At 50.4% G+C, this 71,150-nt stretch overlaps 1 protein-coding gene across 2 annotated transcripts; it reads left to right on the plus strand.

The window, feature by feature from the left end:
- The first annotated feature begins 32,485 nt into the window (after positions 1-32,485).
- Positions 32,486-50,462, plus strand: CSF1 (colony stimulating factor 1). Of its 2 annotated transcripts, none has more exons than XM_039538069.1 (9): positions 32,486-32,694; positions 34,856-34,984; positions 39,491-39,553; positions 40,284-40,463; positions 41,653-41,830; positions 43,521-44,698; positions 45,465-45,520; positions 45,831-45,886; positions 47,203-50,462. In XM_039538069.1, the coding sequence occupies exons 1-8, from the start codon at positions 32,599-32,601 to the stop codon at positions 45,883-45,885; spliced, it is 1,935 nt and encodes a 644-aa protein (XP_039394003.1). In that variant the 5' UTR covers positions 32,486-32,598; the 3' UTR covers position 45,886; positions 47,203-50,462. The 2 variants fall into 2 exon arrangements, with proteins under 2 accessions (XP_039394003.1, XP_039394004.1); XM_039538070.1 differs by having other exon boundaries at positions 32,490-32,694; positions 44,565-44,698.
- The last annotated feature ends 20,688 nt before the right edge of the window (positions 50,463-71,150 follow it).

Below are 71,150 nucleotides of genomic sequence, written 5' to 3' on the forward strand. Positions count from 1 at the left end.
CGCCACGACTCTGGCCTCGAGTGTTGCCACACGGCGCGTTTCATGGCTCCAGTTATCGAGCCTTCCCTCGCAGCTGCGGCACGCTATACAGGACTTGCCCTTTAACGGCACAGGCCTGTTCTCTGAAAACACTGGCCCTAGGCTGCAAAGCCTAAAGGGCAGCAGGGTCACTTTGCTCTCTCTCTCTCGGCATGCATACGCCGGTGATTCAGCACCGACGTTTCTGTCCCCAGCCTCCGCTCTTACCCTGCGCCTTGACAAAGTCAGGACTTGGCCAGCGGGTGTGGCTTACATGGTCGTGGCCATCAATCTGGACCCCAAAGGAGCCGAAATTAGGGTCCTTCTGACCACCAATGGGGCAAAAGCCTACCCATCCTCGTCCCTCCTAAGGACCCCTCTCACGAGTGATTCCTCTGGCAAGAGGTGCGGACGCTCCTCTTCATCGGAGCTATACAGGAGGTACCTAAGGGCGAAACCTAATCCCCTAGGCGAAGGGAGGTCTCAGACCTATCCTAGACCTGCGGGAACTCAACAAGTCGCGATGCAGATGAGTTCCGCATGGTACCCAGGGCGACCGTCATCCCATCCTGGGATCCCGGAGACTGGTATGCCACCCTTGATATGAAGGGCGCATGTTTTCACGTCGCCATTTCTCCTCCACACAGAAGGTACCCTCGGTTTGGGGCCTACCATCGTTATTCCCAGTATACGGCCCTCCCGGTTGGCCTCTATACAGCCCAGGGGTATTCAAAGTGCATGGCTGTAGTCGCCACCTTTCTTCGCCACCGTCGGATACACGTTCTCCGTATCTAGACGAGTGGCTCATTCGAAGGACCACCGGGCCCAAGTTACCAGTCATGTGGGCATCGACACGGACCTATTCCTGTGTCTAGGCCTGATGATCAATAGTAAAATCCACTCTGATTCCCACACAGGGAAGGGAATTCATTGGGGCTGTCCTGGACTCCAGACTCGCCAGAGCCTGCTTACCTCAGCCTTGGTTTCAGGCGAGGGTAACAATTGTACAAGGTCTACAGACCTTCCCGCCAACTTGGGCTCGCACTTGCCTAGGTTTCCTGAGTCACATGTCTGTCTGCACGTTTGCAACCAAACATGCCAGGCTTCGCCTCCGTTCACTTCAATCGTGGCTCACCTGGGTGTGCCACCCAGGCAGAGATCGCATACTCGTGGTCATACACACCTCCCGGGTGTATCCAGGGATGCTGTTCCATTCACCCCTCGGGGTCCCTCATGACAGACACCCCATCTCTCGGCTGGGTGCGCACCTGGCGTAGTTTCGCACTCACGGCCTTCGGTCAGCGCAGGAGCTGGCCTTACATATCAATGTCCGAGAGCTGAGAGCAGTCTGCCTTGTGTACCAGGCGTTTCAGCTGGCGGATCGTCCCAGCAGATCCTTCCTGCCTCACAAGTGGTAGTTTCCTCCGGACTTTATCTATTCCGTTTTCCAGAAGTGGGTCTTTCCCCGCATAGCCCTCCTCGCTCTCGCGAGAACGGAAAGAGAGAGAAATTCTCCTCGTTCCAAGGCCTCTCCCCAGGCTTGGTCTTGGAGGATTTTCCTGAGGCCGTGGATCAGCCATCTGCTGTACGCTTTTCCACTGTTCCCGCTGGTTCACAGGGTCCTGCTAAAACTCCGCAGGGACAGAGCGCCCCTGATTGTGATCGCTCCAGCGTAACCCAGGCAGCACTGGTATGCCATGTTGCTACACCTGTCGGTAGCAACCCTCTTGGCCCAGACCCCGTGATGCGGGATCACGGCAACCTTCACCACCCGGTCTTGTAATCCCTGCACCTCACAGCAGGGCTCCTGTGTGGCTAAACCGATCCGAGTTACATTGTTCTGCCTCGGTTCTACAGGATTCTCCGGGGTGGTAGAAAATCTTCCACTCGGTTAAAGTATCTGGCCAAGTGAAAGCGTTTCCCCTGCTGCTCCGAAACACGCAATGTTTCTCCCGCCAAGGTCCCGCTCCATTCCATCTGGTTCCTCAGGGCTTGGAGCGTTTATATTCCCCCCCCCCCCCAGTGGGGCCCCGCCATAAACCTGGCTCTTCAATCTGGTTCTAACCAGTTTTATGACTGCCCTATTCGAGCCAATGTCAACATGCTCATTGATATACCTGTCCTGCAAGACAGTTTTCCTGTAGCCTTTCCTGCGGCCAGACGAGTCTCCGAGCTTCAGGCTCTCACAATAGGCCCAAGGTATACTGTGTTCCTCAAGGACAAGGGCAGTTATTACCACGTCCGACCTGCCTCCCTAAGGTGGTGTCGGCCTCTTATATCTACCAGGATATCTTCCTTCCGGTCTTCTTTCCGAAGCCACACTCATTGCAAGGAGAGCAACAATTGCCCTCCCTAGACATCCGTAGGGCGTCCGCAATCTATATCTAATGGACAGAGCCCTCTCGTAACGCCCCCAAGCCTTCGTTGTACCGGCATACCGGACGAAGGGCATACCTGTCTCCTCCTAGAGGATTTCATCTTCAATGATGTGGTGCATCCGCACCTCCTGTGTTTTGGCCCATGTTCCATAGAGCCACCTTGCTGCACATTCCACCAGGGCTCAGGCTTCTCTGCTGCCTTCCTGGCTCACATACCCTTTCAGGGGATGTGTTGTGCAACTGCCTGGTCCTCGGTCCACACCTTTGCCTCATTGGTCCAAGAGTCCAGAGCTGATGCAGCCTTTGGCTTAGCAGTTTGCATTCTGCAACATCTAACTCCGACCCCACCGCCTACGTAAGGCTTGGGAATCACCCAACTGGAATGCATAGGAGCAATCACTCGAAGAAGAAAAGACGGTTACTCACCGTAGTAACTGTTGTTCTTCGAGATGTGTTGCTCCTATCCATTCCAGACCCGCCCTCCTTCCCCACTGTCGGAGTAGCCGGCAAGAAGGAACTGAGGAGCGGACGGGCCGGCTGGGGTATATATCCTGCGCTATAGCGGCGCCACTCCAGGGGGCGCCCAGCCGGCCCGCCGGAGTTGCTAGGGTAAAAATCTTCCGAAGAGCCGTGCACGCGCGGCGCGCACACCCTAACTGGAATGGATAGGAGCAACACATCTCGAAGAACAACAGTTACTACGGTGAGTAACCGTCTTTTCTCTGGCCTGGGCTCTGCAGTATGGTAGTCAATGGGATAGAGGCTGAATCCGGAACAAGAAGGGATGCTACCTACCACACACTTCCTTTGAGCTTCAGAATCAGAGACACTCATACCAGTCAGTCTTTGCTTATGCCAGCCCATCAGGGCAAGAATCCGAGTGGAATTCTAGGGAAGGCTAAGGGGTGGGGAATAGCCAGGCGAGATGAGTCCAGGACAGGAGTGAGGGGAATGCTCAGGGGAGGTCTGGACAAGATGGGGTGGGAAGGGGCTAGGACAGTGGTTCTCAACCTTTCCAGAATACTGTACCCCTTTCAGGAGTCTGATTTGTCTTGCGTACCCCCAATTTTCACCTTACAAAATTGGACACAAAAATACAAACGTATCACAGCCTTCTAGTCCTGAAAAACTGCTTCCTTTCTCATTTGGTTTGTATGATATTGTAGTTTGTGCTCACTTTTGCTAGTGTTTTTCATGTAGCCTGTTGTAAAACTAGGCAAATATCTAGGTGAGATGATGTACCCCTCCCCCCCACCCCCAGAAGCCCTCTGTATACCCACAAGGGTACATGTACCCCTGGTTGAGAACCACTGGGCTAGGATGCTGTGGGACAGCATTGGCGTTCCGCGTCTCTTGCTTACCCCTTTACTGTTACAAGTGTGGCTGGGTAACAGGATATTCTATTACATCACCTGCAATGGTGATATTTGGGGTGTCATTGCCTTCTTCTAGACCATGGTGTAGGCTGCTCTTACAAGGAGCAGCCCCTCAACGCAGCTCCCTGGCTGATGGTAGAAGTGGGATCCACAGCAGGCATGTCTCTGGTACATTTCACATATATGTTTGCTTTACTTAGGGAATTTCATGCCCTGAGCTGAGCCTTCAAGGAACCTGCCAGTTGCAATTGCCAAGGGGGAAGCTTGATTTCTCCAGTACCATCATAGGGAGAAGAAGCAGCCAGAAAGGAAACCACAGGCAGTTTCTATAGAGTTTTATTAGCCTGGCACATGTGACAGGGCTTCTGTTTTCTGGTTGCCCGACCAACTGCTGAGTCTCTGTGATTGCAAGGTCTGCTGATGATTCTTGGGGCTGGATAACGGGAGGACGTGGGGTGGGGTCAAGGAGGGTCCCAGGGCTATGAATGCCATATGGTGTGACAGGTGGGGGAGGTCAACCACTTCAAGGCCAGGGGGCCTGGGGCTGGTCAGCCTAATGTTCTGAAACAGAGCCCCTTTAAGAACAGGTGACTAGGCCTGACAGAGAGGATGATCAGACCCAGCTGGGAAGGGGTCAGGCCTGATGAGCAACTGATTCTTATAAATGCTGAAAGATGTCAGCTGAGGGGGCCAGCTACAGGAAATAGGTTGGCAGGGGACAGCTCCTGAATGGTTTTATCTGGAGGTTTGCTGAAGATGGTTGTGCATGGAGACGGGATGTATTGTGTTAATCAGGAGCAGGTTCCTAACAGGATTTGTAACTCTGAAGCCACAGGCAGAGTGTGGATGGCCAACAGCATGGGGTGCGGCTGTTGCTTCTATTGGCTGGTGTTGGACCATGACTGGGGAGGGGGGGAGCAAAGGGGCCTTGCTTGACACCATGTTGTTTACAGGCTGCAGGTTGGGGCCAGGTGCTGGGGCAAAGGAGAGAGGAAACTAATATGTGAGGAGAAAGGGAACCACGTTACCTGATGTAACTTAAAGAAGGCTGGATCGCCATCTGTCTTGAGTGGTTTAGTTACATGTTGGCAGGGGGTTAGACTAGATGGCCCTGCTAGTCCCTTCTAACCCTATGATTCTATTACGTGAAGGTGTCCGCATGAGAACAGCCAGACTGGGGTAGATCAATTGTCCATCTAGCCCAGTATCCTGTCTTCACTCCCTCTGAAATGTCTGGCACCAGTCACTGTGGGAACAGAACAGAGCAATTCTTGAGTGATCCGTCCCCTGTCATCTAGTCCCAGCTGCTGATAGTCAGAGGCTTAAGGACACCAAGAGCTTGGGGTTGCATCCCTGTCCATCTTGGCTAATAGCCACTGATGGACCTATCCTCCATGAACTTAGCTAATTCTTTTTTTTTAACCCAGTTATAATTTTGGCCTTTGCAACATCCCCTGGCACTGAGTTCTGTGGGATGACTGTGTGTTGTGTGAAGTACTTCCTTGTATTGCTTTTTAAACCTGCTGCCTGTTAATTTCATCGAGAACCCCCTAGTTCTTATGTTACATGATGGAGAAAATAACCATTCCCTAGTCACGTTCTCCACACCAGTCATAATTTTATAAACATCTATCGTATCCCCCCTGAGCTGCCACAAAAGCAGCTGGACATGCACCAAGGGGCTTAATGCAAAGACAAAGTAGCGGGAGGAGACAATGGGCTCCAATTGTCAGTGTGTGTAGCGTGGTCTCTTCGCCACGGACTATAGGGGAGCTGGTGCTATGGCAGCTCATGCTTTTATCGTGGGAGATCCAAGGTTCAATCCCTGCCGATGACCAAGATATGCCTATCATCATGCAGTCCTTACTCAGCAATGCCTCCTGATGACCTCAGCCCTGGTTTTGCCCAAATAAGAACTTCAGGCTTTGGTTCCTCCCTTGTGTGTGCGGGGGGGGGGGGGGGGAGGGGGTACTACACGCCTGATGGAAGAAAAGACTGAAGCTTTAATTTGGGGGAAATGACTTCAAGCCCTGCTTCTTCCCCCTACTTAAGCAACGACAACCTTGCTGCAAGGCATTGGGGGATTTACTGCCGCCCTGGAGGAAGTGACTAATCCTAATGATGTGTCATTAGACCCTGGGAGTGGTCCCCCATTTTGGCTACTGAGAACTATTTTTAAGTAATTTCCCTTTTCCTTTCTAGCGTGGGGCATGTGATTAATAGAATCCAAGGCCAGAAGGGACCAATGTGATCATCTAGTTTGACCTCCTGTATAGCACAGGGCATAGAAGTTTCCCAAAATAATTCCTAGAGCGGAGCTTTTAGGAAAATATTTGGCCTTCATAGGCGCCGACTTCTGCTGGTGCCGGTGGGTGCTCAACCCCCCCCACCCCCCCCGGCCCTGGCTCCACTCCAGCTCCACCCATGCCGTACCCCCGCCTCGCCCTAAACCCCTCCTCTTTCCCACCTCCTCTCCTGAGCATGCCACGTTCCTGCTCCTCTCCCCTCCCTCCCGGAGCTTGCTATGCCACCAAATAGCTGTTTGGCAGCTGCAAGCATTGGGAGGTAGGTGGAGGAGCGGGGACGCAGCACGTTCCAGGGTGGAGAGGAGGAGAAAGAGAAGGAGGTGGTGGGGTGGGGGGTGAGGGGAGCTTGGCTGCTGGTGGGTGCAGAGCACCCACTAATTTTTTCCCCTTGGGTGCTCCTGCTCCGGAGCATACACAGAGTCAGCACCTATGCTAGCCTTTATTTTAAAATTGTCACTGATGGAGAATCTACCACAGCCCTTGGGAAATTGAATGATTAAAAATTTACACCTTATTTTCAGTCCAAGTTTGTTTAGCTTCAACTTCCAGCCATTGGATCAAGTTACACTTGTCTCTGAAGAGCCCGTTATTAAATATTTGTTCCCCATGTAGGTGCTTGTAGACGGTAAACAAATCACCCCTTAACTATCTCTTTGTTAAGCTAAACAGGTTGACTTTCTTGAGTCTGTTACTGTAAGGAATGTTGTTAATCCTTTAATCATTCTTGTGGCTTTTCTCTGACCCCTCTCCAATTTATCAACAGCCTTGTTGAATTGTGGGCACCAGACCTGGACACAGGATTCCAGCAGTGGTCACATCAGTGCCAAATTCAGAGGAGAAATAACCTCTCTACCCCCACTTGAGACTCCCCTGATTATGTACCCAAGGACTGCATTAGCCCTTTTGGCCGGAGCATCACACTGGAAGCTCATGTTCAGCTGATTATCCACCATAACCCCCAATTTTTTTCCCCAGAGTCACTGCTTCCCAAGATGGAGTCCCCCACCCTGTATCTATGGGCTACATTCTTTGTTCCTAGATGTCTACATTTACATTTAGCTGTATTGAAAAGCATATTGTTTGCTTGTGGCTGATTTACCAAGTGATCTTGACCTGTCCTTTTCATTATTTACCCCTTCCCCAATTTTTGTGTCTTCTGCAAACTTTATCAATGATGATCTTACGTTTTCTTCCAGGTCATGAATAAAAATATTAAGTAGCATAGGACAAAGAGACGATCCTTGCAGGACCCCACTGGAAACACCCCCACTCAATGATGATTCCCTGTTTTACAATTATATTTCAAGATCTACCAGCCAATTTTTAATCCATTTAATATGTGCTATGTTAATTTTATATCATCCTAATTTGTAATCAAAAAGACATATAGTACCAAGTCAAACACCTTACAGAAGTCTAAATATATTACATCAGTACTATTGCCTTTATCAACCGAACTTGTAATCTCATAAAAATATTAAGCAGCAAAGAGTCCTATGGCACCTTATAGACTAACAGACGTATTGGAGCATTAGTCTATAAGGTGCCACAGGACTCTTTGCTGCTTTTACAGAGCCAGACTAACACGGCTACCCCTCTGATACATAAAAATATTAAATTAATCTATTTTCCACAAACCCATGTTGATTTGCACTGATTACATTACCCCCCCTTTAATTCTTTATTAATCAAGTCCCATATCAGCCCTTCCATTATCTTGCCCAGAATTGATGTCAGACCAACAGGCCTATAATTACCCGGAACATCTCATTTATCTTTCAAAAATATTGGCACAACATTACCTTTCTTCCAGTCTCCTGGAACGTACTCAGTGTTCCAAGACTTACTGAAAATCAACACTAAGGGTATGCCTACACTACCCGACAGATTGGCGGGTAGTGATCGATCTATTGGGGATCGATGTATCGCGTCTCCTCTAGACACGATACATCGATCCCCAAACACACTCCCCGTCGACTCCGGAACTGCACCAGGGCGAGAGGCGGAAGCGGAGTCGACAGAGGAGTGGTGGCCGTCGATCCTGCGCTGCGTGGACGTGAAGTAAGTCAATCTACGTTGATCTAAGATACGTCAACTTCAGCTATTCTCATAGCTAAAGTTGCATATCTTAGATTGATCCCCCGCCCCAAAACACACACACAGTGTACACCAGGCCTAACAGTTCAGTGAGCTCCCCAGCCAGCTCTTTCAAAACTCTTGGATGCAAGTTATCTGGACCGGCTGATTTTTAAAATGTCTAACTTTAGTAACTGGTATTTAACATCCTCCTGAGCTACTAGTGGAGTGGAAAGAGTGTTATCATCATTATATACAATATGATATAACTATTTTTTCCCCAGATTCAGAACAGAGATATTTGTTGAATGTTTCTGCCTGTTCTGCATTATTACTGATAATTGTAACATGCCCATACACTAATGGACCAATATCACTGTTAGGATTCTTTTTATTCCTTATACATTTTAAAAAAAACCTCCTTATTGTCCTCAACTCTGCTGGCCTTAGATTTCTCCTTGTGTCCCTTTACTTCCCTTATCAATATTCTACAGGTTTTAGCTTCTGATTTAGTCAGTGGCAGAACTAGAATGAAGCCTCTGATCCTCTTTGCTCTTAGTTCAATGCTTAACTCATTAGTGTGTGTTGCATCTTGACAGAGATGGGCCAAATTCTGCTCTGTGTGATGCCAGTGCAACTCCACTGCTGTAAATGAGAAGAGAATTTGGCCTAAGTGTATATAAGCTGCACTCCTTGCTGTAACATGGTCTGTCTTCTCAGTTACCCCCTAGTCAAATTCCTAGCCAACCCGTTACATCAGTGTAGGAATCAGCTGCAAGCAGATTAACCTGTAAAATGCCAATACCCAACATTAGACCTTGCACAGTCAAGGAAATGGTGTTGTCAGAGCATTCTGCAAACACAACAGAGCAAAGCCAGCTCCCAGCTGTGTCATGGAAGGAACCATTTTTTCTGTAGAGAAATGCCAGGACCCCAACCCCTTTGCTATGCTCTGGGCAGCAGGCAGATGCTAGAAGAGTCCCTGGTGCTGCCTGACCTGGACAATAGTCCTGACCCTGAGATTTTGGCATCTCCTTTGAGGGCTGTAATGGAGTCTCTCAGCTAACCTTACTCTGACTTAAATCTGTTCTAGGCCCTGGCAAAGAAGGATTCTGATTATGCATCAGATTCCTTTGCGCTCCTATCTGGTGCAGCAGATTGTGCACCAATACAAGTCCAGATTTCCTCTCCCTCATCGCTGCTGTCATCACATGAGGGGGAGGCTTTCTTCCCCTCCTTGTACTGACTCCCTCAGGGTCACCATGGAGACACACAATGAGGAACCCTCATGACCGGATGTTTATTGCACAGTGCCCATTTAGAAATCTAAGCAGGACGGCTACGGGGTCGTAGATGACAAATGAGTTCCACTGTGTTGCAGCATTGTGTGGTATTTTGAACCATGACATTGCATTGATGTGTGCGGAAATTATGTTACTGTGATGCAGTGCGGATCTAATCTTATCTAGATATCATCCCCGTAGACATCCCCCTACCCCGCTATGGATTATTTAGCACCAGTCCCTGTGACAGCTAACATAGTACCTGCGTGGTGATACTACATTATCGTCAAGTAATGACCACCATGACATGAGGACAACTCATCCTAGTGTCAGACTGCCTCCTGAGTCTACCTCACAACAGCTCAAGACCCAGAATAAATCCAAGGGTCATTAATAGCCCTGCAAGATGAGTTTGGGGGAAAATATGAAGTAGAGTCATGACAGCGAGGACTGTCCCATGCAGCTTTACGATGGGTGGAGATCTTTACGTATATGCGGAGACTGATCAGGTGTTTTGTTTGGTAGTGTCCAGTGTTTGAATTGCTGTTACTGGGAGGTGATATCATGCACTTGGCTTAGGTGCATGTCCCTGGCCCCGGGCACATAGGCAGAGTTTGCTTATGAGAAGTTAGTTCTGTAGGGTGGGATCTTCAAAAGAGCCAACGTGGCTTTGGTACACATGTTCCGTTGACTTTTTTTGAATGGGATTCATGTTCCTAAGTCACTTAGGTGCTTTTTGAAGATCTACCCCTTGAAGCCAACGGAGGGACTTGCCCCAACTTCAGTGGGCTCTGGATCAGGCTTTGCAGTAGTACATCCTCTCTGCTAAACATCATGCTCCTCTGGCCATCACAGCAACTGCCCATATGTCCCAACTATGGCTTTCCATACATCCAAGTGGCATTGCCCAGCTTACGTTCCCCCAGGGCCAACCCAGCATGAGAAAAGCAGAGAGGAGAAGGGTGCTGACAGGGCAGGCACCAGCATTCCAAGCTGGTGCTTGGGGCGTCAATCTGCAAGGGGTGGCCGTCCCTCTTGTTTTGCCCCCCAAGCAGCGCGCCGAATTGCCACCATGGACGGCGGGGACAGTCCGTGTGCCCTTAGGGCGGCAGGCACGTTTCCGTGGCGACGGTAATTCGGCGGCAGCTTCTATGTTTAGCTGTCCGCAGCGGCTTCAGCTAAACATAGAAGCTGCCGCTGAATTGCTGCCGCCGCAGAAACGCACCTGCCTCCCTAAGGGCACACGGACTGCCCCCGCCGCCCGCAGCGGCAATTCGGCGCGCTGCTTGGGGTGGCGAAAACTGTAGAGCCGGCCCTGGGTTCTGAGGATAGAAACCCAAATTGCCTTCCAAGAATGGAAGGAGGCTGAGCCCACACGGCCCTCTGTGGAATGCTCAGCGCACTAAGACCCTGATCCAAAGCCCCTGGAAGTGTCTCCATGGACATCACTAGGTTTTGGATGAAGCCCTTAGCTATTCCAATAAGAGGTGCCTTAGCTAGGTTGGATTGGCTTTGCTTCAGGAATCAAACGATTTCAATAGCGAATGGACAAAATCTTGCCACTCTCCACTTAGCCAGAGCAATTCCCAAGGGATCTCTGTTCATCATGCCATTAACAACAAAACATGAAATCCACTGGGGCAGAGCCAGCATGCTGCTAGTTTTATGAGGTGGATCTAGGCCAAGTGTCATGAAAAATAATATTTTTAAGAGGCTTATTCACTGGTCCTTCAGTCTAATTAATCTGCTGTCGGGGATCCAAAACACTGGACCACAAGATATAAAAATTGAGTCATAAAGAGACAGAATCTATGATCATAGCCATATTAGAACAAAGTTAGCCCTTTAAATGGTCTAGTTAAACAAGAAGCAGGCAAGATTAGCTTGCTCTCCCTCTGCAATTTATCATCCCACACATTGGAGATATGAACGGTGGGGAATAGTCCATGTTCACCTTCATTTTCTCTGCATTTAAATGGACACGTGATTTTCTTTCCAAGTGTGGCTCTTGTCTCATGGTTACTGAACGACACTGGGAGCCAAGCTAGTTACAGTTCTTGGCAGTGCCACTGCCTCACTGCAGAACCTTGGATAAATCAGTCCCCTGCCTCAGCATCTCCAGCTGTAAAACAGAGATGATATTTCTCTGTTTCACCTGGATTTTTGTGATCCCAGCATGGGACAAAGTGAGCTCTCGGTGACACGGTGTAAATCAGGAACAATCCCAGGGAAGAGAACCAAGAGCATTGGAATTTGTGTCCTGGCGGCATGTGATTGTGCGGCAAGGATTACATGGGAGCTTTCTTTTTTGGTTGCTGCCTTTTACTGGAGTGGAGCCAGAAAGCCTTGCTAAAGCCATTGAGTGTCTCATGTCGCTCAGCTGGCCTCCCCACTAGGGCCCTTTCTCTGTGCGTGGCCCACTAAGCAAAATCCTTCCCTCCGGGTTTGCTCTGGTCCTTTCCCCTGCCCAGCAGCCGTTTAAACCTGGGCCAGCAGAGCGACAGGCACGTTTGGGCTGGAAAGGCTCTTTTAGAACCGATCCTGTAGAGCAGGGGTCGGCAACCTACAGCACACATGCCAAAGGTGGCACGCAAGCCGATTTTGCCTGGCACGTGGCTGCCGGACGAGTCCCAGCCGCCGGCCCCGCTCAGCGTCCTGCTGGCCTGGGTTTCCATTCACTCAGACGGCAGGAGGCTGAGCGGGGCTGGTGGCCGGGACCCAGACTGGCGGCAGGCACGCCCCCCCGGCTCCCCCCTCACCGCACTCGGGTTCTGTGGCTCCTGGAAGTGTGAGCCACCGCTGCCCCTCCCGCAGCTCCCCACCCTCCCGCTGCCTCAGCACTCCATGTGGAGTTTTGCCGCCATGTGGAGCCAGTGTCTGACCGTCATGAGCATGGTAAGGGGAGTGCCAGGGAGCAGTCAGGGAGCAGGGGGAGGATGGGATGGGTTGGGAGTTCTGGGGGTCCTGTCAGGGGGCGGGGAGTGGTTGGATGGGGCGTGGGAGTCCCCAGGGGTCTGTCTGGGGGTGTGGATAAGGGTTGGGGCAGTCAGGGGACAGGTAGGGGGTAGGGTCCTATGGGGGCAGTTAAGGTGGGGGGGGTCTCAGGAGGTGGCAGTCAGGGGGCAAGGAGCAGGGAGGGGTTGGGGGTTCTGATGGGGGCAGTCGGGGTGGGAAGTGGGAGGGAGTGGATGGGGGCGGGGCTTAGCCAGAGCTCTCCCCTCTTTTTGATTGTTGAAATATGGTAACCCTAGGCGAGGCGGGAGCCGGGGGGCGCACGGGGGCTGGTGCTTGCATACATCCACTACAGCCTGCAGGAGCCCCCTGGGGGGCGCCAGGCCGCAGCCTGGGCAGGAAGTGCGGGGGAGGGGGGGCACGGCTGCTCCCTGCTAGTGGTGCTGCCGCCTTTGCAGGGCTGCTGCCCCCCTGTACACTCTGGCTCTCTGGTGCCTCCGGAAGGTGGCTCCTCTCTGTTGAGCTGCTGCAGCAGCCCAAGCCCGGCAAAGCCAGTGAGTGGACTCGGGGCAGGGGCCACTAGGGTGGGATGGGGAGGGTTTGTGGGGGGGGGGCTGTGCACCCTCCAGGGGAGTTCAGGGGCGGGGAGGGGGGAACCTGGTCTGGGGAGCAGCCCCTGGGCACGGCTGGCCCCTGGGGTCTATAAAAGCTCATTGGGATTTTCCCCTCAATGAACTGATATGCAAGGGGGGCGGGTGCAAAGTGGAAGTTTTGCCTAGGGCGCAAAATATCCTTGCACCGGACCTGGCCCAGGGGGTGCGCGCACCCCAGGTTAAGAACCACTGCACTAAACTGATAAGATCTGCATTTTAATTTAATTTGAAATGAAGCTTCTTAAACATTTTAAAAAACTTGTTTACTTTACATACAACAATAGTTTATAGATTTATAGAGAGAGACCTTCTAAAAACGTTAAAATGTATTACCGGCATGTGAAACCTTAAATTAGAGTGAATAAATGAAGACTCGGCCCAGCACTTCTGAAAGGTTGCTGACCCCTGTTGTAGAGGAACAAGGAGGGGGATAGGTTGGTGTCAGGAGCAGAGAAAGGGAAAGAGAAAGTGTCAGCCTGGGAAATCTACAATGAGGAAAGAGCCCAGGGCCGAGGGGATGTGACTGTGCTGGATTGGCCAGGCCCACATGTAGCGAAATCCTTTGCCAAGAGAGTGCATTGGCTTAGAATGAATCCAGGCATGGGGCCCGCCCTATGGTCTGAAAAGAGGGAGGTACGTAAAGATGGCACAGAGCCTGGCACTTTCCCCTAGTGGGGAGCCAGGGGATTTTCCTCCTGGAGGTGTTGGGGAAGGATAAGGGGATGATACCCACAACTCAACACTTTGGCCCACATCCTCAAAGGTCTGTATTGAGTCCCCAGAAGGTCACGTGCTAAGATCCAGGATGCCGGGGTCTGGGAGGCTTGCCCAGAAAGCACTGCTGTTCACGCAACTAAGAGCAGGGGTAGAACCAGCCAGTCAGCTGGCTCTGTGCATGCACACATGATATGCACTGAGGTGGATAACTCACTTGCAGCTGCTCACCCACGTTGGGCTGAGTGTAATCCGTGCATCTCTGTAGTGAAGCCAGGCTCTTGGACCCAGATCCCAGCTGCCTAATACCTTTCTGGGACCTGGGCCATAGCGTCTCTACCCTTCTGAGGTTCTATCAGGCTCAGGATGGGAGTCCTCACACTCTCTCCTGAGTCTGTCTCAGCTCAGGCAAGAACGTGTAGCAATAACCCACCACTGGGCTAACCATCCCCCACAATAGGCTCGCTGCTGAATAAGAACATAAGAACGCTCTCCGCTGCTCGGAGCAGGTGAGGGATCTCTCCGCAGCTCCTGGTTGCTGAGCGAGGAGACGGGCCTCCCATGATAACCGCTGCCTCTGATGAACACCAGGCTCCCGCAGACAAAGTAGGCTGCTCTGCCCCTTGCAGCAGCTTGAGCAATACTTGGAATTCCAGGCAAACATCCATTTCATTTCAGCGCCAGCCAGGCAGGGCTGCTGGGGAGGGAGGAATCAGGGATTTTTCTTCTGCAATCTCTGCAGCATGGGTGGTTGTTTTTTGTTTGGGGCTTCCCCAGGGCATCCCCTGCTCTGGGCAGGGGGCTTTCAGAGGAACCAGATGGGAGACGTTGTCTCACTGAGGGACTTTTTTCATCCAGCTTCGCCCTAAACAGAGGTGGATTTTGTTTTTGTTTTTCTTTCCCCAAGATCTGAGCACCAGGAAGGTCTGCCCCCACCTTCTTCCTGGCTATCCCCTGGAGGAGGGTTTTCCCATAAGGGGTGCACTTCACCCTGGTGTGGAGGAGGTACACCAGGCTTTCCTGGCCCTTTAAGCCTTGTGGTAGTGGTGTCCAAATGGGCTGCTCAGGGCACCTTTGCACCCTCCTAGCCTGCAGACGCCAGCATTCTAGCTTACAAGGCTGAAGTAGGGTCGATGAGGGGGGAGGGGAGACAGTACGAATTACCGGGGCCCGGAGGTCCAGAAGGGGGCCCGGGGCCCAGGGCCCAGCTCCCCCCCCCGCCCCTCGTCGGCCCTGTTTAGCCAGTCCGCCCTTGCTGGGGGGCCTGAAAAAACATGTTCACCGGGGCCCAAACCCACTCTTGGCGGCCCTGGGGTGAAGGATGGTCTTGTGGCTAGGACGTTAGCCCAGGAGCCTCTAGTTCAGTTCGCTGCTCTGCTACAGCCCTCCTGTGTCATCTTGGGCAAGTCCTTCAGCTTCCTGGACCTCAGGTCCCGATCTGTACAATGGGGCTAAGACAACTACCCCACTTCCTGGAGTTGTGCGGAAGGATAAACATGGTAAGGACTGAGCTGCTTGGATACTCCAGGCACAGGGAGCAGATAACTACCCTAGCTAGGGCAGGGGATGCTGCCCTGGGTTCTGAGCTTCACTCCCCCTACGCTTCTGCTGCGTGACTTGGGCTCCCAGGTGCTTTGGTACCACTGCTAATCAAGCCAAACAACAGGGGCTTTTTGTAGCTCTTTGTGCAAGTCTCTGCAGTCAGAATGAGCAGCACTTTGCAGCCCACGCGACTTCATTTTAAATCCTCCAGCGTTGAGTCAGAAGCAGTCGAAATCTCTATGGATCCATTGGGCGACCTCAGCATCTGTTTATGTAGAAAATGGTGGATTTCCACTGTTCCCTGCTTAGAACTTGTTTCAGACAAGTATTGACATCTAGCTATTATTCCCTGCTTTTTGCCCAGGCCAGTATCTGTCTCTGGCCGTGCACACCCCTCGATGGACCAATCCAGTGTAGGTACTGGTATGGCCCCCAGTACCATGGTAGAGGATGTGGTGAAGAAGAGTCAGTGAGAGACATGAACTGAACTCGTTAACAGCTGAAAATGCTGTCAACTAGTGTGTGAGCAGAGCACCTAGGGAAGAGAGGACAGCTCTGAGCTCTTCCAAAGAGGCTGGAATAGCCCTGTATTGTAAAATTTCATGCCTGCAAGGGGGGTGGGTGGAGTGGAGTGGGGTGTGAGCACTGGAGGAGAAATCCCAGGTGAAAGAGAATACTAATATTTAGCACTTATGTAGCACTCTTCATCGAAGGATCTTAAAGCCCTTTACAGAGGAGGATTGGTATTGTTCACCCTATGCTGAAGATGGGGAAACCGAGGCACAAGGGGACGACAGGACAGATAATCTCAGATCCATCAAACAGGTTATGTTGACTGCAGTGGAGTAATACTAGAGCTATCTTGGAGTAGCTGATATCACAACCTTCTCCTTTGTGTCATGCTGAGCAAGGAGTCAGCGGTCGAGTCGGGAATCGACCCCGGATCTCCTCACAACCCATCCAGTGCACTGATCACCAGGAGCGACGCAGAGCAGGGGACTGAAGGATCACCTTCGGTGACCAGAGACCTAGGAAGGGCAAAAATGATGTTCATGCAAGGGAGTGAAACTGACCACAGTGCAGAAGAACAGCACAGGGCCATGCATCACTTGTGCCCTCAAAGTAAGAGTTAAGTAGTGCCTAGGTTGTGTCAACCTCCCTTCTGGAGAGAAGCTGTTGGGATGTCTGTGCCCAGCAGCTCCCCTCTCTCTCCTCCAAACTGGATCTGGCCAGTTTTCCAAAGCTCTCTCTTGAGGCCCGTCAGTGGCTGAGTCTCTGGGATCTTTCTCCAAAATGGCTTGTGCTGTTTACATGGAAGAGTCTGGGCTAGCTCCGTATCCTGGCAACATCATCCCTCTCTTTCTCTATGGGGAGGGAGGGGAGCTAGAGGGGTAGTGTGGGGTCATCTCCTCAAGGAGGGCTACATGGAGATCCAGACACCGTGTGGTGTTGCTCTGTGAAGGCTGCCCTAGCTGATGGCAAAGTGCTAACTAGTCACAGGCCAGAACCAAACTCTGAATCTGGATTCCAAACCCAGATCCAAATCTTGCTGCTCCCCCATCTCGCTAAGGGGACAATCCAAAGCTGTGTATCACAGTGTAACACCTCCCCTCCCCCATGGCAGGTTGTAAGTCCTCTCTGAGCTAAAGGAATGACTCCCTTTACTAAAGGAGTAACAGTAGTAGGCTGTTATCCTACAGGCTTGAATTTAGCTCTGTATAGTGGGGTGGTCACCCGCTCCTGCCCGGAAGGGCTTAAAACAGCCCTTCGAGAGGGCTGTGGCAGAGGAAAAGCTGGGCTGATTGGGGGAAAACAGCCTCAGCTGTGGCCATGCCCCAGACAGACCCAGCTGACCCTACAAAGGCCAGGGAAGCCAGGAGCAAATACTCTCTCTCTGCCTTTAGAGGGAGAAGGGCCTGGCTGCTAGGGAGTGTACCTGGGTACCTAAGGTGGAGCTGGGGAGCTCTGGCCAGGAAACCCCCCAGGCTGCAGGCCTATGGTAAGGCCAAATGGGTACTGGGGTTGCAAAGGGGCAGCCCATGGGTAGGCAGAGGCAGCAGGTCCAAACCCCTTTGCCTGTGATGAGTGGTTGATACACTGCAGTCTGCCCCAGTGAACGGGGGCTAAGTGATGACTGGCAGTAGCCAAGACTGAGGTGAAGTGGGGATAGTGGGTGGGGATTCCCCTGGGAGGAGGAGACCCAGAACTGTGGGTTTACTGCCAGGGGGCAGCACCCTAGATAACAGGGCACCGGGTCCTGGGAGGGACATGGGGGGGCAGCGGTAAGGCGGATCACCAGCCTGCAGGGGGTGCTCCAGGATGCTGGAAGAGCTAATTCCCATGGACGACCAGCAGGAGGCGCCGCAGTGGTGAGTCTGCACGTTTACACTCTGCCACTGAATTGCCTTGTGACCTGGCACAAGCCCCTTTCCCCTATCTGTGCCTTGGTTTCCCCATTGGTTCCACAGGGATAATGATACCCACTTCCACAAATCCCAGTGAGCCCTCTGGCTGGGAAGCATGATAGAAGGGCAAGGTGTTATCAAGACATCATGGAGACTTTTCTCTAACACAAGCAGAAGTTACAGGGCCTGGTGCAGGAATCCCTGGGTGAGGTTCCCCAGCCTGTGTTAGAGGAGACCGGCCTAGATGGTCCGAATGGTTCCTCCTGGTTCTAGAATCTATGAATCCTCTCCGTGGGTCAGTCACTAGACGTGGACATAAATCCCTCGTGACAGGTGTGTTGCACAGATGCCCCTGAAGCGTTAGGGGCAGGGCAGTACAGAATCCGGATCTGGCCCGTCGTGGGAGCCCTTGGGTTGTCGGGCACAACAGGAGCCTCCCAACCGGACTCTGGGGAGTGAAGGGCCCCGTGGCCTGGTTTGCGGCCCAGACTGAGGGTGGGGGTGGGGACAGGCTTGTGCCAAGCGCCATAGTCACTGCTGTGTTCATGGCGCTGGGAGCAGGAGGCCGGCAGCTGGCAGGCTGCAGGTGGCTGATGTAAACAGCCTTCTTTGCAGATAAACAACCAGCCCATGGAGGACGAGGAGAAACAGCATCTCTTTGTTTGTGCTGTTCTCTGAACTGGCTTCATCCCATCCCTGCCCCAGGAGCCTGCTTTGGGCCTCCACCCATAGTCCCAGCCTGTTTAACCAGGAGGCCCAACCTTGGGGCAAACAGCAGCCTCTCCTTGAGTCAGACTGGAGGGAGCAGCTGGGAAATGGGGTTCATGGAGGGCAAAAGGGCTGGAGTCATTGGCAGGGTTAAATGCCCACAAGGGCATTGGTGAGCAGAGAACCCCACTGCTCAAGAGGGACCCAGCAGGCTGTGCATGGGTGAATAGGTTTTCCCCCCATCTGCCAGCTAGCAGCCAAACCCTAGAGGGGATTTAACCCATGGAGAACCTCCCTGCCTGATGGCCACGTGCACCATCTATGTGTGACCTTCTGTAAGAGGGAGGGCTCAAACCGGGAGCCTTGTGAACTTGCTAGCAACAGAGCAACCCCCTTGCCCGCTGCTGAGCTTTCTGGACCCTTGCTCAGCTTCTCTTTGCATCCCAGGTTCACCGGGTTCTAGTTTTATTTTATAGAGATGGGACCAAGAGCCGAACAGGACTGAAGCTGGGCAGAGTTTGGATCAGGATCCCCTTGGGCCCATCCCGTGGGCTCCAGCCGTGTGTCGCTGGTGCATTTCCAGTGCTGCACAGTGAAACGCATCCCGCCCACAAGCAGCAGTGCCAGCTGCTGTGACACTCTGCCTGGTGAAATCTGCTCGCATTCCCCATTGCTTTGTGCCGATGTCATGGTTCCTGGAGAGCATCCAGCTGTGCTATCCCACGTTTCCGACGCCTCTGCGGGTTCCCTTTGACACAAAGTCATGCTTCTCCGTTCACATCTTCCCCCACCCCTCAATACCACTCACAATACTGCACATGCTGGACTACGTGGTGCTGCACCTGCTCCTAGCCTGCCCAAGATCCCTCCTGGCCCTCATTCCCCAGGATTGGGCACAGCTGCCTCCTGTCCCACAAAAACCAGCCTAGTCCTGCTGCTTTGATCCCATTAGTGGCTGGGATGTTGGTGGAAGATGCTGCATCGACAGACTGACAAATGCTATCCTCAGATTAAAGGCACATACCTCTGTACTGCCCCCAGTCACTTAGAGATTGGGTGGGCCCTAAAGTGGGTGAGTTTATACCCCTTCCCAGCCTCTAGGTTATTACTGAAAATTTACTGTTGTGACTCTGGATGTTCATGTTATTCACATAAATGTCCAGTCCTTTTTTGGAATCCTGCTAAATTCTTGGCCACATCGATGTCTTGTGGCAGTTAGTTCCGCAGATGAACCTTTTGTCTGATAGGCCCGTATCCCTTTGTAAAAAAGGCCGTGCACTGATAGATGGTTTGCCTGAACAGAAGCACAGCTCAGCTGCATCTCGCAGCATCCAAAAACCTGAGGGCCAAATCTAGCCCTGGTGTAAACAGGAGTAACTCCCTGGGCTCAAACATCTGCTTTCACCACAGCTAGACTTGGCCCCTGATCTCTGTTAGGATCTGGGCAACTTCTTAAATGTTTGGCCCCTTGTAAGGGTCCCATAGAGTATTTCCTAAAGGCAGCTAAGGTGATGGAGAGCACAATGTAGGCTGCATTTGACCAGTATTGCTGAGGACAGTCTAGAATTCGGACCTCTGGAGCCCTGGCAGCAGGCTGGGGACAGGGAGAGACAGCACAGTCTCTTCCGGCAGGCCAGCTTTGGTCTCACGGTGACCTATTGGGTCTGAGTGATCTGGGCAGAAATGGGGGAGCTCTGCCCCAAACTATTGGGGCTGAGGGATTTTGTGTGAACCGTGATGGGGGAGCTGCCCCCTCTCATATCCCCTTGGGACTGCAGGATCCACTCCAGGCTCTGAGCAGGTTGCTGCCGCCCATCCTATGAGGATTAGAATGAAGACATTAGGAAAAACTTCCTGTCAGGGTGGTTAAGCACTGGAATAAATTGCCCAGGGAAGCTGTGGAATCTTCATCACTGGAGATTTTTAAGAGTAGGTTGGACAAACACCTGTCAGGGATGATCTAAATAATACTTAGTCCTGCCATGAGTGCAGGGGATGGGACTAGATGACCTCCTGAGGTCCCTTGCAGTTCTGTGGTTCTATGAGGGGTCGAGATCATGAGCGAGGAGCTGCACCCCACCTACTGGGCTCTATCCATGGCCGTTATCCCTTGCACACCAGTGGTAGGCTTTCCTGCGACTCTGCAGCTGATCCCTAGGCCCAGCGAGGGGCTGGCGGAAGGAGTGCATTCCGCAGCCTTGACAGGGCTGCCTGCCCGTGGGAGGGTCCAGGCCGGCCAGCCGGCAGCCAAGCATGACTCAGCGGCAGCGGTAACGCCTTTGCAGAATGGCAGGAGGAGTGATGAGTGTGCCGGCTTTGCAGAGACCCTCTGCCCAGTCCCCTGATTGCCGCTCTGTCATCGTCCTGCAGCTGGGGCTGAGGGAAAGTGCTGGGTCACCGTTGGCTGGGGAGGACGCATGGTCCCTGTCAAGTTTGAGACATCCTCTGGGGGAACGGGGGAGGGACACCCCAGCAGCAGAGGACATTAGGAGCCTCCTGCCGGATGCCTGTTTAGGAGGCAGCTTTCCCTGTTTGATAAGCCTAATATTTATCCTCTTGCCCCATTGCTCTGTCCTGCCCCAACAGTCTCTCCCAGCACACTGGGGATGGTCCCTGAGAGTACTAGTGGGAGAGGAGAGGAGAGGAGAGGCAGGGCTGGGCTACATTGGCTATAAAGGGCTGCTGGACTCAGACAGAACCTGTGGTTCTCTCTAGCTGCCAGCCTGTGCTGCCTAGTGTCACCACACCAGGGCCTCCCTAAGTCCTGGTCTGGGCTCAGCAGCTCTGGGAGGTGCATGGTGACTTTACAATAGGCCTGAGTCCTGAGCCACAAGTGACTGTGGGTGCTTCCATTCTGGGGCAGTGGCCCACCTTGAGACACCTTAAAGGGGCCCGGTTTTCAGAAAGTGCTGAGCACCCGCCCCCTGAAAATGTCTTTAAATCGTGAGTTCCTAACGCAAACCTTGTCCCCGAACCAAATGACTGCTCAGATCTGAGCCCGTTTCCAAACCTCTCCGCTGCCCCTTTGTCTCAAAGGGGCAGAACCAGAACCCTGGCTCCAAAGACTCCTGGACTCCCACGTGGTTTGCATCTGGCTCTGATCTGCTGCGAGGTGGGTCCTATTTATAGCTCTCCAGAATTCAGACAACACAATGGGAAGCTGGTCAGCCATGCAGTGGGAAATTCCCTGTGGCTCTAGAGCAGGGGGAGGGGGTTGTTGTGAGGTAGCAGTAGGCTCCCACTTTTCTGGGTGCTCTCTGCATTGGGAGCTCTTCCCTAAATGAAGGCTCCCTGCTGGGCCGCCTTGCATGCTTGGCAGTAGGGAAGGATGCCAGAAGGAAAGGTCAGGAGGCCCTGTGCTGTGCTGTGCTGTGCTGTTAACCATCTCATCTCTGAGGAACTCCTCCTGCTGCTGCATGATGTTGGAACAGGCAGCTGGCAGGGCTCCCCGTGTTGGTGGATTCACATCAGTCTGGTGCAAATGTTCCTGCCAGCAGGAGCCGGTGGTTCAGATGCTCATGGAATGGCAAAGCAGCCATGGGTGTGGAATTGTCTGCAGGTCCGAGTGCAATGAGCTTAGATGGAGGAAACCATAGGAGCTGGGCTATTGGCATTTGCAGTCTGAGTCCCCAGGCAAGCAGGTGAGTAATGCAAACCACTCCCTGTGAATATCCACTCGGACCTGCAGACAATTCCACACTCATGCCTGCTTCACCATTCTGTGAGCCATCGATTTCTGCTAGACAGGAAGGTTTGACTGATCTGAATGCACCAGCACGGGGAGCCCTGCCAGCTACACTCATCCAATCAGGGAGAAGATGCAAAACCATGCAACTTAGCTGGCCAATGTCTGCAAAACAACAGAGCTTGACTATTGGTGATCGATCCATGGAATAAAGATTTGAGGAGGCAACCATGCGTTAAATTGCAGCCATTAGTGAATTGGAGGAAATTGCAGCCAGACCATGGATATCCTGCCAGAGAGGAAAGAAGCTATATTCAATGGATTCGTTAGCCATTGCCATTAATAAACTTGGGTCTAATCCTGATCAACCTGGATCCATGAGGAGCAGAGAGGCCTTGGTACAGCTCATCAAAACCTCCACTGAGCCCCAGAGGAAGGAGGATTCTAGGGAGGTATTTTCCCCTCTGCTACACAGCACGGTGCCAAGGAACTGCTGTCATCGAGCTACAACAGACAGGAACCTGCAGAACCAAGACACGACTTCATCCCTCTATGATCAGGCTCCTAGCATTCTAGGAGGGGATTTCCAGCTGGTGGGACGTGTGACTATTCAGTGGGCTGTGGGGATTACCTCTGGCTCTGCCTATCTTGTTTCTGGAGGCCTCTCTTTACCAGCTCCCCTCTTGCACAGTCACCTCTCATCAAGGGTTTGCTTTTCCATTAATACATAATCCACTTTCTCCCAGCTCCGGAGAGAGAGACTCACAAACTCCTTTCCGCTGGAACACCTCTTCTAGCTTGAGCTTGCTCACCCCTTCCTTGGTTTTGTGAATGTGTTGGCTTGTCACCAGCTGTTCTGTTTAGAGCAGAGATGCCAGGACTGACAGATCTGAGAGATAAGAAAGGGCCAAACTGACTTGTCTGATTTCAAACAGTGGCCCTCTTTTGCCCCCGCTGCAATGAATCATCAAGGAAGGAAATTAACTAAGATCTCAGGCACTTTCTCTCTGAAAAATAGTCTACTCTGAGAAAGGCTGGGCTGGTTTTCAGGGATACAAATTCCTGAGATGAAGTTCGATGCTGATTGTTCCCGGTCTGAGACAATGCAACGGCTGACCAGCCAGGTGTCACACCTATCCTGGAGAGAAACTGGAATCTCTCCCCCCCCCAGCTCATTCTGCATCGGATGTGGATCTGCTTGCAGCTTTCCACCAAGAATCCAGCCTGTCAGGTTATTTCAATGCTGCACATAATGCTCCCCAAAGACTGAAGCTGTTCTAACGTAACTACAGAGAAAGGTGTGCAATTGAGCCTGGAGCTGGACCAACTTCTGTCTGCATTCACATTGGTGTTAATGAGGAGTGTATCCCACCCTGGAGTCAATGGGGGCTCAGGGTGCTGAGCACCTCTGAAAATCAAACCACTCAGGGCTTGGACCAAAGCCTTTTGGAGTGAATGGCTGACCAATGGGAGGCAGTGTGATGTAGTGGTTAGGGCACTAGCTTGTGAGATAGGAGACATGAGTTCTATTCCTGACTCTCCCTCTGACCTGGGGCAAGTCATAAGAATGGCCCTACTGGGTCAGACCAAAGGTCCATCTATCCCAGTATCCTGTCTTCTGACAGCAGCCAATGCCACGTGCATCAGAGGGAACGAACCTCATGCTCACATTGCACATCTGACAGAGATCTTCCATTTTGCATACATGCCTTTGCACACCCAGCTCCATGACTATGCACTGGTTAAATCTATTCCCTGGGGCCCTCTGACCCTTGGAAGGGACAGGTAAGCCAGCACCAGCTGTGCATGGGTTTCCATGGGAGCTCTAACTCGGTTTCCTGCCAGAGGATATCAAAGAAGTGGTGGATGGAAGAGGGAGGGAAAGGGTTCATTTGAAAACCAGAAGGTGCTACATGCCTGAAGAATACTGACTTCAAAGGGCTTTGGATCAGGTCTTGTGTGAGCACAACATAGGGTAAGGTCCATATCTTGTGCATATAGACTTAGAGAACTCACTCTTTCTCCCAGCTTCACTGATGCCTCCCCAGGAAAGCCAATGGATGGAGAACTGTGCTGGCAAATTGAATCATACTGAAGGCCCAGCTGCAGTGTGAAGTTACATGTTCAGATGATGCTGAATTCTGGGAGGAGATGGAAGGGTTGAAGAGGAACGCCCAGAGCTCAGTTGCAAAGCCATTGGCTTCAACCTCAGTGCTGACAGAAAGCCGGGCAGGCACAACAAACCCCATGTCCTTTGGACAGTTGTGGGACAGGGAGCTGCAGAGCTGGTGAAGGGCCCTGGCCTAGACAATGAAGGGCAGGCAATTGAGGAGCACCAGGAATGTCAGAGTAAACAAAGCCTGTGCAGGAGCATGCCAAGGTAGGGACACAGCAGGCAGATGAGGCAACGCCCTGGTGGGATTGTGCTCCCGGTATAAATCGGTGTCGCTTCAGTGCAAAACGTTATTCTCATCCAATCAGGGATCACAAACGTGCCATATGCGCTAGGTGTTCTGGCAAAACTATCCCGCGCCGATCAGCGGTTGGCGACTGAATGCTCACATAAGCTGCTTGCACGCAGCCTATAACAACAAATGCTCAGTGACAAGTGTCCAGCAAATATCCCGTACGGCAAATAAACACAAGACACTCCCATACTGCCACTGCGGGAGGTAAGTATTATCATCAGCACCGTTTTACAGATGAGGAACACAGCGCACAGGGTCTTGCCTAAGGACCTCCCCGTGAGTCAGAGGTGAGATGAGGCCCAAGGTCTCCTGACTCCTAGTCTTATGCTCTAACCATTAGACCATACTGTTTCCTAGAAATGTGAATGAGGCTCCTTCTGCATTTCCGATGACTGAATTTGAACTGGCCTACGCCATTCACACTGTGAAGATGCCGCCCTATTATAAGACATTCCCCATGGCCCATGAACTTGAGGTATTACAGAACACTGACATGTCATATACACAAACCACATTTTTATTGTTATTAGTTTCATTTCCTCTCCTCTGGGTTCCTGCCTATGGTCGCGGAGGCTAATTTTGTGTTTTGTTTTTTTTTAATATTCCCACTACCAGTCCAAGAGGAAGTACAAACATATATGCAAATACAAAGCGGGAGGTATTTATAGAAAGGAGCCTAAATCCCAGGTTTGGATCTAGATTCTGATCTGGAAATGAACGTTGTGTCTGGTCACCTCCCCTCACCATGAAATTTGGGGAAGTTCAAATCCCAGTCTGCCCTGCAGCTCAAGGTGAGCTCCGCAGACGAATATCAATTTTATGATCATTAGTAATAACTCAGGAGCATTTGGTATCCAGTACTCAGCTGCTTCTCCATCAGCTACTCCCCTGGGCCTTCCTGAAATGGTTAATGTGTTGACATTTTTACATCTGATGTGGACGGGAGGAGACGATCAGGAGTCGGTTTGTGCAGGTTGGCAGATCCTGGAGCAAATCCAGAAGTGCCAGCCAAAAGAATAGCATTGGCTTCTCTTCAGTGAGTGGTATGAGCCCGCAGGTGGATGATCAGATATAACACAGTGCAGGGACTTCCTCCACTTTGCCCTAAATAGCCTGCAGCATAATGTATACACAACAGGTAGCTCACCACATGACTTTGGACATGAATCTTCCAGCTACTTAAAAGGAAACAACTTGGAGAAATTAAAGAAATAGGGCCAGATCCTCAGAAAAAGTCAGCTTCATTCGGTGGAAACATGGGCAAATGAGTCCACAAGAACAGCATGAGCATGTAGGGACAAAATGAGAAAGGCTAAGGCACAAAAGGAGTTACCCCTAGCAAGATTATATAAATACAGAAGGAACAAGAGAATGATGAAGGAAAGTGGAGATCCTCTACTTAGCAGAGAAGGAAACCTAATAACAGATGAGATCAAGAAGGCTGAGATGTTTAATGCCTATTTTGCTTGTCTTCACTGACCAGATGCTTGACACAATTAAAACAAACCAGGGGGAAGGAATGCAATATTTAGATGTATTCAAGTGGCAGGGCCTGATGAAATTCCTCTTCGAGGAACTAGCTGAAGCAATCTCAGAACTGCTGGCGATTGTTTTCAAGAACGTATAAGAGATGGGAGAGAACTGGAGAAGGGCAAACATAGAAACTATCTTTAAAAAGGGGAACAAAGCAGACCTAGGGAATTAGTCAGCCCAGCTCTGATACCTGGAAAGATATTAAAACAAATTGTTAAACAATCAATTTGTAAGCACCTAGAGGATTACAGGATTATAAGTACTAGCCGATATGGATTTGTCAAGAACAAATCATGTCAAACCAACCTAACTTCCTTCTTTGACAGGGTTACTGGCCTCCTGAATGGCGGGGGGGGGGGGGGAGCGGTAGATGTGATGTATTTTGCTTTTATTAAGGTTTTTGACACAGTCCCACGTGACGTTCTCGTAAGAAAACTAGGGAAATGTAGTCTAGATTAAATTACTATAAGGCAGGGGTGCAAAACTGATTGCAAGACTGTACTCAAAGAGTAGTTATCAATGGGTTTGCTGTCAAACTGGGAGGATGTATCCTGAAGGGTTTCACAGGGGTCTGTCCTGGGTCTGGTATTATGCAATGTTTTCATTAATGATTCCAGTACTGGAGACAAGAGCATGCTTATAACATTTGCAGGTGACGCTAAGCTGGGAGGCTTACTAGCACTTTGGAGGAGAGGGTTAGAATTCGAAACAACCTTGACAAAGGATCTGAAATCAACAAGATGAAAGTCAATAAAAACACGTACTGCACTGAGGACAAAAAAAAAATAATCAAATGCACAAATATAAAATGGGGGATAATGGGCTCAGCAGCAGTACTGCAAAAAAGGATCTGGGGGTTACTGTAGGTCACTAACTGAATGAATCAACAATGTGATGCAGTTGCAAGAAAGGCTTCTATCCTAGTGTGTGTTAACAGGAGTGTTGTATGTAAAACACAGGAGATTATTGTTCAGCTCTAGTTGGCACTAGTGAGGCCTCAGCTGGAGTGTTGTGTGTAGTTTCGGACACCAGACTTTAAGAAAGATGTAGACGCATTGGAGAGAGACCAGAGGAGAGCAACAAGATAAACATTTTAGAAAACCTGACTTAGGAGGAAGGGTTAAAAATGGGCACATTCAGTGTTGAGAAAAGAAGTCTGAAGAGGGACTAAGGGCTGTTGTCAAGAGGACAGTGATCAATTGTTCTCCTGAAGGTAGGCCAAGAAGTAATGGGCTCAGTGCCGTAACAAGGGCAAGGGCAAGGGCAAGGCGAGCAGAGGGGTGCAGCTCTACCACGATTGGCGGCACTTCAGTGGCACTTCTTCGGCGCCGCCACTTCTTCGGCGGCGGATCCTTCTCTCCAAGAGGGACTCGGAGACTTGCTGCCAAAAAATGAATGAAGTGGCGATGGCAATTCAGCGGCAGGTCCTTCCCTCCAACAGGGACGCAGGGACCCGCCACCGAAGTGCCCCGGAGACCCGCGGTGGGGGACCCCTCCTACCGAATTACCACCGAAGCAGGACCCACTGCCGAAGTGCAGCCGGGTCTTCGGTGGTAATTTGGTGGGGGGGGGCCCGCCGCAGGTCTCCGGGGCACTTCGGTGGTGGGTCCTGTAATGGAAGGGCCCCCCACTACCGAAATTACTGCCGAAGACCCGCTGCACTTCAGCAGTGGGTCCCGCTTCGGCGGTAATTCGCCGGCGGGGGGTCCTTTCTCCCCAGGGTGGAATGACCCTCTGCCAGCAAAGACCAGAAGTGGAGGAAGCTCCGGGGTCCTGGGCCCCACAAGAGTTTTCCGGGGGCCCCGGAGCGAGTGAAGGACCCCGCTCCAGGGGCCCCAAAAAACTCTCGTGGGGGCTCCTGAGAGGCCCGGGGCAAATTGCCCGTCTTGCTCCCCCCCTCTGGGTGGCCCTGCATGACCCCAGCTGAGGATCTGGTTCCTAGGCTATACAAATGATTCCCTTTCTCTCACCTTTGGACACCACCCCTCCCACTACCACTCCCTTGGTGTCAGCTGAGTTCTGTCCCTATGATGTTACCCTGTGAATCAAAGAAAACAGATGTGATCAGATTACTGAATGGAAAAACTTGACCTTCTGGTTTGGGGTTTTTTCCCCCTCATGATTCCTATTTTTAATATAATGACACTGAGCCCTGAAGAAGAATTTATCCAGAATCTCTCTGACTCAGCCTGGGGCAGTTGTTAAAACCAGTGCTCATGCCAAGTGTCGGGGGTCATGGAACCAACCCAAACACACCCCAAGTCTCACACAGTTCTGCCTTCCAATTCTAGCCCTGGGAACAAAACAACACATGGGAATAAGACATGCATGTATGTAGGGATATTAAAGAAGGTTTATATTAGACATGTTTTATGTAAAAATGATTTATTGTTAGAAATGATTTATTGTTAAATGATACTTTATAACTGAAGGTTCATATTAGAAGTAAATGTGATTCCCAACATTTAGCCTCTAACCTGCAAGCCACCAGCTGTGTCTGTGTGAAGCCTGCTCAAAGAAATACTTTGTATAAAACTTGTTAAACATTAATTAACTCTAAGTAAGCCAAAACAGTAGCTGTTATAGTATATAGATAAAGACCCCCACCCTCTGTAAGTTTTCATCTCACTTTATTTTTGGTTGTTAAAAGACAGGGAGACTCACATAAATTGGTAACACCCCAAAAGGTAAAAAGACAGTGAAATAGATGTGATTAAGATAGAGAATGCATGTGAATGAGTGCCTAGTTTAAATAATGAATGAATGGTTAGGGAGTTACCAGCCTGAAGAATTTAGTGTTGTCCGAAGAAGGTGTCAAGTGGGATCAACCAGATGACCCCCAGAGGGCAAACTGGAATCCACCCCACCACACCTCAAAGGAAGGAAAAACAGACATCTGATAACATGGAGCCAGCCACCTGCTGATTGATTTAGCAACAGCAGAATGAAGCAACTCTCGTGGACTGACATAGGAATAAATTCCTATAAAACTGGACTCTGAAGACTGAGGACTTTGAGTCTATGGTTCTGCTGCCAGCCTCCAGGAGCATCAGGTGCACCTGACCCAGACTCAGCTCCACTCTTGTGTACAGGATACCTGGCCAGTATTCTGTCACAAGCAACTTCAGGCTGGTAACTATAATATCTATACAGAACTTGTATAAATGATTGTATGAATGGATATATATATATATATATATAAGTAATCATAGGAAGAAGTAGCCAAACAACGTTGTTTACTGTTATCTTTTGTTTTATTATGGTATTTACAATAAATGTGACAAATGTCTTGTCCCCTTTAATAAGATCCTGCTAGTTTTTATTGGTATAACATGTATATTGTATATGTATGTGGATGCATGCCCACGAACACAGGTCCACATACATTGTGCACATAGAAGTACATTTTCACACTGACATGCTCACACCTTTGCATGCCTTATCCATGTTTACACACAAAATACACATACATACAAGCATGGTCCCACACAGATGCAAATGAACACAGATGAACAACGCACATGCAGATGCCCTGGCACGCGCACAGACATATGGAGATACACAGACATTCCTTGTGTACGCAGCCATTAATAGACAGGCATCAGCACATATGCACCTATAGACACATATCACACCCGTAGACATACCTGCACATAGATACACAAACACATCGGCTTGCACACCCACATACATAGATGCCCGTGATCAGATATACACACACTTGAACAAATTTGATAGAAGCTGGGAATGGGCAATATGGGGTGGATCACTCGATGATTACCTGTTCTAATCATTCCCTCTGGGGCACCTGGCATTGGCCACTGTCGGAAGACAGGATACTGAGCTAGATGGTCCTTTGGTCTGAGGCAGTATGTACTATCGGTATGACAAGGGAATATTATAAACAGACACATTAATTTCCCTAAAGTACTCATCAGACCTTTAAGCTAACTCCTGCCTTTGTTCTTGGCCTAAGACAGTTTCCTTGAAGCATGTGGTTTATGGGAAATCTTGGCAATGCAATTAATTTCTCCCACCTCAGGCAGTGAGAGTCAATAAAGTCAGTTTCATTTTTTCTTATGGTCCATTCCATTTTGTGGTATTCACGACTCTTTGAGCTGCAAGTCAGCGAAGACATTTCCTTCCTTACAAACTGCTGTTTCCAACAAGCTTTTTAAAGAACAGAGTAATAGAAAGATGGTTTCTATTGTTCTTAAAAACCACCTGTGTGTTAAACCAGATTCGGTCTGACAGGTGACAATGAGCAAGTCTCGAGCAAGTCTCTGCCCTAGGACTGTAACAGCAGCTTTCTGTGATATTTGTGCATGATGTCATAGATCCATGCTCACTGATATTTCACACATATCCTATGCACATTCCAATGCGGACACATGCTCTCACACCCCCACACCTGCCAAATAGACATGATCATTCACATGCACATTGCACACACATACATATATGCACACGTCTCTCACACAGAGACACATGGAAACTCATAGACGTATGCCTATGCTCGTGCCAATGCAGTATTTTTGGACTGAAACTGACCTGTGCTCTCTAAGGGTATGACTACATGGCAAAAAAAGTCCAAACTCCAGCAGTGAGTCTCAGAGCCCAGGTCAAATGTCTCAGGCTCACACAACGGGGCTAACAATAGATGTGTAGATGTCCCTGCTCTGAAACCCAGCAAGAGGTGAGGGCTCTCAAAGCCCAGGCTGCAGCCCATGTGGAAACATCTATAAGCTGTATTTTAGCCCTGTAGCCCGAATCAGTTGACCTGAGCACTGAGGTTCTCTAACCGCCCTTTTTTTTTAAATTTGCAGCGTGCAGATGAATCTGAAAACCAGGCCTAGACTTCAAACTTTGGCTGGCAGAGTAACGTTGGCCAGTGGTGTGATGTTTTGATGGCATTTTTATATAGACCATAGCCCTAGTCTAGACACTGTTGTAACAGCATAAAAGGGCTTTCCCCAGTACAGCAGAACCTTAGAGTTACGAACACCAGAGTTACGAACTGACCAGTCAACCACACAGCTCATTGGGAACCGGGAGTACACGCTCAGGCAGCAGCAGAGATAAACACGGGGGAGGTGGGGAGGAAGGGGGATATAGTACAGTCCTGGGTTACCAGTGTGTTAAATGTAAACTACTAAAAAACCAAGGGAAAGCAGCATTTTGCTTTTGCACAGTGACATTTCAAAGCTGTATTACATCAATGTTCAGTTGTGAACTTTTGAAGGCACCGCCAGAACGTTTTGTTCAGAGTTGTGAAGGTTTCAGAGTCACAAACCACCTCCACTCCCCAGGTGCTGGTAACTCTGAAGTTCTACGGGATAGCTTATTTCCTCTGGGGAAGTGGGGCGAGCTATAGGGACCAAAGCCCTCTTCTGCTGGTACAAACTACAGCTATGCTATGCCCCTAACCCCTTCACCCCGCTTCCTGTGCCCACGTGGGGAAACTGACCTGGATGCACAGAGCTCCTTCCCCACCCACACCCCCACTGTTCCTCCATGCCCCCCTAGGGACTGTGAGGGGGGAGCTGGGAGCAACACCAGCTTAACTCTCCCTGCATCCAGGTCACTTTCCCCACCTGGGCTGTGTAAGGGGTGGGCAGGAGAGCAGCAGCTCCTGATGCCCCAGCACGCCAAGCGCATGCTCGGGGCGGCATGCCGCGGGGGGAGCTCTCTGGTCGCCGGGAGGGCAGCAGGCGGCTCCGGTGGACCTCCTGCAGGCATCGGCAGAACGCCCCCCACGGCATGCCGCCGTGCTTGTGGCGGCGAAATATCTAGAGCCGCCCCTGCTCCCAGCACAGCCCAGGTGGGGAAAGTGACCTGGATGCCCGGAGTGCTTGGTGTCTCTCCTCACTCCCCCCATCACAGTCCACTACAGGGGCCTAGAGGAACATTAAGGGAGGGAGGGTGTGAGCAGTATCTGTGCATCACCCCCACCCCATGTTCCTCTGCCAGGAGGAAGCAGAGAGAAATCTGCCCCCACCCCCCATGCAGCGCTCCCCTGCCAGCCGGGAGCAGTTTCTGACTCTACAATGCTGGGGGCACACTTCACTCCAGGCTAGCAGCAGGGCTCAGCTGGCTTCAGGCCCTGCTCCTCGCCTGCACTGCGTGGGGCAAAGCAGCCTTCGGGCTCCCAACCCCTTTCTGAGGCTTGGCACTTCCAGGCCCCGCGTGGGGAGGGGCAGGGAATTCCTACCAGGCGGGGAACGCCCCCGGGGCAGCGGGGGAGGAGGGTGAAGCCCGCTGCAAGGTGAAGCAGCTCGCCCTTCCAGTCCCATTCCGGCCCCCACGAGCGGAAACAAAAGCCCGGGCCTGGGAGCGCGCTGCCAAAGCTGGCCCGCCGCCAAGGTGATTTCCCATAAACCACATGCTCCGGAGCAGCAGTATAAGGGCCGAGCCCAGGAGAAGGGAGGCAGGAGACAGCCACCTCCTTCTCTCGGCGCTGCGCGAAGTGCAACTTCCTCCCAGCTCCCCGGGGCAGCCGCGATGACTGCAGCGCCCAGCGCCGCGCTCCCCAAGCCCCGCGCCAAGGAGGTGGAAGCCCCGCGGGCGGCGGTGCCCATGCCCCGGCTCGGCCCCAAGGTAGGGGCGCTGTGCGCGCAACGCAAGGGACCCGCTGCCCGGCTCCGCGGCGAGCCGTCCGCGCTGGGAGATCCGCGCTGCAGCTGGCGGCGGCACGTGTTGCTTTTCTGCGCTCCCTGCTCTGCCTTCGCTGCTGCTTCTCCCCCCGCCGGCCCGGCTGCGCTCCCGTCATTCGGCCGCGCTTTGCTGACAGCCCCGGCGCAGCTACGCAGCCTGCAAAAAGCCTGGGATGCACCAAGGGCGTTAGGCGCCTCGCTCCAGTCCGCCAAGGTATTGAAGCGCCTAAGTCCCTTTGTGACGCCCGCCTCATCGTGTGCTGCTGTTATGAGCGATTCTGGTCATTTGGTCCCGTTTTGGTTTTGTAAGGACGGTCCTGGCTGGCTGAGTGCAATCCTGCAGGAGCAAACTCAGAGCAGCTTTCTCTGCCTTCGCCCGACACTCCTTCTTTTTGCCCTTTTCTTGCTCCTTCGCTCTGCTGGGCTTTGCCTTTGGATGGAGACAACAGGCCCTCTCCTGTGTGTGCTCTCCCTGTTGCACTGTGTGCTGGCAGGGCAGGGGCTAGAAGCGAGGTTGGGGCAAATGTTCCTCTGTGCCTTGTTTTGTAAAATGCACCGGGCACTAAGCCAAGACAGAGCTCTTCATACCGGGGAGCGGAACGGGGTGCACGCAGGGGCATGCCCAGAGCCAGGAAGACTGTGCAGCGCTCCTTGTCACCTGCCTGGGAAGCTTGTCACGGCCTGGGCCTCACAAGGAGCTTGGGGATGGTTTGGAGAGAACGCGTCCCAGAGGACTGTGTTTGACCCCTTTGAGTGGGCTGCTTGCCTGGGATCCCCTCAGCCTGTTGGAACATAGTGCTAAAGACCAAGTCTATCTCTGCTACCTTGTGGCAATGAGTTCCACAGGCTAACTGCATTGTGTGTAAAAGAGTTCATGGAGTTAACGCCTAGCCTCAGCTTACACGGAGAGACATGACTCAGTGATGGGGCAATGTGAAAGGAGGTGCAAAGAGAAGCTCAAGGCTGGGGCAGAGGGGCAGTGAGGGGTCCTGGAAAGGGAGGACACATTTGCAGCTGGCTCTGAGATGGATGGATTTGAGGAGGTCAATGAATTAAGATTCTTCTCAGGAGAGGAGAAAGGGAAGGGAGAGACTGCAGGGACGAGTGAGAGCTGGAGGGGCGGTGGAAAAGAGCGCTGGAGGAGATGAGAAAAGGGGGTGCAGAAGAGGGGTTGGAGGAGGGAGGAAGAAGGGGTGCAATCGTTGGGAGGTGGAGCATGAGAGGGGGGTGAGAAAAGGAGCCTGAGGATGCAAAGAGCAATGGAGAGAGTGGGAAGTGATGGATAAGTGATGGGGCGGTGGAGACAGGACAAGATAGCGACTGGTGGAGGCACAGGTGGCAGCAGCCGCGGTTTCCTGCTCTGCACGGAGGGGTTGTACACACTTGCGTCTGTCAGCAGCCTGGCTCTGAGAGAGCAGCTCAGCTGGTCCCCGGGAGAGCAGGGCTGGGGAATTCCCAGCAGGGGCGGCTCAGCTGACCTGCTCCTCTAATAACAGCAGACCTGGAGGGGGAGAGAGCGGGGAGGGGAGAAGTGTTCACAGACTGAACGCTTGGGTGCCCACTAAAAAGGATTCATGGCCCAAGCTACTGGCACAGCAACGCAGGCAGATCAGTACAGCTTTTACCCTTCCAGTGGAGTGCCACACAATGCCCGCCTACCATGCCATGCCCGCAGCGCCCATGTCTCTTAGCCATCTCCGCATTGCTAATGGTGCTAACTCCAGAGGGAGAGAAAGATTTGTATGGCAGAGAGACAGACAAACCAGGCAGTTTCTTGGGACATGCCATAGATCGGGAATCCATAGGGCTCTCCATGGGGGCTGGCAGCATCGTTCTACGTCCACTGACTGGCACAAAGAGATCCACAGCAAAGGCTTCAGAGTAGCAGTCGTGTTAGTCTGTATCTGCAAAAAGAACAGGAGTACTTGTGGCACCTTAGAGACTAACAAATTTATTTGAGCCTAAGCTTTCGAAGGCAAGGGGATAGCCACAGGAAACAGCGCTGGGATACTGCCCTGGAGCCTGCTAGCCATAGGGGCAGCAGGGAGCCCAGGGACATGGATTCTCTGATGGCAGATGTTCCTGACAACTTCTCCCTTCCTCAGGCATGCCCGGTCTCCTGCACCCTGCTGACTTTCTTCCTCCTCGCCGCCTGCAGCATCTGTGAAACGGAGCAGAAAGGCTACTGTGAGAATATCATCACCAAAAAGCACCTGGATAAGCTGCAGGAGCTGGTAAGTATCATGCCCAGCCAGCATGGCTGGTGGGATGGGATCTAGAACATTAGAGGGTGAGGCTGGGGCCTGGTCCTAGCCAGGTGTCCATGGGATGCGAGTGCGTGGTGTCCTTCAGGTCCACACTTGACAAAACCAATGCCTCTGCCAGGTGAGAACGGTACCTGCTGAGTTTGATGCCTGAGCCAGGTAGTCATGCCATGGACTCTAGAGTGACTCTAGTGGGCCAGATTAGCCGGGGCAGCAGATCCGACTAGCCCCTGCCCCAGGTGAGATCAGTGTTTGTGCCCCACATGAATGAGACCGATGATAGGCCATCCAGAAGCAAAGCACCCACACGGAGCAAAAAATCCAGGGGAGAGACCTATCAGAACAAAGTGGGAGGTGGGCAGTGGTGATAGCTGCGGGAAGCAGAGTCTCCTGGACGGCCTCTCTGCTCACCGGCATAGATTGGGATTTGCTGTTGATGAGCATTAGCTCCAGTGTAGAGGATGGGCTGGATCACTGGGATGGGGATGTGAGCCTGCAGTCACTGGCAGGGAAGGAGTGAGGATGGAAGAGAAAGGGAAGGCGAATGTGGGAGAGATTGCAGAAGTAAGGAAAGAGAAGGATAGACAGGAGACAGATGTAGATATCTACCCATTTGTCATCAGCTGGAGGATAGAGAAAACATTGGAGTGGGGTAGGAATGCCTTTCTACCTACATAAAACCCTACTGACACAGTTTGCAGGGTTATGGGTTGTGTGTAGGTGCATTCCAAGCTGTGCTGATTGCAGGCTGGTCCTTTAAGTCTGGGATCTCCTGTAGCTCCAGCCCCACATTCCTCTCTTCTGCATTGGAAGGGAGAGGGAGACGTTCTAGCTCTTCCTTGAAATGAACCCTGGCTCAGTCCGGATTGCGAACCTTGTGAGCATTTAGGAGGAGGATGGAGCGCTTGAGATCTGCAGCTGCCGAAGGGTTAACCTTGGGAATCTGGCAGTCCCCGGGCAGGATTAGTTGCAAGGGGACTGGCCCAGGAACCTTCCTGGTCTTCCAGTACTGGGAGGAATTCCCCAGCCTTGTTTCTTGCACAGCTGCTGCACAGGTTAACGGCTGAATACTGGTGGATGCTGCTAGGGCATCAGTGGCTGAAGGCAAGTACAAAGAGGGCACACAGGGCCAGTCAGGGTTTGGCAGGCACAGTTTTTTCTCCTTGGATCACAAATAATTTGTGAGTGGATCCAGCTGATTCGAGGTCAGAAATCAAAGGAAATTCCTGCGATGGCTCCAGCTCCCCCTCCTGATTCTCCCTGGCTGCTGCAGCGGATGTCCTTAAATTAAGTTAAAAATTATTTAGACAAATTAGATGTCTTCAAGTCATCAGGGCCTGATGAAATGCTTCTGAAAATACTCAAGGAGCTGACTGAGGAGATATCTGAGCCATTAGCAATTATCTTTGAAAAGTCATGGAAGACGGGAGAGATTCCAGAAGACTGGAAAAGGGCAAATATAGTGCCAGTCTATATGAAGGGAAATAAGGACAACCTGGGGAATTACAGACTAGTCAGCTTAACTGCTGTATCCCGAAAGGTAATGGAGAAAATAATTAAGCAATAATTTTGCAAACACCTAGAAGATAACAAGGTGATAAATAAGTCAGCATGGCTTTGTCAAGAACAAATCATGTCAAACCAACCTGATAGCTTTCTTTGAAAGGGTAACAAGCCTTGTGGCTAGGGAGGAAGTGGTAGACGTGGTATATCTCAACTTTAGTAAAGCTTTTGATAATGTCTTGCATGACCTTCTCATACACAAACTAGGGAAATGCAACCTAGATGCAAAACTGGGTTGGGTGCAAAACTGGTTGGAAAAACATTCCTAGAGAGTAGTTATCAGTGTTGGCCAGGACAGTAGGGCAAAACAATTGTTCCACCCTGCCAGTGACTGCAGGCTCACATCCCCATCCCAGTGATCCAGCCCATGCTGGAAGGACATATTGAGTGGGGTCCTGGAGGGATCAGTTCTGGGTCAGGTTCTGTTCAATATCTTCATCAATGATTTAGATAATGGCATAGAGAGCATGCTTATAAAGTTTGCAGATGATACCAAGCTGGGATGGGTTGCAAGTGCTTTGGAGGATGGGATTAAAATTCAAAATGATCTGGACAAACTGGAGAAATGGCCTGAAGTAAATAGGATGGAATTCAATAAGGACAAATGCAAAGTACTCCACTTAGGAAGGAACAATCGGCTGCACACATACAAAATGGGAAATGACTGCCTAGGAACGGATACTGCTGAAAGGGCTCTGGGGGTCATAGTGGATCATAAGCTAAATATGAGTCAACAGTGTAACACTGTTGCAAAACAACACAAACATCATTCTGGGATGTATTTGCATGAGTATTGTAAGCAAGACACAAGAAGTAATTTTTCCGCTCTACTCCACGCTGATTAGGCCTCAACTGGAGTATTGTATCCAGTTCTGGGTGCCACATTTCAGAAAAGATGTGGCCAAATTGGAGAAAGTCCAGAGAAGAGCAACAAAAATGATTAAAGGTCTAGAGACCATAAGCTGTGAGGGAAGATTGAAAAAATTGGGTTTGTTTATTCTGGCAAAGAGAAGACTGAGAGGAGACATGAGAACAGTTTTCAAGTACATAAAAGGTTGTTACAAGGAGGAGGGAGAAGAATTGTTCTTAATCCCTGAGGATAGGACAAGAAGCAATGGGCTTAAATTGCAGCAAGGGCGGTTTAGGTGGGACATTAGGAAAAACTTCCTAATTGCCAGCGTGGTTAAGCACTGGAATAAATTGCCTAGGGAGGTTGTAGAATCTCTGTCATTGGGGATTTTTAAGAGCAGGTTGGACAAACACCTGTCAGCAATGGTCTAGATAATACTTAGCCCTGCCTTGAGTGCAGGAAACTGGACTAGATGACCTCTCCAGGTCCCTTCCAGTGCTATGATTCTGTGTCCTTATTAATTACCTAGGGTCCTGTTTAGATCTCACTTACACTGTCATCACTTTGAGTCACACCAGGGGGAGTGAGAGGAAAATCAGGCCCCATGGAGTTATTCCAGATTGACACAGGGGTGAGTGACCGGGCAAATAGGCTACTGCCGTGCAAATACTGCGCTAATGATCCTGATGCAACACTACCCCTTTAAGCACTTTTATACTGTGCCGGGAAGCCAGGCTGTGAATCCAGTTGTTGTGCCCCCAGGCGAGCATTCGGTCACTAATCCAGTTGTTGCTGCTGACCCAGCTCTGGCAGAGTCCAAAGTCGAACGTTCCCTTAGTTGAATGGCTGCCACTGCCCTCATTGCTTTGGGCACAAAGGTCAGAGTCGGGAGCGTGAAATCAACTCGAAGATAGCCGGGCTGGTCAAAGGATTTCCCTCCTGTGTTCTCCGGCCTGCTGCAGCGATCACAGCCACACACCCCCTCCCTGGCCTGCCTCAGCCAGCTCTACTCTGTATCTCATAAATGTTTGCTAGCAACCGCTTCACTACAGGCCCAGTGGATAATGAAACAATTGTTCCCAATAATACATGCTCTCCTGGCAGCCCTGTTTCTTCCTAGCCTGGAACGCAGGCTCGGAGTCGTTCCCGTACTCCCCGGAGGAGAGCTTTTCGTCCTGAAATTGAAAACCTCTGCTGGTCAGGGCCTTTTCAGATGCAGTTGCTGTTCTACTCAGCTCCCCTGCAAAGTTATTCTGCAAAGCGCTGAGTCAGCGTGTGAAGAGCCAGGGGCAACGGGGTTGGTTTTTATGGCCTTTTGCTTTCCTCTGACAAGGCAGATCCTGGCCCCCTGATGAAGAAGGACGACTGTCTCTTGTTTGTTTGGCCGAGGATTGGGAATGCTCATAGCCTCATCAGGGCTACGCCTCTCTACAGAACTGCCTGTTCCTTCATTATATCTGTTTACCCTCTGGACCTCCAGTGAATTGCATGGAATAACATCATCTCACAGTTATATTGTACCTTCCAGCAACAAGGATCCAAAGCATGTTACAAAAAAACCCTGCATCCACTCCTAAAATGCAGCTGTGTATGGGGAGATGAGCCGCAGCTGAGTGACACAGAGGAGAACATTTTGGCCAGGACAGTAGGGCAAATTTCTCTGTGACAGGAGACTCTGCAGAGTGTCTGCAGAGCAGAGGCGGGGATCTGGTTTTAAAACCTGGATGGAAAAATGATAGATTGCGTGGAAGAATGTATTTAGTATGTGTTAGAATGATAGATGCTGAGATGAATCTCTAGTCCCAGGAAGTGAACCTATAATGCTAGGGAACCTTGTACAGAGTGCCTTCCTGTGGTGCTAACAGCCCCCTGGTTATAGCCCTTGCATGGTGCCCTGCCCTGATCCTATCCAGAGCAGCTGGGTTCCTCCTGCTCTGCTGAGTCTCCTCTCTGCAGGCCCTAGAGGCTGGTGCGATTATCAGGTGCCTGCTTAGAGGGAAGCCACAGCCTGGCTGGATTCCTGTAAAAGGGCTGCAGTGTGACATTGTGCTTCTCATTTGCAGATTGACTCTCAGATGCTGATGTCCTGCCATGTCTCCTTTGAGTTCATTGATAAGCAGGAATTGGTGAGTGGGCTTTGTCTGACCACCTGCTAGCCTGAGCCAAGCAATTCCTCAGGATGGCAGAGTATGTGCATTAGCCCCCGGGGACGGGAGGAGCTAAATCCAGAGGGGAGTCTCAGCAGCCTGGAGAGAAAGGAGGGGCCTGTAGCCTTCAGAGAGAGGGGCTTGAGTTCCATCGTGGCCACAGACTGCTTCTGTGATTTTGGGAAACTCATTTAATCGCTCTGTGCCTCAGTTTCCCTTCTGCAAAATGGCGGTTGGTAATTCTTCCTTAAGGAAGGAAGCTCTTTGAGTCTCTTACTGTTTGTATGTTCAGTAGTTAGCATGATAGGGCTCCAATCCTGCTGGGCCCCGGAAGATACCATTGTAATACAAATAAGACTATTTCTGGGGTAATTTATACCTTTCAGCATGGAAATGATACTGCTTTAGGCTCCGAGATACACTTCAGCAAGTGCGGGTGTAACTGATGTCCCTTACACATCACCTCTGAATTTGGGCGAGGGGTGGGGGAGGGAAGAAAGCCAGCATAGCTTACATACGAAGGGCCAGATTTTCAGAGTGCTCAGAATGTGGCGTCATCTTAGAGCTATCTTTGAACGTGGCAGGGACTGGGGGGAAGTGGTCTCCCTGGGCTGGATGCTGAACAGTGTCTCTGGATACATGTACCCCAGGTTGTAAAGTGCAGCAGTTCTGTATTGCAGCCAATAACCTGTCCGTTTTTGCGTCCCAGGGTGACCGCATCTGCTATGTCAAAGCGGCTTTTCCTCGGCTGGAGGACATCCTTGACAAAATGAAATTCAAGGAGAACTCGGATAATTTTAACAAGACAAAAGACGTGCAAAACATGTACAAGAAAATCGACGAGAATGAAGTTCCATGCATTGACGCCCAGGATGATCACGAGCGCGAGGTACATTCTGAGAGCCAGCCACAGATCCCTAGGCGAATGGGCTCAGGGACGAGAGGAGGGCATGCAACCCTCAGTGGAATGGGGTGGTTTGGTTCAGGCTGGTCCCTGCTGCACTAGGAAGCTGAGTGGACATCCCTACTGGGAAGAGACTAACTCCCAGAGCACTGAGGGTGACCACATGGACTCTGGAGGGTGGCCCCTGCGGGTGAGCAGGGGGTTGGACTAGATCTCCTGAGGTCTCTTCCAACCCTAATCTTCTATGATTCTATGAAGGAGTTCCACACTGTGTCCCAATATGTGACCGGTGGTTGCTGTTGGCTGGGAATGATCATTAACCACACACTGGGCTCATTAAAGCTGGAGCAGGGGTCAGAGGGTCCCAGCCTGGCAGATGAAAGAGCAGAGCAGGAAGCGCAAAGCTGGGAATATTCCCAGCCTCCCTGGCAAGAGTCTCCCCTGTGAAAATAGCAGGGCAAGAGTCCAAGAGCCTCAGGGGTTCTTGAGAGACTCCCAGAGCCACACTGGTGCGTGGAGGAATCCTGAGCAGTTTGGAGCGGGAGCGATGGAAGACTTGCTTTGGGTGACCCGGGGCACAGGCTAATTCTCAGCATGCACAGACACAAGGAATTACGGGACTTTGCTCTGCAGCCCTCAGGTGTATCAGACCCTGCTCCCAGCAGGGGACAGTGACTTTGGCTGGGAGCTCCCCTGTGGACAGCTCTAGGCCAGAGTCACCCAAAGGGCCCAGGCACCAACGGGGTCACCATCCAAGCTCAGTCTTCTCTCTAATGCTTTTCTGCCTGCATTTGCTCCTGCCAAGAGCACCTGGAATCCCAGCCTGGGTGTAAATGGGCCTGATCCAGCTCTCACTCGTGGAAGTAACAAATCTCCCACTGACTTCAACGGGAGTAGGATCGCACTGAGTGGGCCCAATCCTGATCTCATTGGGGTGACATGGGAAGACTCCCATTGATTTCAATGAGAATGGGATCAGACCCAGTGGTCCTGATCTTGCCCTCAGATTGTGTTTACACCGAGTAGTTTCACTGATTGCCATATAGCTGCGAGGGGAGAGTCAGACCCTGTGCAGTGCTCCTAGAGGTTTGGCAATCGTAGGACGAGGGGGAGTTTGACACAGTTTCTGCTCTCTGGGTTATCTCCTGGCTCCTGAGTCCTGCTCTCTGCTTAGCTCTCCCAGGCCTGCTCCAGGGAGTTCTCCAGGCCTCCTGAGAAGATGCTACAGCTGGTGAAGGATTTCTTTCAAGAAGTTATGGACCTCTTAGACAATAATGTGGATTTCAAACGCGATTGCAGCAAAACTTACCAGAAGTGCTCTGATGCCCTGAAAAAGGAAACGCCATCTCCAGGTGAGAAACTAGGACAGCTGGTCTCCCCGGGCCCCCTCCTCTTGAGCTGCATCATCTGATGCCAGCCAGGGCAGTGATTCACATGCCTGATTGTTGTGGAGATTTCTACCATTATGAGACTGCAGCTTTTACACAGGAGCATGCTTGTGTGCGTGCGAGCATTTGTCCCTGTGAATGGGTGTGTATATTGTTTGTGGCGTCGCAGTGGGGGGGGGGGTGTATATGTTAGTATGCTCACATGCGTCTGTACTGGATTTGCACTCATGTGCATGTCTTTATGACTATGCTTACCTGTGTGTGTAGATCTGCATTTCTCTGTGCGTGCGTGCGTGTGTGTGTGTGTGTGTGTGTACTGGGCAGGTTTGCATTTGTGTGACTGCTAATGAGGGAGAAAGCTCCAAACGGGTCAGAGCACAGGTGGTGGAACTAGGGGGGCTGCCGTACCCCCTGGCTTGAAATGGTGTCCATTATATCCAGGGCTGACAGTTCGGTTCAATGGCTCTCAGCATCCCCACTGTTCCAGTGCCTCGGGTCAGAGAGAGGCCCGCAAATTGGGAAGTTGGTTTGGAAGTGGTGGTCTCACTCTTGGCTCCGAGAAAAGGGCTGGATGGCTCTCTGGGGGTCTGGGTTTGGCTGTCGTTCTGCAAATACAGCAACCTCGTTTGCGGTATTTCTGCCTCTAGCCGAAACCAGGAAGTTCAGAGGCAGGAGCAGAAATTAGAAACACGAAATAAGCTCCAGGAAAACCTCAAACCTGACTCAGGCTGGGCTGCAGGTTTGGGGCCTAGTCGTTTATCTGCAGCGGCTCATCTGGGAGTAAGGACGGACTTGTGGCTTGGGCGCAGCTCTGGGAGGCAAGCTCCTGGCTGCTTTCTGCCACCGACACACTGGCCAAGTCGCGGTCCCGCCCTGTGCCTCGGTTTCCCCATCTGTACAGTGGAGAAAATCATCCTGGCCTCCGGCTACCTGGCTCCGATCGGGGGGGGGCACTTTGTAAAGGCAGAGTGGAAGATGCAGTGCTATTGTCTGTCCCTGTGGGCTACCTGTGTCCGGGTCCATGTTGCATGTGATATGTTTGCATGCACACCAAGAAGAAGCTCCCATCCGTCCTCCCCACAAGTAGAATCTGTCCTGTGTCTTGTGACTGAGACGAGGGAACACGGTGAAACTAACACTCCCCTCCCGCTGATCCTGTTGCTTGTGCAGCTGCTGCTGGTGATGACACGAGCCTCAGACCCTCCGCTGCCTCTGGACAAGGGCCTGCTGCCATGTGGACACTGCCTTGCTTGGGCACACTAACAATCCCAGCCCTGATCTCCATGCACCGGCCCTCCACCACCACCACTCCCTCTGTCTGCTGTCTGCGCGCCTTCCGGACACCTTCCTTCTCGCTAATCGCTTCCACTCCCCAGCTCCCGGGCTGCTCTCTGTGTGCTGCTTGCGGGTCTGCATCTCACAGCCTCTCTGGGCAGCTCACACCCTCTCTTTGCTCTGCCCGCCGCTGTCCTCATTCTGAACTCTCTCTGTTTCGCTTCGCCCTTGTTTCAGTGACTCTGGCACCAGCCCACCCAAGCTAAGGCTGGGTCCTGGGGCAGGGCGGGGGAAGGGGAAAAGCCTAAAGCCTATTCTCTGCTCTTCCTGGAGGCTGGTTACTCTATGGCCTTTCTCTCTCTCTCTCTGGTTCTTTCAGGTGTGGTGACAGACCGTGACTGCAACTGTCCATCCCCAAGCTCCCCTCGTGAGGGACCCCCAGCCTCTCCCCACTCAGCCTTAGACACCAAGCCCTTCCCTTCCACTGTACCCCACCTGGGCAGCAAGGAGGCAGCTGCCAGCACCCGCCTGGAACACAGCCGGCCTGGTGCCACACAAACCCCAGTCAAGTTAGACAGCAGCGCTAAGCCCAGGGTATCCAGGAGCACGCACAGAGGCCTGGTTGCTATGGAGATCCAGGAGGTCTGGGCTGGCATCTCTGCCAGTGTGTCCTCACCACCAGCAGAACTTGAGCTAGCATCAGCATCACAGGGACCTGGTAGTGGGTCCATCAGCACCAAACCGCTCCTGGACCTAACCGAACCTCCCAACCAGGAGCCCCCTAGCACTGAGAACATCTTCACCTCCCCTCCCAGCCTCCCAGCCTCTGGTGGAGAGACGCTACAGAGGGAAGAGATCCATCCCACCAGGACAGAGGCTGAGCGAATCCAACCATGGCCGACTGGGCTCAGAAAGTTCCTCCACATGCCTGGTTTACCAGACCCATCCCCCAGCGCGAAGCAGACCCAACCGCAGGCAGAAGAAGACGTCACCCAAGCCACCTGGACATTCTCAGCAGCAGAGCCAAGCACCCACTGGATGGATCCCAGCAGTGCCGATGCCGTGTCAAGCCCAGCTCTGACATCCGAGGCAGCGGAGGCCTCGGGAGCAGACCCCAGTGGCCGATTGGTGACCCCCTTGCCCAGTGAGCTGTGGCCGAGCCCCTCTCTGGGCTCCAAGGAGCCCATCTCCGTAGTGCAACACCGGTTCTCCAGGATGGCTGCTACCAGTGACAGATCCCCTGCCCCAGAGACACCCCCCGGGGGGAGTCCTCGGCACCCAGCAGGGCAGGGCAAAGCCCCAGACACGCAGCGCACCACGGAGCTCCGAGGAAAGAGAACAGGGGGGCTGCTCAGGTTCAGAGAGCCCGACGACAGCCTGGCAGGGCCCATCCCTGACCTTAACATCCTTCCTCCGAACACAGAGCAGCGCAGGAGGAAGGCGCAGCCCAAGGAGACCCACCGGGAGGTCATGTCCTATGTGCTGGTGGCAATCCTGGCGATCGTGGCGATCCTGCTGGCCGTCGGAGGCCTCCTCTTCTACAAGCATAAATCCAGGGTAAGCGCCTCACCAAGCCATCCCCAAGGCATGTTGGCTAGTCCCAGAAGCTCCCAGGGCTGGCAGGGGGTGTCTTGCGGGCAGAGCTGGCTAGTTGGTTAAAGACACATCATCTCCCAGCCCCTTCCTGTCAACCAAGTAGGTGTGGGCACCTGGGGAAAACCCCACCCCACCCAAGCACTGAGACAGCATCTCGAGTGGTTAGAGCAGGAGGCTGGGAGTCAGGAGGTCTGGGTTCTGTTCGCAGCTCGGTGAGGTGGCCTGGACAAGTCACTCTTTCTCCCCCCCAAAAACAAAATCCATGCCTCAGTTTCCCTGCTGTAAAATTCCTTGCAGGGCACACTCATCAGGGACTGCAAAGTACTGAAGGGGCTCAGGTGGAAGGGTAGAGTGTGGGGAGAGCAGTTCTCGTAACTGGGAACGTCCCATCCCCCTGCTCCATGGGAGTGTGTTTGGGGCTATGACTGCAGTGAGGGATGGGCCGGAGGGGGGGGATGTCTGGGGTGGGGAAGAGACTCCAGTCCCAGCTGCCTCCTCCCACGGGAGAGCCTGTCTGTTCGCACCTCCCCCCAGGGCTCTGGCTAACACTGGGGACTCTGCCCCCCAGGGCTCTGGCATCTTGGGGCACTGCCCACTGCAGGGAGAAGGGGATAGAAAGGGCCCAGGAGCTTCCCCCGCTCATGGAGGGAGTTTCCTGCTGCCAGCACAGACCCCTACCTAGGCTCCCAACCAGTCCAAGACTGATCCTTCTGTTTCCCCCACACAGACCCAGGAGAGACGGCTGCAGCAGAGAGGGAATGTCCTAGAAGAGCAGGAGGGAAGGTAAGAGACTGTGGAGAGGCTGCGACCTAGGGCTGCAAAACTGGGGCTTCCCCCCATCTGGGCCTCAGAGGGCTTTGCGGCCTCTTCTCTGGCATGCGGTGTCCTATCCCTCTGGCCTCCCACCTTGGAGCGCTTGGCCCAAGAGCCTGCTGCAGACCCAGCCCCTGCATGGCCAATGAGTTGCTGCCTGGCAGTGAGGGGCACCAGGCATCTCCCTGTGCAGCACAGACGGGCATCACCAGCTGAACCTTCTTCCCACATTCAGCCCCTGGCATTGGTTTGAACCCCTGGACATTGCTTCTCTTTGCAGACCGCTGAATGGAGTGGAGGAGCCTCTGGAGCTGCGGGTGCAGGGCGAGCTATGAGGTAAGGTGCCCCACACTATCCGGACGGCAGCCCCCCTCTAAATCAGGCCCCTCTCCTGCAGCCTGGCACAGTGTGTGGGGGGGGTCGGAATGGCTTATGCAGACTCTGGGGTTAATATTCTGCCAGGCACTGAGCACAAGGCTGCCAGCTTATTGCTTGGCAGCTTAAGCACCTGGAAATTGATTCCAGGTTTCCTAGTTGTTGTGCAAGGCCCTTGGCAACAGGGAATTTAATTGTCCCTGTCTGGTTCCTGTCTAGGACCCACATTCAGCACTGGCATAACTGGGTGGAACACCATTAACCTGGATCGGGGCTGGCAGTGGTGGGTCAGGCTTCTGCCAGCCAGCGATGTGTTCAGCTGTAAAGAGCAGTTCTGCTCTAAAAAAGTGGCTCTGAAATTGTCCTCTCCCTACTCTGCAAATACTCTCCTAGGGGCATCTGAGTCAGTGCTGAGTTCCTGCTCGGGTCACTCCTGGTAGCCCTGCAGGGCCATCCAGGCTATGGGAGAAGGGTCTGGAGTCTGGTCCCATTTGCCCTTCAGGGCCAGCCCGGCTACGGGAGAAGGGTCTGGAGTCTGGTCCCATTTGCCCTTCAGGGCCAGCCCAGCTACGGGAGAAGGGTCTGGACTCTGGAGTCTCTTCCTTGCTGTGCATTGGCAGATGTGGTTATTAAGTGCTAATGCCATTCGGTGACCCATCTGCAAACCCACTGCTGGAAATGGGGCTGCACAAGGGTCACCTAATTTGGCCTGTAAAACCTTTCTGACCGGTGATGTGCAAGTCCCAGTGGGACTCTCAGATCCCAGGGGAGGGGAATCACCTTTTTCCTTGTCAACTGGGCAGTTTTGTTTTGGCGTGACTGACTCTAAACACAGGGCCATGTGATGCTGGTTTTGCAAAGCCAACTGCACTTGACACTCCCTCTTAGACAAACCCAACAGCCCATAACCCTTGGAGAGATGCTGATCCCCTGAGCATCTTGTTCTGCAGACTGGTTTCTTCCTACCCAGCTGTCTACTTTTAGCTATTCTAGTTTCAGTTTAGTGCAACCCAGCATGAAGTGTCTGTGAGCCAGGTAAACAACCCCACCTGCCAAAAGGCTCCACTCCTGCAAGTCGAGGAAGCTGGGAGCCTCTGGCATAAACACTGAATATCAGTGAGCCCGACCGCTCCCTCCTGGGTAAACATTTAAGCCTGGCTGGGCATGCAGCTGCTTCCTGTGCTCAGGAGAATCTCAGCCCCGCATCAGCCACCCTTCCAAGTCTCCCTGGAGCAGCCCATGTCACCGCGCTGATTTCGCTCTCCTTTCCTTTCCAGCTGGGCCTTTCCTGTCCCAGGAAGAGCAGCGGCCTCGAACCCTCTCTTTTGTGTGGGATCTCGGCCCCATCTGGAGGAGAATGTGCAGCAGCTGGACCCCTCCTCTGTCGTCCCCAGTGTCAATGACCGTCCCTTGCTCTCGCTCTCTCTTCCACTCTGCAAGGTCGGGAGAGACTGAAAGATCTGGAAATGGATGCTGTTTATTCTTGGCACTGGAGCCCGGGTTCCGCGCTGCCCCACGCCCTGGCCAATCCCACCCCTTGCTCTCTAGCTACTGGCAAGCCGGAGCAGCCTGCAGGATCACCCACTGCCACCAGGATGGACAAAGTTTGGCTCTGATGAAGGGAGATAAACAGTCCTGGGAATCACGTTGTCTGAACCTCTGCAGCCTGGAAAGGGTTAGATGGACTCTGCAGCGAGTTACGATGGCCTGACGTTGGCTCCTTCGGGGGCTGGCTGTGACTGCCGTGGAGGGCTCGGCGAGAAGGGGCATGCCTGGGCAGGAATGAGAGGACTCTGCTGAGCCAGCCAGGTTGTCGTTGCTCCCTGCCTGCTCTGGGTCAGAGTTGGATGCAGAAGGGCTGGGGACTATGGTCTGGAGTCTCTTTCTTCCCGCTTCTTAGACCAGCTCCATCTCGTGACGTGGCAGAGGGGATCAGCTGCTTTTTGGATAGGCTGCCACCTGGCCGCAAGCCAAGTCTGCCTCTAACCCCACCCCCCCAGCCTCTCACTCTGTCTGCCCCAGCACAGTGGGCTTTGGAATGATACCCCCTTGTGTGATCATCAGATGGCCCCTTTCAGGCGTCGTTTTTAACTACATCCACAAGCCAGTGCCGGTCCCCTCCATGCCACGAGGCTGCTGTGTCTGGCTGTCTGGCCCCTCCTCCCCCCATGCCCTTCGCCAGATGCCTATTGGCTCAGCATATTGACTCTGGGATCGGTCTCTGACCTTTGGGGTTCCCACCCCTGCAAAGTATGTCCCTGTCCTCTCTCCAGTCTGCCCCTCCATCCCCCTGCACTCCAGTGAGAGGTCGAGGCCCTGCAAAGAGAGGAAGGAGCACCCTGACTTCTAGGGGACCCTGCTCCCTCCCATACCCAGGACATGCTACAGAGTGGGGAATAGGGGTACAAATTGAGGTCCCAGGTCCCAGCCCCCGAAGGGAAATAAAACCTCTACACTGTGAATTTTAACTCTCTCCTGCTTCCCCCGGAGCAGTAGGGGCTGGCTGGTGTTTGGGTTAGTCCCCACCGCTCCCTTCCCCTACTCTCAGCTGGCCGTCCATCCTTCTTGTGCCTTCTGCCTATCATTCCTTCCTCCTCCCCCGTTCCCTGTCCAGGCAATCTGTTTGGCGTGATGTTGCTGATGACCCTGAGCCGGCCTCAGGTTGGGAGAACTGCCTTTATGCATTAATGTATTGGAGAAATCTCCTTCTCCTGTAAAGTATTATATTGGAGGGAGCGGGCGTGACCGGCGGTGGGAACTGCAGGCGGTGGGTCACGGCCGGTGGGCGGCGTTCTAATGCAAGCTGGCCTTGCATTCCGGAATGGATGTTTATGACTGTGCTTTAAGAGACTGAATAGGTCTTGTTCTGTTGAGGACTTTTTATCCCGTAACATGGGTGCAACAGACCAACGGGCCTTTGATCCTGTGTGTATATCTCAGTAGGGTCATGTGGGATGGAACTCATTTAGCGAATTACGTTGCGTGGAGATCATGATGCCCCCTGGAAGTGACAGTCCTGTGCTAGCTGATGCGGTCCATCTATATAGCTCTGGTCAGGAAGTGGGACACGGGCCGATTTCAAGCTAATCGCAGCTAGGCTCATCCCTGTCTTTAGTCACCTCCTGGCTCAGCTGTTAAAATGCCGGGGAGCTTTGCCAGCCTTCCGTGCTGTCCCCATTGTGCCGCTGAGGCTCAGAGAGGTTCAAGCCCATACGGAGCTGAGAGCAGATCACACAGCGAGTCAGCGTCCGAACCCAGCACAGGTCCCACAACTCCCAAGTGCTCGACCTGGTCCAGTGGGCCACTGGAGCTCCCATTGCGCTGTTGACATGCCCCCTTCCTAATCTTGGCAGCCCAGTCTGCAGAGGGCTCCAGATGGCCTCGGTCACCTCCGCTCCCTGGGAGGGGGCTGTGCCACCCACCTCTGCCATCCCCTGCACTGGTGGCCCGTCCTGTTCAGACATTAACCGCATTTGACCACTCAGACCTCACATTTGCCTCCAGCCTCTCTCTGATCTTCGCTCTCCCCTCCAGGACCCTCCACCACTGGGGAGAAGGCGTTACTCTTCCAGCTGATCTGCGCCCTTCCCTCACTCCATCTGACCTCCTCCCCCCCCTCCCCCCCAGCGGCACCGTTGTCTTTCACCTGCTGCGGGCCTGCTCTGCATCATGTGGCAAAAGAGCCCACATTGGGCCCGATCCCCAGCTGGAGTAATTCGACAGAGTTCCCATTGCCTTCAGCGGTTTACGCCAGCTGATTATCTGGCCCATGACATCAGACTTTGCTGACACTTAGCATCTGATCTGATTCTAGGGCCAAATGCTGAGCGGGTGTAAATCAGTCTAACTATGGAACTCCGCTGATTGGCCCCCAACTCTGAAGATGGGGACGTCTCTGTTTTCAGCGATAAATGTTTTATTTTTTTAAACGGTGGGAGAAAACCTATTTAAACCCGATTATTTTTAAATTATTAATATTTTTCTTTAAGTATATTTATTAAGTCCAATGGCACATTCCACTTCCAGTGCGGCATGCGAGTGTGGTGAGATATACACACAGCTCAGGTGTCAAGGGCACAGAGAGTCTGCTTCAAATCTCACGTACCCCTGTGCAAACCAGGAGTAATTCCACTGAGTTCAGTGGAGTCAGATTGATTGTAAATAGGATCAGAATCATGCCTGTAAAGTCCATCTGCTCGTCAGCCAGCCAGATCTTGGTGTGGCATCAGCCAACGTATCTCTATGGCAAGCAGTGGATCTGCACTGATTTACGCCAACTGAGGATGTGGGGCTAACAATCCAGGGTCTGACTCTGTCTACTAGAACTATGCACCTGCCATGTCATGTTATTCCACATATATTAGCCGATGGGAGAGGAGCTCCAAAGGGAGTTATTGTTTTTATTCCAACTGTTTGTCTCTGGTTTTTTTATACGTCAAAATTGTGAATTATTTTATACAAAGTCATTTAATAAATAACGTCTATTTAAAAAAAAAAAGAAAACACCTTTTGTATTTAACAATAATAATAATAATAAACGGACGTGTGGCACTTTGTAACTCTTGGGTAGTGGACTTGTGCTTGCTGGTCATTGGAGCGCTCACCCTGCTCTCAGCCTTTGATTTAGTTGGTGTTGGTCCTGCTTTGAGCAGGGGGTTGGACTAGATGACCTCCTGAGGTCCCTTCCAACCCTGATATTGTATGAAGGGAAGCCGCATGTCGGGCTCAGGAGTGAAGCATTCAGCTCATGTTGTTACCAGGTCAGCCGAGCGACTTAGGTTTGCGTTGATGGCCAGCTCTGTGGGGCAGGGAGCTGGAGCTGGAGGGGATGATGGAGAAAACCATCCTCTAAGGGATCTTCAGCAATAGAGGTGGCTTTGGATCCCCATGATGACTAGACTTAGGAAAGACTTACCTCCAGCTCCTAAAGGCAAGGCTCTGCAGAAACACAGAACTAGTGCAGTGGGGTAGCTCCATGCCTGAGGCTCCTAAATACTAACACAATCTAAATCATTGGAATAACAATGGAAATCTTCAAGGCTAAAGAACATTCATGAGTCAGGATTTAAGCCAATCTCACTAACTATTTGAGATCGGGGGAGACAACGTCAGGGTAGATTACCCCATATCTGCTACTGCGGGGTTCTGACACCTTCCCCTGAAGCAGCTGATGCTACTCACAGTTATGGAGACTAGGGTTACTAGACAGCACATGCGAAAAATCAGGACAGGGGGTTGGGGGTAATAGGAGCCTATATAAGAAAAAGACCCAAAATCGGGAATGTCCCTATAAAATTGGGACATCTGGTCACCCTAATGGAGACAGAATACTGGGCTAGCTGGATCTTGGGTCTGATCCAGTCTGACAATTCCTGTGTTCCTATAGGAGCTTAGATACCCCATGCCTTCAAACAATCCTACATAGATAGGTAGATCAGTATACTAAGATCTAGGAGGATATCTAGATAGATAGATGGATAGGTACATTGATAGATAGATCATACTAGGAGCTGTGATGTGGTGTCTGGAGAGAGATGGAGACAGTGATACAATAATGATGGTACACCAGGGCCTCAGTTACCATAGTTCCGGGAGGATCAGCAACCTTTCTACAGCCAGCATCTGCAGCTCCTCATCAGCCTTCAAAGGATGGACGTACATTACGAGTTGTTCAACCAGTGTGAGCTCCAGAAAGCAGCCTTCCTAGTTATGCAGCACCAAGAGGAGAGGAAGGAAAAATGCAGAGTGCCTGGAGCAGGGTGAGAACCAATCAGATGCTGAGGCTGATAGCACTTCTCTCTGGTAGTTTTATGGGGCTTCAAAGGTTATGTCTTTGATGAAGTGCTTTGATGGCCCATTAAGAGAGATGGCAGAGGTTCTCCACTGACTTTACTCTCTTCCTGTTTACATGCCTCAGGAGCTCAACAAACTGAGATTAGGAGCACGGGATTAGCCTTCCCAAACTGGGCCACTTGCCTATCAAATCTGATATCCTGGCTCGGACCATAGCCTGTACTTGATGTTTCACTGGAAGGTAAACTCCGCCAGCCCCCATCCTGCATTTAGGGCCCAACCTCCTCCCACTGAACTCAAAGGGAGCTGGATCGGCCTTTTAGAGCAACTGGACCATGATGATCACCGGGAGGGGATGGGGTTAAAACTCTTCTTGACCTGTATAGGTGACCAGTTTGTGCCCTGGAGCATGAGATTCCATTTCCCTTTGTTATCTTAGCATGAAAAAATGAGCCTGCCTCTTAAAAGCAAAAAAAGTCCACTCACCAGTAAGTGACTCAATGATTTCCTGTGACAGCGAGGTCAGTTTCACTATGCGTCGCATGAAGAGCTATTTCCGTATGCCAGTGCTAAGTTTGATAAGTCAGTGCTTGTTCTGCTGCTATGGTACAAAGCAAAAAAAAAAGATTGATTCAGCCTCCAGCATGTTTCGTACTTAAAAAAAAGTTTCTGCTCTTGCTGTCTGGGTTAGGAAGAGGGATGTTTTATCCTGCTTATTCCACAGAATTTGCGCGTAGATCGGAACGTTCCCAACATGCAGGGGTGTTTAGCACTAGGCGTTTGGTTTGGAGCCTGGGGTGACAGAGCAGGACCCAATGACCCTGAGCAGCGCCTCCACTTGCACAGGGGCTATGGGATAGTGCTAGAAACTGGCTGTGTCGGGGAACAGAATGAATGGCTTTGGGAAGGTTGGTGTATATGTGGAGGAATAGGGCAGTATCCCTTTAAAGTTTGTGATCTCTCTAGTGGTGCTGACTGTGTGTGCGGGGTGGGTGTCTCTGTGTGTGAATAGTTAGCGTTTGTCCACACAGGAAGCTATTCTGCATGAGCTATTAGCAGGGGCGGCTCTAGGAATTTGGCCGCCCCAAGCACGGCGGCACGCTGCAGGGGGCGCGCTGCCGGTCGCCGGTCCCACGGCTCCAGGGGACCTCTTGCAGACGTGCCTGCGGAGGGTCCGCTGGTCCCGCGGCTCCGGTGGAGCATCCACAGGCATGCCTGCGGGAGGTCCACCCGAGCCGCAGGACCACCGGACCCTCCGCAGTCATGCCTGCGGGAGGTCTGCTGGTCCCGCGGCCCCGGTGGACCTCCCGCAGGCATGACTGCGGAAGGTCCGCCGGAGCCGCCTGCCGCCCTCCCGGCAAAATGCCGCCCCACGCGCGTGCTTGGCGCGCTGGGGTCTGGAGCCGGCCCTGGCTATTAGTCGTTTTTCTCCAATAGCTGTTGTGGTCAATTTCCCCGTGTAAATAAGGCCTTGGTGACCATGACTATCTGAGCCTCAACCATGATCCTGTGGTTTTTCTCAGATTGTTCTGTTGTGTGAAAAACACTGGGCCTAACAGCGAGGCCCCACACCCTGGAGCCATGCGGCTGAGCTGCCCCCTAACCTGGGGCGCTATCTGTTTCTTTCCCTGCTTAGGTTGATTTGTTCTGCTGATTCCACAGGATCGCTTGAGGAAATGACCTTGCTGACGGCCCCGGGGTTGCTGGCCCCTTTAAAGGGAGTCATGGCCCACCCTATCCACCAGGACCTCAATTGAAGGGAACAAGCTCAACAAGGCAGCTAACTGACTAAGAAGCACCTGGGCCTGTTACAAAGCCATCGGGGTAAGTTGCAGAGAGGTGCTCAGCGGGAGCACCCCTAAGAGAAGGCAGCTGCTGTTGTCCTCACTGCCAGTGCCTGTTAACCTCTGCAAGCGGACAGGTCAAAGCCTTGAGTAGATGGATCCAGCTGGGGAGATGCTGAGTGATCCAGCTCCCGGAGGAGAGCTGGGGACTCCTTATCTGAGGAGCATGAGTTGATTTAGCTGATGACCCAGCTCCGGGAGGAGGGCTGAGGACCCCTGGTTCAAGAAACTGGGACTGTGAATTATAACCCATCTCCAGCAAGGAGGGCCGTGGGCCTCCTGTGTCCAGGATGGAGAAGCCTGACAGGAAATCCCCTCAGCTGCGAGAAGGGGAACAGTGTTGAAAGACTCTGGGTGCAAGTGGCTTATTTCTGAACCCTGAGGGAGCTGAGGGTGGGGTTCTTGCAGAATCACACTGTGCCATCAGTGACAATGATTTGGGATGGCCCCTTCTTACACTGAGTGTATCTTTTTTTTCCTGCTGAGTCATTCCACTTACTGTTCCCAGGTTTAATGAAAAGCGAGGACTCTCCTGTTCCTTATGAGCTGGGCTTTCTTTAAACAAATTGCAGCAGAATTGTAACCTGGAATCTAAACTGACCAATACGAGGGCTCTGGCCCTTTTGGTTGTGATGCTCTTCTTCAATATGGGACCCTAGTATAACAGAAGCGGTGATGGCTGCCTGAGTCTGCAGGCAGCCTGAGATGATAGCTCTCTGTGACAGGAGTGTGTCTTGTTCCTGTTCACCTCAATGGAATGTTAACCCTGAAGTTTAATGATAATGACATCTATTTCACTGATGAACTCTTTAGCAGATCAAGTGAATGTGCTGTCGGGGGTAGTAACAAATATTGCAGTGGCATGCTGTGGGCCAGCCAGCTCCTGTTCATGGCAGCTCAGGCATGTCGTGAGGAATCCAAACCTTTGTCCCCTCCAAATTCATAGTCAGCTCCTGACACCTATCCTTATTATTGGAACTGAAGATAATGCCTGTCACAGAGTCCCCGGGCGATGCTCTGGAACTGCTCCCCACAAAGCCAGTCAGGACTTTGGGGAGCCTCCTCTCTCTTGGAGCAGACTGTCCTCAGGGCAAGAAGCTCACACAGCTTCACCTTCCTGAGTCTGACCTTGGAGCATTCAGCATCCTCTGCCCCTCCATGCGCTTCCCACAGCGAATCCACCCAGGCGAGGTCCTGGGGAAGCCAGAGGATCCTGCACGCACCCCCACTTCACTTCGCAGTCAGACGTGACTCTTAGCCAGCCAGTAAAACAGAGGTTTATTAGATGACAGGAATACGGTCTAAAACAGAGCTTGTAGGTACAGAGAATGGGACCCCTCAGCCGGGTCCGTTGTGGGGCCTAGCGAGCCAGACAACCCCGTCTGCCCTCACTTCCCGTCCCCAGCCAGCTCCCAACTGAGACCCCCTCCAGCCCCTCCTTTCTGGCCTTTGTCTCTTTCCAGGGCCAGGAGGTCACCTGATCTCTTTGTTCACCTTTAGCCATCCCCTTGCAGGGGGGAAGGGCCCCGGCCATTTGTTGCCAGGAAACAGAGTGTCGGCCATTTATGCACGCTGGAGACTTAAGAAATGCATAGGCACTCCCACAGTATTCAGAGGAAACATTAAGAACAGTCGCACTTCGTCACAACACTTCCTTCAGAATACCAGAGACCTCAACTGCCTCCTAGCTACTGAATTCACCTCCCACATGGTCCTTGGGTGCAAAAGACTCAACTGTCCCCTGTGCAGCTGCCAAAACCTACAGCTTCCCTCTCCTCCACCTGACAACTCCTTTGACACAGCTAGTTTTGCAATACAAAAATTAGGGCTGTTGATTAATCGCAGTTAACTCACGCAGTTAACTCAAAAAATTAACTGTGATTAAAAAAATTAATCAATAGAATACCAATTGAAATTTATTAAATATTTTTGGATGTTTTTCTATATTTTCAAATATATTGATTTCTATTGCAACGCAGAATACAAAGTGTACACTGCTCACTTTATATTATTATTTTATTACAAATATTTGCACTGTAAAAATGATAAACAAGAAAAATAGTATTTTTCAATTCACCTCATACAAGTACTGTAGTGCAATCTCTTAATCGTGAAAGGGTAACTTACAAATGTAGATTTTTTTTTTGTTACATAACTGCACTCAAAAACAAAACAATGTAAAACTTTAGAGCCTACAAGTCCACTCAGTCCTACTTCTTATTCAGCCAATTGCTAAGACAAACAAGTTTCCTTACATTGATGGGAGATACTGCTGCCTGCTTCTTATTTACAATGTCACCTAAAAGTGGGAACAGGTATTGGCATGCCACTTTTGTAGCTGTCATTGCAAGGTGTTTACGTGCCATATATGCTAAACATTCATATGCCCCTTCATGCTTTGGCCACCATTCCAGAGGACATGCTTCCATGCTGATGGTGCTTGTTAAAAAAATAATGTGTTAATTACATTTGTGACTGAACTCCTTGGGGGAGAATTGTATGTCTCCTGTTCTGTTTTACCTGCATTCTGCCATATATTTCATGTTATAGCAGTCTTGGATGATGACCCGCACATGTTCATTTTAAGAACACTTTCATAGCAGATTTGACAAAATACAAACAAGGTACCGATGTGAGATTTCTAAGGATAGATACAACACTCAACCCAAGGTTTAAGAATCTGAAGTGCCTTCCAAAATCCGAGAGGGACGAGGTGTGGAGAATGCTTTCAGATGTCTTAAAAGAGCAACACTTTGATGCGGAAACTACAGAACCAAAGCACCAAAAAAGAAAAGCAACCTTCTGGGTGACAGCTGACTCAGATGATGAAAATGAACATGTCGGTCCTCTCTGCTTTGGATCATTATTGAGCAGAACCTGTCATCAGTATGCATGCATATATTCTGGAATGGTGGTTGAAGCATGAAGGGACATATAAATCTTTAGCACATCTGTCACATAAATATCTTGCGATGCTGGCTACAAAAGTGCCATGTGAACACCTGTTCTCACTTTCAGGTGACATTGTAAGCAAGACATGGGCAGCATTATCTCCTGCAAATTGTAACCGAACTTGTTTGTCTTAGCAATTGGCTGAATAAGAAGTAGGACTGAGTGGACTTGTAGGTTCTAAAGTTTTACATTGTTTTATTTTTGAATGCAGTTATTTTTTGTACATAATTCTACATTTTTAAGTTCAACTTTCATGATAAAGAGATTGCACTACAGTACTTGTATTAGGTGAATTGAAAAATACTATTGTAAGCAGAGTCAGGATGAGCTCTACCCTAACATCTGGTGGTAAATTATGGGGAGTGTGGAAAGGAATTTCAGGCACTTGCATTGACACACCCACCCCCGCCTAGCATAGCCCATGGCAGCCTGGGATGGTTATTTTCACAGCTGTGGGATCCCGAATTTCTTTGTTATTGGGGCAGGAGGAATAAAATGTTTTCACCCTGATTAAGTAAATGAGGAACTACAAAACTGTTTTATGATAAAGGGTTTCATTATCAACTAAATAGCACTTGCTAGACAAGGGACATGGGTTCCAAAACCCAGTGAATTGAGAGAGGCTGGGGACAGGTATCTGTACTTGGTGGTGTAGGCTCCTTGTCTGAGACAGAAGCACCAGTTCCACCTATGCCTCTCTCCACTGTGGAATATCAGAGTTGATTTTTGATTCCCAGAAGAATCTAGATACAGGTTACTGAGCTGAACTCGCTTTAGGCTAAGGGTGCACTGGCATGGGGCTCCCCTACTGTGAGCTGAAATCACAAAAGAGCTGGAATTGCTGAGCTGAGAGCACTGAGTACTGTGCTAACTAGTGGGGGAGCCTGAAGCAATACTGTGGAGCAGAGCAGCTGGCAGAGTGGAGCAGTCTGTGGAGCCACAGTGTGAGTGGAGCCGAGCAGTTTGCGAGGACGGCTGGAGCGGATCACAGGACAGCTGGTGGATCAGAGCAGTTGGCAGAGCAGTGCAGCTGTGGGACGGGTGGAGCGGCCCACGGCGCGAGTGGAGCCGAGCAGTTTGCGGGGACGGCTGGAGAGGATCACGGGAAGGCTGGTGGAGCAGAGCAGCTGGCGGGGCGGAGCGGAGCAGTTTGTGAGGACGGCTGGAGGAGCAGAGTGGAGTGGCTGGTAGAGCGGAGCAGTTCGCGGAGAAGGCGGAAGCAGAACCCCACGGAGAGGCAGGGCAGTTGGCCCCGGACCACGTAAGGTGCCCCTTTCTACCCAGGCTGGGGGAGGGGGACCTCTGCAGAGAGATTCTCGAACTCTGGGGCTGCACTGACCTGGGACAGAGACTTTTGGATTGTGGGACTTTTGGGACTGTGGGTGATTTGGGGGTTGCTGGACTCAGGAGCCCAGGGAAAAGGACACGGCCCAATTTCCTGGGGTGGGTCTTTGCTCACGCTTTGATCTATGAACTCTAGTTGAGGTGTTTTCCCAATTTAATGCTTGTTGTTTAGCTCATATAATTAAACCTTTTCTGCTACACCGAGACTCTGTGCTTGCGAGAGGGGAAGTATTGCCTCTTTGAGGTGCCCAGGGGTGTGTGTAAGATTTTCCCAGGTCACTGGGTGGGGGCTCGAGCTGGTTTTGCATTATGTTGTGGGGAAGGGACCCCTAGGTATTGAGCCCGGCCCTTGCTGCTATCAATTTGGCCTGGCAGAAGGGTTACACAATTTCATTTGTTTTTTACAGTGCAAGTATTTGTAATAAAAAATAAATATCAAGTGAGCACTGTACACTTTGTAGTCTGTGTTGTAGTTGAAATCAATATATTTGAAAATATAGAAAACATCCAAAAATATTTAAATAAATGGTATTCTATTATTGTTTAACAGCGCGATTAATCGCGATTAATTTTTTTAATTGCTTGAGAAGCCCTAACAAAAATCAGTAGCATGTTGAAAATATGAGGGCAGTGTGACACAGCGTGGGCCAGATTCACAGCTGGAGTAAATCGACATAGCTCCGCTGGCAAAAAGCCGATTCATAAATCTGAAGATCATTATGGTCATCTAGTCTGGCCTCCTGCATAGCACAGGCCAGGGATTCCTCACTCAGACCAGCTGAGGATCTGGCCCGGTGAGTTCCACATCAAATTAAATCGGTGTTACAAACGATACAGGAGTGACTGTTTGGAGGGCTGGGGAGAAAGTGCTGCTTAATCCCAGAGTGGTTGCTTCGTAATGGAGGTCACACAAAAGCTTGGATATTGCCAAGGCCATTCTGATCATCCATTCAGACCCTTACCTTAGCACTCAGTGATTCCTCCATCAAGCCCATAACTTGTGATTGAGCTAGAGCGGATCTTTTAGAAAGAGACATGTGCTCTTGATTTAAATGTAAGCAGAGTCAGGATGAGCCCCACCCTGACATCTGGTGGTAAATTATGGGGAGTGCGGAAAGAAGTTTCGGTTATTTGCATTGGCACTCCCACCCCACTTAGCATACCACAAAGCAGCATGGGATGATTATTTTCACAGCTGTGGGACCCCCAATTTCGTTGTTATTGGGGCAGGAGCAATGAAATGTTGTCACCCTGATTGGGTAAATGGGGAACTACAAAATTGTCTTGTGATGGGGGGTTTCATTGTCAGCAGGATAGCGCTTGCTAGACGGGGGACATGGGTTCCAAAACCCATTGGAGAGAGAGGCTGGGGACAGGGATCTGTATTTGGTGGTGCAGGCTCCTTGTGTGAGCCAGAAGCACCAGTTCCACCTATGCTTCTCTCCACTGTGGAATGTCAGAGTTAATTTTTGATTCCCTTAAGAATCTAGATGCAGGTTACTGAGCTGAATTCACTAGTACTGGGGCTCCCCTACTATGAGCTGAAATCACTGAAGAGCTGGACTTGCTGAGCTGGACTTGCTGAGCTGAGAGCACTGTGCTAATGAGTGGAGCTGAAATCACTGAAGAGCTGGATTTGCTGAGCTGAGAGCACTGTGCTAATGAGTGGGGGAGCCTGAAGCAATACTGGCAGAGCGGAGTGGAACAGTTTGTGCAGCCACTGGGTGAGTGGAGCTGAGCAGCTCGTGAGGACGGCTGGAGCGGATCACAGGACAGCTGGTGGACCAGAGCAGCTGGCAGAGTGGAGCAGCCCACAGAGTAAGCGGAGCTGAGCTGTTTGCAGGGACGACTAGTGGAAGCAGAACCCCACGAAGAGGCAGGGCAGTTGGCCCCGAACCACGTAAGGTGCCCCTTTCTACCTAGGCTGGGGAGGGGGACCTCTGCAAAGAGACTCTTGAACTCTGGGCTGCCTGACCCGGGACAGAGACTTTTGAATTGTGGGACTTTGGGGACTGTGGGTGATTTGGGGGGTTGCTGGACTCAAGGGCCCAGAGAGAAGGACACGGCCCAAGTTGCTGGGGTGGGTCTTTGCTCACGGTTTGACCTATGAACTCTAGTTGAGGTATTTTCCAAATTTCATGCTTGTTGTTGTTGTTTATCTTATGTAATTAAACCTTTTCTGCTACACCAAGAGTCTGTGCTTGCGAGAGGGGAAGTATTGCCTCCTTGAGGCGCCCAGGGGTGTGTGTAAGATTTTCCCAGGTCACTGGGTGGGGGCTCGAGCTGGTTTGCATTACGTTGTGGGGAAGGGACCCCTAGGTATTGAACCTGGCCCTTGCTGCTATCGTTTCAGCCTGGCAGAGGGGTTACATAAAAATGTCAAGTGATGGAGAATCCCCACCCCGCAAGCCAATCCAGTGATTTATTCCCCCCCCCAACCCACACACACCCCAGGCTTTCAAAAATGGGCACTGTTTAATGAATAAACATCTTCTGCTAGCTTGTGTTTTCAGGGGAGAGGGATAGCTTAGCGGTTTGAGCATTGGCCTGCTAAACCCAGGGTTGTGAGTTCAATCCTTGAAGGGACTGTTTAGGGAACTGGGGTAAAAATCTGTCTGGGGATTGGTCCTGCTTTGAGCGGGGGGTTGGACTAGATACCTCCTGAGGTCCCTTCCAACCCTGATATTCTATGTTCTCTCCCAGGTGGAGGACCAGTGTTAAAGTTCAGCAGGGGCCATGGCAACTGAAAGAAAATACTCAACATGGGCAAGGTAGGTCATTAATGTCCTAAGAAGCCAGTTGGTCAGGATGAATTCCTGGAATGTGCAGGAAGTGCTGGTTTTTGGGAAGTGATCCTAATTGCATTCCCAGCAGGCTGTGATGTGCAGGATGACGGAGACGTCAAGAGCAGCATCAGCTTGTCTGGATTACAGAATAGCTGGAATTAAAGTCCAGAACCGAAGCTTTAAAAAGTAAGTCAGTGGAAAACCTCCCCATTGACTCTGTTGGACTTTGGATTGGGCCCTAAGAACTGGGTGGGGTCAGTGGTGCCTATGCCTTGTGGTGGGGTGAATTTCACTCTGGTGGAATTACGGGATAAATAAATGGGTATTTGTGACGGATTGGATCACATAAATCCTCTTGGAAAGTGCCAACCAATATGCCAAGTCTACTTCTGCCTCTGCCTTCCTGTCCTGGCGGCTCAGGACACCAGCACCCTGTCTTGTTGAGCTAGACACGCCCGTCTGCTCCAACACGGACCCAGGGTCTGAACCATGTGTCCCAAAGCTTCAGACTTAACTGAAAGCAACTCACAGAAGTGTTCCTGTCTTTAACACTCAGATGCCCAACTCCCAATGGGGTCGAAACCGCAAATAAATCTGTTTTACCCTGTATAAAGCTTATACAGGGTAAACTCATAAATTGTTCACCCTCTATAACACTGATAGAGAGAGATGCACAGCTGTTTGCCCTCTCCCCCCGCCCCCAGGTATTAATACATACTCTGGGTTAATTAATAAGTAAAAAGTGATTTTATTACATACAAAAAGTAGGATTTAAGTGGTTCCAAGTAATAGCACACAGAACAAAGTGAATTACCAAGTAAAATAAAATAGAACACGCAAGTCTATGTCTAACAAAACTGAATACAGATAACACCTCACCATTTCCGGTAAGCTTCCTTTTACAGACCAGTCTGGGTCCAGAAATCACTCACACTCCCTCTAGTTACTGTCCTTTGTTCCAGTTTCTTTCAGGTATCCTTGGGGGTGGAGAGGCTCTCTCTTTAGCCAACTGAAGACAAAATGGAGGGGTCTCCCACAGGCTTAAATAGACTTTCTCTTGTGGGTGGAGACCCCCTCCTCTCTCCTATGCAAAGTCCAGCTCCAAGATGGAGTTTTGGAGTCACATGGGCAAGTCACATGTCCATGCATGACTCAATTTTTACAGGCAGCAGCCATGGTTTGCCTGCTACCTTAACCGTGCTCATGTAGACTTCTTATGTGGACTGGAGCCTCCTAAGAGCTATTGTCCCTTAAGTGCTTCCTGATTGGGCACCTAATTTGCACATTCCTGACCAAATGCTTTACAAAGACTACTAAGAAATCAAGCCAGTACACAGCCAATATTAATAACTTTGAACACAAAAATGATACATGCATACAAATAGGATGACTATATGCAGTAGATCAGTGTTTCTCATACTGGGGTCACTGTTTGTGTAGGGAAAACCCCTGGCAGGCTGGGCCAGTTTGTTTACCTGCCCCGTCCGCAGGTCCGGCTGATCGCAGCTCCCACTGGCCGCGGTTCTCCGCTGCAGGCCAACGGGAGCTGCTGGAAGCGTCGGCCAGTATGTCCCTCGGCCCGTGCCACTTCCAGCAGCTCCCATTGGCCTGGAGCAGCGAACTGGGGCCAGTGGGAGCTGCGATTGGCCGGACCTGCGGACGGGGCTGGTAAACAAACCGGCCCGGCCTGCCAGGGGCTTTCCCTAAACAAGCGGCGACCCCAGTTTGAGAAATACTGCAGTAGATCATAACCTTTGCAGAGATACATTACATGGCATATGTAGCATAAAACATATTCTAATTATGTCATATATACATTCATAAGCATATTTCCATAAAGCCTTATGGGGTACACCATCACAGTATTAAAACCAGATGAGCTTTCATTGGCTACATTAATTACCTGTGTGGTTAGATCAACCAATGACCTTAAAAGAGAGAGCAAGCCACATGCTTTAGGCTTTGTGTGATTTGCTGGGGTAGGAATAGTTGCCTCTCTGCGCTAAAGTAGGCCCAGTATGTTTAGAGGAGGTTTCACCTGCTATGAAGCACCAGCTGTGAACAGGCATACAGGACTAGGGGGAGCTCTGGTCTTGTCCAGGCTGGCAGCTCCTTTAAACAGGAATGGGAAGAGATGCTTTTCAGCTCCTGACTCCTGTGGCGATTCATAGGTTCTAAGGCCAGAAGGGACCACTGTCATCATCTAGTCTGACCTGTTGTATAGCACAGGCCAGAGAACTTCCCTGATATAATTCCTAGAGCTGATCTTATGGAATAACTTCCAATCTTGAGTTAAACTTTGCCAGTGATGGAGAATGCACCACAACCCTTGGTAAATTGTATCGGCGGTTAATTACCCTCCCTGTGAACAATTTACACCTTATTTCCAGCTGAATTTGTCTGGCTTCAACTTCCAGCCATTGGATCATGTTTTGCCTCTGTCTGCTAGACAGACGAGCCCATCATTAAACCCCACGTAGATACCTACTGACCATAATCAAGTCACCCCAAACCTTCTCTGGGTTAAGCTAAGTAGATCGAGCTCCTGGAGTCTCTCACTAGAAGGCAGGATTTCTAATCCTTTCATCATTCTTGCAGCTCTGTTCTGAACCCTCTCCAGTTTAAATTTGAAGCGGTATTTGTAGAACAAGGGAAGTAGCTGTATAGGAGGATACAACGGGAGTTCCAATATGAGCGTCCAGTCACCTTACTTCCACCTTTTATAGGACACAGATCTATAACAGCATCTCCGCCAACTGAAAAAGCAGGAGGGGAAATTCGGAAACAGTCCCTAACTGCTGAGAATAATATAGATTTAGGAACAGTTCCAACTGGCATGAACCTTACTATGAATAATGACTCAGAGCCATCCTCTGTAGCATTGTCCAAAGGTTATGTATACGTAAGTCAGGAATTCACAAATCCCAAATTATTAATACTATAACTGGGGAACTCTGAAAACCAAATATACCCCAAGAAAAGGTCCTTCAAACCAAAGTACCCCAAAAACGTATAACTCGAGCTTGGTTTATAATGGGTCCAGATTTAAAGTGTTTGTAAACTTATTCCCTGAAGATTGGATAATTAACACTCATTATCCTAACTGTTCTAAATGAATTGCACAATATAAAACATATTGCGTCTGGGATGTGACAAAAAGAGAAATGGTTAAAAAAAAAATACCATACGGAAATCACTAAACGCTGCAATAAAATTGAAAAACACGTGGAGCCTCTCTACCCGAAGGGGAAAAATAAAAAAAGACTTTAAAGCAACTGATGCAGTCAGCACACACTGGGGAACAAGGGAAAATAATAAATCAAGAGATGGGCTATTCTGTGATGAAGTTAAGTAACTTGTTGGAAAAAAGTAGTCTGAATATTGTTAAAGAAATGAGGGATATTCGCTCAGAATTTTCCTGGGGGAAAGTGTGTAGAAAAGCCCAGGAAATCTTGGGGGAACAATGAAAAGAAATCTTGAGACAGAGCCAAAAAGGAACATGGCCCCAGATTCTGAACTGGGCATTATGTTACTATTCTTATATTAATCAAGCATTCCAAGATCCCTGAAAGGTGCAAGTGCATCCATGTACCATACACCAGAGCGCGCTTGTCCTTTCCGGGATAGCCAATGGAAAGGCACAGGAAGTGTATCCGGTAATAGATGCCAGCGCCTGGGGAAATAAAACCGGGCACTATGAAATAGTACCTGAAGAAAATGAATTATGGTAAATACCTGAATTAGGATGGATACAAATAATAAAAGCCCAATAAAAAAGGGGCACCTTGGTTAAAAAAGGAAATTGAAATTTAAAATGAAAAGGAGGTAAACCCCCCATAAATGTACAGTGAAAAAATGGTTGATGGCGATTATATAAAATAAACCAAAATATTTGTTGGCATCAAAAGGAAAAGAGTAATGTAACAATAAACAACCAAACTTGGTTCATGGGCCAGGGGATGTGGTTCATGGAAATATAACTTATTTCCTGTATGAACAACATCAGTGGCACCCTCAGATGACTAAAACCTTTATGACTCACTCTAGATTAATGTTGCCAAATTTAAGGGCAATAGAGTGGAATGATACAGGTTGGAATATGAAGATACAGACTAATCAAGGCACACTAGACCAAATAAAAAAGTCAACTAAACTAATCATATCTGTCAAAGTTATGCTTGCTCGAAAGTATAAAATTATTAAAAAAGCCGTAGAAAAAATAAGATCTCAAATGTGTGCTTGGTACAATGTTGTATGTCAAATTACAACATGGAATGCGGCTGAATGGGCAATGTTGTTTTGGATTTCTGGAACTGCTGTATTATTACCTGTATGTTTCTGATGTGGATATCAGCTGTGTAAAGCAATATAAAAAAAAACCAAGCTTTGTAAAAAACTTATAAAATTGAGTTGTTGAATTATGTTACTAATAATCATAAAATACTGCTTGAGGTTTTATAGAAACCAGAAAAGGAGACACACGCTCTAATAGTTAGCGTACAAATTGTGGGTAAGATTGAGGAGATATTACAATGATCTTTGGTAACTGAATATCGAATGGGGGTCTTGTGGGATGGTGCCAAATGGGTGTGGCTGTGCTGAAGGAATGGTGTGAGCATCACTTGACATGGCTTAAACATGGCCGAAGGGCTGCAGAGGATCCTGGGAGCAGGTTCCCTTTAAGCAGAAGCAAATTTGATAAAGAACTGGCAAAGTCTGCGTGTACGATCGATATTGAACCTATTGGTCAGCAAATATGGGCCCATGCAAAAGTAAATATCACATGTATAAAGTTCCAGCATGGAGCACAGGTCGACCTGGTTGTAGTGAGACACCATGCAAAGAGCCAGAGTGAATGATTGATGAGTGAGTAAAGGTGGGGTGATCTTCGTTGGGTATCACCACCACTCCCAGACCTTCTAAACCACTAATTAGGTGAAATTAGTAACCACACTCCCACTGGGCATGCTTTTAAGAAATGTGACTCCTTTGAGGAAAAAAAGGATAAAAATCAAGCAAAGTAAATTACTGTGGTTGGGATTCCTTAATTGACGCTTGAAGAAGCAATGCTGCTAGACAGAGTAGCCAAAACTCTGCTCCGTGGGCCCGAGTAGGACTGTGAACCAGAGGGGTCTCAAGGCGCAAAGCCTTGCCTCAATGGAATCCAAGGCAGACCAGAGAGCTGAGAAGAACAGACCAGGAGGAAAGAAGCTGTCTATAACAGTGGTAACCACCTTCTCTGTTTGCCAAGCAGGAACTGCGTGAGTCTAGAGCTGGGTCTGTTTATGTATGTTTGTGAAAGAGAGACGCGTTAAGAGGAATGTATAGCTCTTAATGTATAGCTCTTAATGACTAACATAGGTGTTATCAGGGACCAGCTAAGGAAACAGGTGCTTGAGGCAGCCAATACAAAGGGGCGGCACTCCGTCCGGTATCAGGGTGGCACATCCGGGTCTTCGGCAGGAATTTGGCGGTGGGTCCCTCATTCCCTCTCTTCCTCTTTGAGCTGCCACCGAAGTGCTGCCAAAGAGAGGAGAGGGAGTGAAGGACCTGCCACCAAATTGCCACCGAAGAAACAGCGCGTTTGAGCTGCCGCTCGTCTTTTTTTTTTTTTTTCCCCCGCTTAGGGCAGTAGAAAAGCTGGAGCCGGCCCTGGGTGTTATGTGCTTAATATAACCCTTTATCGCTTGTGTAATTCCTTCTCAATAAACTGCTGTGTACTGAAGATAATTACCATGGACCTTTTTCACTGGTATGACAGTAATCTGCTCCACCGGGAGCCAGTAAAGATCCATTTCAGGGGTAGTTGCACCCCCTGTTGTCAACAATCAACATCCACCTTGAACTGTGGACACCAGAACTGGACACAGGATTCCAGCAGTGGTCACGCCAGTGCCAAATGGACAGATAAAATAACCTCGCTGTGCCTACTCGAGATTCCTGTTTATGCATCATAGAATCATAGAATCATAGAATTCAAGATCAGAAGGGACCATTATGATCATCTAGTCTGACCTCCTGCAAGATGCAGGCCCATATAAATCACCCCACTCCTTGCCAGCACCCTGCCCCATGCCCCGAGGAAGGGAAAAACCTCACTCCAGGCTTGCCAATCTTCCCTCTGAAAAAATTCTTCCCCCCCCCCAATATGGCGGCAGTCTGTGAACCCCGAGCATGCGGGCAAGACTCAAACCCTCTGGAAAAGAAAAGGTTATATCATCATTGACATTGATTTGTTACTTTTAGTACCAGTGTGAATTGACAATTTGACTAAGCCCCGTTATCTTATCCATCCATACCCTCCCATAACTTAATCTTAAAGTTAATCTTAAAGTCATCCTAGGTCTTCTCTCCACCTTTCCCTTCCATTTGCTGTTCAGTATTCCACTCCCTGATGGTTAGAAACCGTCTATTTTCCTGACTGACTCTGACTGACAGTTGATTGTTTATATCCGTCCCTCCGTCACACATTAGCACTTGAGCCTTCCTCTCTTCTCCTTCTTCCTATTATTTATATTATTATATTATATCCTATGTAATATCTCTTCTTTCCCTTCTTCTTTTTTTGGTTAAAAAACCAAAACTCTTCCCTCTCCTTCCTTTTCCTCCTCCTCCCCTCTCCATTCTCGTTCTTCTTCTTTTCCTTTTTCTCTTCTTTTTCATGGTTCTTTTTCATCTCTTCAAAACTGAACAAATACTCCAAAATACAATACTCCAAATGAGGTCACAACGCACTAATAAGATCCTAGCACTATCCCTCCCTATCTACTATACTAACTTCGCCTAATGCAACATGCAACCGCAGCTTTTTATCATTACATCACTACATCCATCTCCAGGTCATCATCCTCTCTCCAACCTCCTCTCCCTCTCTCCCTCTCCCCTCCTCCTCCTCTCCAACTTTTGAACTGTTATAAACTTATTAAAGTTCTTGTTAACATCCCCTTAAACTTCTCACTTACACTTCTCATAATTAATTTCATCCTGTTACTAATCCTCCAGTCATCTCAATCCTCTCCCCTGGAGATCCGAATCTCCTCTCCCAATACACAATACCCCAACTTGGTGTCCCAGCCTCCACTTCATTGCCCCACTCCTACTCTTGGTTCCCAGGTCAGCAATAAATAGATTGAATAAAATGAGACCAACCGAGCCTTGCTCGACCCTCCAACCCACCCTCCCCCCACCCCCCTCCAGTTCCTTTCCTCCTACTACTCCTCCACCTCCTCCCTAACCAGCCTCTTCCTTCTCTCCATTTTTTTTCTTTTCCATCTTTTTTTTAGAAATTCTTCAATTCTTCCTTATCAAAGCGCCCCACTGTGATCTACTTATATTAGATCCATAATCCATTCCACAAAATCAAAAATCTAAAAATCTCTTCTCTCTCAAGAAAGGAGGTCAAGTTGGTTTTTACTCATGTAAATTCTTCCATCCATCCATGCTCTAATTCCACCTCCCATCCACATCCCACTCTCTCTCTCTCTTGTCTCTTTAAGATTGTTTCCGATACTTGATGTTAGACTAATTTTTACTTAAATTTCCTATAATTTTTTTTCCCTTTTTTTTTCCCTTTCCTATTTTAGCTACATTTTTATCATAATCTCAGTCAGTATTTACAATCTTATTTTTTAGATTTATTAAAGATTATTAGCTAGCTCTTAATTTTCCATATTTCTATATATTTATTTTAAGATTATCCGCCCCCCGATTTACTTTTACTTCAAGTTAGCTCACCACTTCTACATCCTTCTACCTCAGATACCATATCCTTCATTCCCCATATCCTCATTATTCATCATATTTCTCATTCATTCTCATTAATTTCATTAGCCTCATTAAAGAATCTATTTTCATAATTATCCATTCATTCCATCTCCAATCTCCGAAAGTCCCTAGTTTTAACTTTTTTCTTTCGGTTTTTCTTTTATTTCTATGGTTTTAAGGTTTTTTTTAATTAAACTAATCCTTGCCTGGTTCCATCCCCGCTTCCATGCTTCCTTCTCCTCCACTCTTCGCTTCCTCCTCCCTCTCACCTCCTGTCCACCTTCTGACTTTTCCTCCATTTCCCTCTTCCTTCCTTTTCTGTTTTTTTCTTTTTTCCCCTTCTGCTGCTTCACTCTGCTACCCTCTTGCTCATCCAGCTCCTCTCTGCTACCTACCTCTGCCTTTCCTCTCCCTCTCGGCCTATCTGCCCAACTCAACCAAACCCAACATCTGCAAGCGCCCCCCTATAGTCATCTTTTAACCCACTTTTAGATAGTAGTAAATCATACCCCCTAGTACCTAGTCTTTATTATTTATTAACCTAGTTTTTAGAAAATTTATTACTAGTGATTTAGCTCATGAACAATATTGCCCATTTATTGATTCAAAAAACACAATCCATGGTCCTCCTCAAAGGTTGTCCCAATCAACAATGTCCAAAAAATCTATGGCATCAAAAAAAAAATCAAATCTAAAATGGCATCCCCCTCGTCAGTTCAGCAACCACTTGAGGAATTCATTAGCATTTTATTACCCAATCTATATCCAGCTAATTATATATTATATAGCAAATTTCCCAATCATATTCCAGCAGTTCCTAGTCCAAATTATAAAGTGTTCCTATCTAAGCAGTACCTCCAAAAAAAAAAAGCTTCCTCTCTATCTCTCTCCTCTCCTGGTGAGGCTCCTCTATGGCACACCCCAACTATCCCTGGTGAGGCTCTGTGTGTTTCTTCTCAATTGTACCCCATTTTAAACAGACTACATTTATCATTATTGCAGTGCTATTATTGCATTACATATTTACTCATTTTTTTTACCTTTTTATACCCCCACCCTTACCCCCTCATCCCTCCTTTACTAAACACTCAGTCATTCTCCATACTGTTTCATACCTACTTATCCCTCATGTCCGTTCCACCACCATTCATCCTTCCTGTCCATTTTTTCCTTTCCCGGACCGGGAGTCTAGCTCCCTTTCCTCCATTTTGTTACCTAGCTCTCCAAACACACCCACTTCCTTCTCTTTCCCCTCCTCTCTCTCACTCTCACTCACCAAGTAGTCACACACTTTTAGTATTCCCTGTAGATCTCCCCCTTCTTCTCCCTCCCCTCTTCTCCCTTCTCTCTACTCCTCTGGCATCTCTGTTATCTATCTTGTGTCTGTCTCCCAATGTCCTCCTCCTCATCTAGAGCCTTCCCTCTTTCTCTCTCTCCCCCCCCCTCCTTAGTGTCCTCTTTAAATCTTCCTCCTTAGCCTGAGCCAGCCTCCCTCCTCCCTTCCCTACTTCCCCTACCCCTCCCCCTTTCCCACCCCCCTGTCCACCTGTCCCCCAAAACCCTCCCCCCACCTCCATCTCCCACCTTTCCCTCCTTGTCCACCCCTCCTTCAATATCCCTTAATCTCAATCCCCCTTCCCCTTCATCTGCTCTCCTACCTCCTAAGAATCCTAGAGAAGATCACCTGAGCCTCCTCTTTGAGCCGCTCCAGCGAGCTGGCATAGTCTCTCCTCTCATCTCTAGGATGATCTCTAGTGTCTCTTCCTTCTCTCCTGGAGGATCTCAATCAATTCTCCCCCATCCCGCTTCCTTTTCCTTTCCAGGTCTCCTCTTACCCTCCTTTTCTCCTTTAGGCAGTCCACAGCCCTCCTCTCCCTCTCCGGATCCCCTGCCCACAGGTGCCTGTCCTTGCTTCTATGGAATCCCCAATCACCTCTAACCTCCTTCTCCCGGGGACAGCATGGTCCTCTTCCATCCCTCCCTGTCCTCCCCCTCCTCCCCTTCTCCTCTCCTCCCCCTTGGCCTCCCTTCCCCCATAAGCCATCCCTCCCTTCCCCTGGCCCTTGGGATGGGCCTTCCTTTCGCCTCCTTTCTTTGGGACTGGCTTCCCGCTTTCTTTTTCCCAGGGTCCCATTAGCTTTTTTGGCCACCATGTTGCACTGAGAGTCCATGTTCAGCTGATTATCCACCGCGACCCCCAAATCTTTTTCAGACTCATGATGGGGGATGATAGGAGATCCGATTACTACTGCATAGCTCAGCAGTGCCAGTAGAGACCACCCGGGCTGCTGCAATGGTGCCCCTGAGATGCCAGCTTGTTGCAGTGGCCCCCACATTCAAATGAAAGCTGGGGGAAATTCACTCCTGTGCCAAGGGCTTGGGAACCATTTAAACCTCCGACAGCAAGCAAGGCAGAGGGCTCATGAGAGGAGTGCTGAGATAATTGATACAGAATGTCCCCTTAAGGCTAGTAGGGCCTAGGGGTCAGCCCTACCCTGTCCTGTGGTGCGGCCCTTTAAAATTTTGGGAGATCTTGTGGATGCAAGGACCTAGGAAATAAAATATATGGGAAGAGAGGAAGCAGTCCTGGGAATCAGTAGTGTTGGGGTGGGGGTGGAGAGGAGCCCATTACTGTTTTTTTAAGGGCCCAGAACCAGGAGATTTTAGAGTGGGCGGGACAAGCTTCCCCTCTATCCCAGCCAATTGGGATGAGCTTTGGGAAGAGGACCAGTATATATGCTG

Source organism: Mauremys reevesii, linkage group 4, assembly GCF_016161935.1.
Source record: "Mauremys reevesii isolate NIE-2019 linkage group 4, ASM1616193v1, whole genome shotgun sequence".
NCBI classification, from domain to species: domain Eukaryota; kingdom Metazoa; phylum Chordata; order Testudines; family Geoemydidae; genus Mauremys; species Mauremys reevesii.

Coding starts and splice junctions, on each gene's coding strand:
- CSF1 (XM_039538069.1), top strand. CDS start 32,599: ATGACTGCAGCGCCCAGCGCCGCGCTCCCCAAGCCCCGCGCCAAGGAG. Junction 32,695..34,855: donor TGCCCCGGCTCGGCCCCAAG/GTAGGGGCGCTG, acceptor TCCCTTCCTCAG/GCATGCCCGGTCTCCTGCAC. Junction 44,699..45,464: donor TCTACAAGCATAAATCCAGG/GTAAGCGCCTCA, acceptor TCCCCCACACAG/ACCCAGGAGAGACGGCTGCA.